This window comes from Sturnira hondurensis, unplaced genomic scaffold, assembly GCF_014824575.4.
Source record: "Sturnira hondurensis isolate 20B ecotype Veracruz unplaced genomic scaffold, ASM1482457v3 Scaffold0004386, whole genome shotgun sequence".
Taxonomy (NCBI): Eukaryota; Metazoa; Chordata; class Mammalia; order Chiroptera; family Phyllostomidae; genus Sturnira; species Sturnira hondurensis.
In genome coordinates this window covers 333,301-404,266 of record NW_028077017.1, presented here as the reverse complement: position 1 = coordinate 404,266, position 70,966 = coordinate 333,301, and the positions used below count along the sequence as shown (strand labels likewise).

At 47.4% G+C, this 70,966-nt stretch overlaps 2 protein-coding genes across 3 annotated transcripts; both read left to right on the top strand.

Annotated features, from left to right (window-relative positions):
* Nucleotides 1–3,582: 3,582 nt before the first annotated feature.
* NLRP12 (NLR family pyrin domain containing 12) lies at nt 3,583–27,903 on the top strand. Of its 2 annotated transcripts, XM_037045612.1 has the most exons (10): nt 3,583–3,871; nt 6,785–6,865; nt 10,597–12,304; nt 13,656–13,826; nt 16,430–16,600; nt 19,162–19,332; nt 21,246–21,416; nt 25,077–25,247; nt 26,642–26,812; nt 27,401–27,903. In XM_037045612.1, exons 1-10 carry the CDS (start codon nt 3,583–3,585, stop codon nt 27,486–27,488), a joined length of 3,192 nt encoding a protein of 1,063 aa, XP_036901507.1. In that variant the 3' UTR covers nt 27,489–27,903. The 2 variants fall into 2 exon arrangements, with proteins under 2 accessions (XP_036901507.1, XP_036901508.1); XM_037045613.1 differs by lacking the exon at nt 25,077–25,247.
* A 33,856-nt stretch (nt 27,904–61,759) lies between these two features.
* Nucleotides 61,760–70,738, top strand: LOC118986639 (cationic amino acid transporter 3-like). Its single transcript, XM_037045610.1, has 11 exons — nt 61,760–62,132; nt 63,115–63,270; nt 64,923–65,100; nt 65,452–65,564; nt 65,722–65,944; nt 66,523–66,662; nt 66,768–66,870; nt 69,235–69,404; nt 69,600–69,766; nt 70,038–70,146; nt 70,294–70,738. The coding sequence occupies exons 1-11, from the start codon at nt 61,760–61,762 to the stop codon at nt 70,353–70,355; spliced, it is 1,794 nt and encodes a 597-aa protein (XP_036901505.1). The 3' UTR covers nt 70,356–70,738.
* The last annotated feature ends 228 nt before the right edge of the window (nt 70,739–70,966 follow it).

Sequence of the window (70,966 nt, the reverse complement as noted above, 5' to 3'; positions counted from 1 at the left end):
TCAAATGCCTTTTATTTATTTCTTTATGTTTTCGCCATGCTACACTAAGACCTTCTGAAGACAGTTCACAGAGATTTGTCCTCTAAGGAAGTCTGGCTTCTGGTAACTGTGAGCTTGGACCAGCAGATTCAGCAGCAACTGGGAGCTTCTTCGAAATTCAGACTCCCAGACCTGATAAATCAGAATTTCCTTTAAAGGTTTATTTTATTATCATCAGAGAGAAGGGAAGAGAGAGAGAAGCACCCATGTGAGAGACAAGCTCCCGCTGGCTGCCTCCTGTAAGAGTCCCAACCAGAATCGAACCCGAAACCTGGGCCTGTGCCCTGACCTGGCATAGAACCGGTGACCCTTCAGTTACAGGGTGACAGTCCAACCAACCGAGCCATGCCAGCCAGGGCCAGAATCTTTATTTTAACAAGATGCCTCAGGTGACTCCCATGCGCATTCAAGTTTGAGAAATACTAGGAACATGATTTTGCGTTGTACCCAAAAAAGGTCATTCGTTCCAATTCTATTCCCTAAGTAGCCTCTAAAGCTATATATATATATATCTATATATATATATATATATAGATATATATATATATATATATATAGAGAGAGAGAGAGAGTATGTATATATACTCTGTTTTTTAGTTGATTTCAGAGACACAGAGGGAGACAGACAGACAGACAGACATTGATTTGTGGCTCCAACCACGCATGCACTCACTGGTTGCTTCTTGTACGTGCCCTGACTGAGGATCGAACCCACAACCTTGGTATATCCAGATGACCCTCCAACCAACTGNAAAAATAGTTAAAATGGCATTCTCTGACACACCAAGGTTACAGGTTCAATCCCTGGTCAGGGCACATACAGGAGGCAACCAATGAGTGCATAAAATCAGCGGAACAACAAATCAATGTTTCTTTTTCTCTCTCCTTCCTCTTGCTCTACAATCAATCAATGAATAAAAGCTAACTAAATAAATAAAAGTAAAATGCTCGACTCTGTGGCTTTGGAAAACCCAAAGTTATCCCACTGATTTTCTTTCAAATGCCTTTTATTTATTTCTTTATGTTTTCGCCATGCTACACTAAGACCTTCTGAAGACAGTTCACAGAGATTTGTCCTCTAAGGAAGTCTGGCTTCTGGTAACTGTGAGCTTGGACCAGCAGATTCAGCAGCAACTGGGAGCTTCTTCGAAATTCAGACTCCCAGACCTGATAAATCAGAATTTCCTTTAAAGGTTTATTTTATTCTCATCAGAGAGAAGGGAAGAGAGAGAGAAGCACCCATGTGAGAGACAAGCTCCCGTTGGCTGCCTCCTGTAAGAGTCCCAACCAGAATCGAACCCGAAACCTGGGCACGTGCCCTGACCTGGCATAGAACCGGTGACCCTTCAGTTACAGGGTGACAGTCCAACCAACCGAGCCATGACAGCCAGGGCCAGAATCTTTATTTTAACAAGATGCCTCAGGTGACTCCCATGCGCATTCAAGTTGGAGAAATACTAGGAACATGATTTTGCGTTGTACCCAGAAAAGGTCATTCGTTCCAATTCTATTCCCTAAGTAGCCTCTAAAGCTATATATATATATATATAGAGAGAGAGAGAGAGAGAGAGTATGTGTATATATATATATATACATATTCTGTTTTTTAGTTGATTTCAGAGACACAGAGGGAGACAGACAGACAGACAGACATTGATTTGTGGCTCCAACCACGCATGCACTCGTTGGTTGCTTCTTGTACCTGCCCTGACTGAGGATCGAACCCACAACCTTGGCATATCCAGATGACCCTCCTACCAACTGGGCTCCCTGCCCAGGGCAATTTTTTTTGCATGTTCTAAATCCAGAAAACATGATTGGCCCTCACGGATCCCTCTTTCCCTGGAGCGTATCTGCACCATCCCTGACGCTCCTTAGGAACAGCAAGTGAGACTTCCAAGGACAATGGCCATTGAGGAAAGAGGGACGTGAGAGTCAGAAAATTAAACTAGGTCACCTTTGAGGGTCAGAGCCAAACGCTCACCTCTGAGATTCCCATTTCAGGGAGGTTATGTAAGGATTCACCGTGTTCTATTTCTTCCTCCCTCTGTCTACCCCTTGGAAGTTAAGTGTGCCACTGGTAAGATTTGTCCGAGGTCACTCTGCAATGGGTGGGGGAGGAGCGAAAGGACCGTGGAAAGCCTAGATCTCCACTATCTGTGCCTGGAAAAACAGCAGAAACTCCACCGTCTCCCAGAAACGCCTTCTTCACATTGGTGCTGTGCGCAGAGGCATTCACCGACTCCTGTTCCTGTGACAGCCGCCATTGCTGCAAATTCTGGTGGAAGGATATATCCGTGATTCCCCCGTCTCCTGCTTCCCACCAACTCTTTTATCCCCGTAACCAATCCAGACCCAAAATAATAATGGTTAACAATCACTCTTCATGCCCTGGCCGGGGAGTTCAGTTGGTTAGAGCATCGTCCCGATATTCCAAGGTTGTGGGTTCAATCCCTGGTCAGGGTACATATGAGAATGAACCAGTGATGGATGTTTCTCTTTCTCTTCCTCTCTCTCAAATCAATCAATAAAATAAAGTAAAATACAATTTAAAAACCCTTCTGTGCTGTCAAAGAGTTAAAAATTGAAAAATAGTCTTGGCTGCTGTAGCTCAGTGGATTGAATGCTGGCCTTCGATCCAAAGAGTCACAAGGTTCGATTCCCAGTCAGGGCACGTGCCTGGGTTGCGGGCCAGGCCCCCAGTGGGGAGCATGTGAGAGGCAACCAGTCGATTGATGTATCTCTCATACATGAATGTTTCTCTCCCTCTCTTTCTCCCTCCCTTCCTCTCTGTCTAAACAGTAAATATGTACAATCTTAAAACAAAACAAACAAAAAAAAAACCTTCACTGCTTTCCACTTCAATCTCTCCAAGCACTAACACTTTGGATGCCTCCTGGGGGTTACCCTCCAGACAGCGTCCTTTTCATTCCAGCCTCAGGGTCTGGACCAGATCAGATGCCCAGCTCTGCCCCCTTTTCCAGCTGTGTGATGTTGGAGAACCCATGTACCTCTCTGAGTGTCTGCATCCTCCCCTGTAAGAGAAAGTACTCAGAGGGGAAATCAGCTGACACTGGCCCGCATTTCAGTCATGTCTGCCACAGGCCATTGGCCAATGCAAGTTAGCGGTCCCCAAGTCTGACGCCAATGGGAAGATGTCGAACCCTCCCACAAGGTGACAAAGACACCTGACGATGGTCCAGTCGACCACACACGCTAGTGAGACAGGAAAAACAGCAGCCAGGACAAAGGCAATAGAGTGACTGGCCAAGGGAGCCAGCCAAGTGGAGGTCTTTCTCACTCCAGCGATTTCCTCATCCCTCCCCCACTTCCTCTTTTCCTCCACGAGCACCCCTTGGCCCGTGGGGCAGGACCGGCGGGAACTCCACGCGGAGGAAGTGGTATTTCAACAGCAGGGCTTCTCTGTCTCTCATTCCTGCGCTGCGCGCGAGGGCCGGGTGGGCCCCTGGGAGCTGCCTGTCCTGTGTGTAGAAAACATCCTAGGCGCCGGCGGCGCTCTCCTTCAGGGGTCACGCTGCTCTCATGCCCCAGACCACGGTCAGGGATGGCCTCTGTCGCCTGTCTGCCTACTTGGAAGAACTGGAGGCTGTGGAACTGAAGAAGTTCAAGTTTTACCTGGGGACGGGGACGGAAGCGGAGGAGGGCAGGATTCCCTGGGGGCGAATGGAGAGCGCGGGTCCTCTGGAGATGGCCCGGCTGCTGGTGACCCACTGTGGGATCGGGGAGGCCTGGCTGCTGGCTCTCAGCCTCTTTGATCGGATCAACAGGAAGGACCTGTGGGAGAGAGGACGGAGAGAAGACCTGGTGAGGGGTAAGGAGGTGGGGAATGGGACCCCCAAGGCTGCAACCCACCCGTTCCTTCTCCTTCCTGATAATCGCTGAGCTCACAAGACCTGGGCTCGGACGGATCCCCTGGCTTGGCCTTTATTCCTGCCGCGTTCTGGCGGGACCACCCCCCTTTTTCTTCTTACACATCCATCAGCACCTTGGAGGCACTGCCTTCTCTGCTCTGTTCTGACCCCTCCTCCCTCCTTCTGGGCAGCTCGGGGACCTCACCTGTGGGCTTCCTTAGCGCTCCTGTTTCTTTCGTCATATTTTCTGCCCTGGAAGATCATCACAATGTAATAGCACATTGGTTCTCTCCTATAATAAGGTAACAACTGGGTGTAATAGCATATCAACATATTCATTGTTTAAACACCGTGTTAGATATTATTATGCTGCTTTTTTAAAAAGGGTTTATGTATTTAGTTTTAAAGGGGAAGGGAGGAAGAAAGAGAGAGAGACATCAGTGTGTGGTGGCTTCAAAAGTGCCCCCCACCCCGAGGACCTGGCCAGCAACCCAGGCATGAGCCCTGACTGGGAATCAAACCTGTGACCCTTTGGTTCGCAGGCTGGTGCTCAGTCTACTGAGCCACACCAGCCAGGGTCAACAGGATGTCTTAAGCTGGAAATATGGAATGGGAAAGGAGAACCTTCATTTAATTTTTATTTTTCAACTACAGTTTCCATCCATATTATGTTGTATTAGTCTCAGGTGAACAGCATAGTGTCAGGTGTACAGCATAAATATAATCACGTACTTAAAAGATAACCTGTGAAGGCCTTATCATTTATGGTCTTACGTGAATTCTTGCCCTTATTCTTGGAGAACATTGAGATGCATTGGACTTGGGAAATAAGAGATTGGGTCACAGTTTTGCTTAGGGACATAAATGAAAATCAGAGTGCTATCAGCAATAAGGTAAGAAAATAATCAGCATAAAGTTCTTCATATGTGATTCTGTTCAACTGTATTTTTAAAAGATTGTATTTATTTTATTTTATTATTTTTTTAAAGATTTTATTCATTTATCTTTAGAGGGAAAGGGAAGGAGAGAGGAAGAGAAATATCAATGTGTGGTTGCCTCTGGCGCGCCCCCTACTGGGGACCTGGCCTGTAGCCCAGGCATGTGCCCTGACTGGGAATCGAACCAGTGACCCTTTGGTTCGTAGGCCCATGATCAACCACTGGGCTACACCAGCCAGGACTGTTGAACTTTATTTTTAATTTTTTTAAATTTATTGATTTTAGAGACAGAGAAGAAAGGAGTGAGAGAAAGAGACATCAGTTTTGTTGTTCCATACATCCATTGGTTGATTCTTTTTTTTTAATATTTTATTTATTTATCTTTAGAGGGGAAGGGAGGGAGAGAGGAAGAGAAACATCAATGTATGGTTGCTTCTCGTGCACCCCCTGCTGGGAACTGGCCCCTGCGGGGGAACTGGCCTGCAACCCAGGCATGTGCCCTGACTGGGAATCGAACCGAGATCGTCTGGTTCACAGGCTCTCGCTCAATCCACTGAGCTACACCAGCCAGGGCTGGTCGATTCTTGTATGTGCTGACTGGGAATAGAAAACATAACCTCGGTGCATCCAAATGGCACTCTAACCAACTGAGCTGCCCGGTCAGGGCTGGTTCTCCAGAACTGTATTTACTCATAGATGTTTTACATACTTATTTTAAGAAATTCAAACAATATACAAGTATAAAATCCCTCTCTTCTCCCCATCCCTCCCAAACCTCTCCCCACCACTAACACCTGGAAACTATTTAGTGTGACTCCTCCTCCAAACTGTGTCCTTTTCATTCACCAGGAGGTGGGCCCATGGTCCAAAGGGGATCAGATGTCAGCTTGGCTCTGTTCTGGCTGTGGGATGTTGGAGAATCAAGTACCTGTCTTTGCTTCTGTTTCCTCACTTGTAAGACAAGGGGGATTGGACTAGATCAGTGGTTCTCATGTGTTTTAATCTAGCTTTGAGGCATCTGGACACCTTGTTGTGAATGTGGCGTCAAAGACCCACACCAGGGATTCTGAGGCGGCAGGTCTGGGTACCAGGAGTCTGCATGTGGAAATAGGTTGTTTCCATGCTTCAGGAAACACCAAGGTAGAACGTCTCTGAGGTCTTTTTTTAGCTGTAATATCAAGAATTACTTTTTAGAAATTGTGATGAAACTATCTGAAGTTATATTGGTGCTTATTTTCTGTGCACTGAACTCTCCGTGCCATGAAAATGTGAGGTCCGTGGAGCAGAGACCTTGTGTTTTGTTATCTATCCAATGCCTAGAAAAATACCTGGTGCTTGATATGTGTATATTTGTTGGATGAATGGATAGATGGGTGGAAAGGTGGAAGGATGGGTTGATGGATCAATGTACGGATGAGTGGATGAATGCATGGATTAATGGATGGATAAGTGGGTGGATGAATGAATGGATGAATTGATGGACTGGTAGATGGGTGCGTGGATGGATGGATGAATGGATAGATGGAAAGGTAGAAGGAAGATAGATAGAAGGAAGGACAGGTGGATGAATGGATAGATGGATCAATCCAATGGATGGATCAATGAGTGGAGGGGTGGGTGGGTGGGTGGATGGATGATGGATGAGACATGACCAAGAGCTGAAGGGGAGGGAGGAATTCAAGCTGACTTGGAACTTCCTGTCTGAGAAGATGAATGGAATGAGGAAGGTACCAATCACCATGACGGGTACCCAGGAAGGAAAGTGGGTTATGAAGAACAAATGTTTTCAACAACAGTGAATACGAGGTGATGGCTGAACGTTCGGGGGGTGAGTGGGCAAGCAGTTGTCACACAGACCATTTCAGGTAATATTAGCTAATGTTACTGAGATCTAGCCAGATACGTGCCAGCTGATCTCCCCAATTTCTCCTCCAGATACTCCACCTGGTGGCCCGTCCTCGCTCGACAGCCAGTCGGCATGTTCTCTGGAAGTCTTTCCTGCAACTCCAAGAAAAGGTGAGCCATGAGTCTCATACCTGTTAGAATGCACTGGGGAACATCAAACTATCCAACTGAGAATAAGAGAAACAAAAACAGGCATTTGTTTCATGTTTGCACATAACAAGAAGTTGTAGAGTGGGTGGCTGTAATTAATTCATGTGATGGATTAATGAGACCATCAAAGCCCCCACTTTTTTCTGTATTTTAATTTTACCAACCTCTGTTATGTTGGCCTTTTGTTCCAAGACTTATCATCTCGTGGTTGCAAGATGATGGCCAAACCGGCTCATACAAAAGAATTTTTGCCCTGGCTGGTGTAGCTCAGTGGATTGAGCGTGGGCCTGTGAACCAAAGGATCGCGGTTCGATTCCCAGTCAGGGCACATGCCTGGGTTGCAGGCCAGTTCCCAGCAGGGGACCCACGAGAGGCAACCACACATTGATATTTCTCTCCTTCTGTCCTTCCCTCCTTCCCTTCCCCTCTAAAGATAAATAAATAAAATCTTAAAAAAAAAAAAGAATTCTTGCCCTGGCTGGTATGGCTCAGTGGATTAAGCATTGGCCTGCAAACCCAAAAGTTGCTGGTTCAAGTCACAGTCAGGGCGCGTGCCTGGGCTTTGGGCCAGGTCCTCAGTTGGGGGTGTGCAGGAGACAACTAGTCAATGGTTCTGTCCTTCTTTCTCCTTCCTTTCCTTCTCTCCCTCTTTATTTTTTAAAATAAAATTTATTTATTTATTTATTTAGTCAAATAAAATCTAAAAAAAAAATTAAAAATAAAAGAATTCTTAGTAGGGACAACAAAAGGAGGCAAAAGGCTTTCTTCCTCAATAGGTTGTTATTTTAGCTAGGGGTGAAATTATTCCAATAAACATCTTCTCCCTAGTGTTTTTTTTTTTTTTTTTTACCTGTGTAACTCTTGGTCAGGGCTGGACACATGGCCAACTCAGACCAGCCAGTGACCAAGGGGAATGAGATTACTCTTGGCTGGTTTAACAAAACCAACCTGCATCCCCTGGAAATTCTGAAGGGACAGCATTTACTGGAATCAAGGGGTCAACACTCACTACCCAAATAGACTCAGGAGTGTCAGCAAGGAAGAAATAGGAGCGCAGGCTGTTGGGTAGATAGCAACCCCCCCAACAAGGACATACAATCCTGAACACTCTTTCAAGGGCATTTATTTTTATTTATTTATTTTACATTTATTATATATTTTTTATTTGAGAGGGGAAGAGAAGGGGGCGGGGAGAGAAACATCAGTTGATTGGTTGTCTTTCTTACTGGAGACCTAACCCACAACCTAGGCATGTGCCCTGATGAGGAATCGAACCCAAGACCTTTCAGTTTTCAGGATGACGTGACTCGACTGAGCCACACTGGCCAGGGCTTTAAAGGCTGTTTAAATTCATCCAGCATACCACATGTCCTTCATTCTTTTTTTAAAGATTTTATTTATTTACCTTTAGAGGGGAAGGGAAGGAGAGAGGGAGAGAAATATCAATGTATAGTTGCCTCTCGTGTGTCCCTTGCTGGGAACTGGCCTGCAACCCAGGCATGTGCCCTGACTGGGAATCGAACCGAGGTTGTTTGGTTCGCAGGCCCGCGCTCAGTCCACTGAGCTACACCATCCAGGGCGACATGTTCTTCATTCTTGTTCTCATCTTTATTTTAAACTTCTCTATTTTTTTAATGTCCCCGTGTCTCAAAATAAGAACCCTTTCTCTATAAGAAAAGAGTGTAAGACTTGTACAAAATTCAAACATGGCTCTCACAATTATCTTTGCTTCATTTGAAATGTTTTCTACGTGAGAGGGTATCAAAAGAACAGTACACTTGATGGACTTCATAAACCTAAGAGTTTTAATATAGTTTGCTAGAACACATTGAGAGCTACTAAGATAACTTTATGAACAGATGAATAGATAAACATGAATAGATAAAAATGATATGTATATATATTTACATACAAGGGAATATTACTCAGCCTTAAAATGGAATGAAACTCTGATGCTTATTGCAATATCGATGAACTTTAAAAGCATTATGCTAAGTGAAATGAGTCAAACAGAAAAAGAATTGTATAATTCCACTATATGAGGTACGTAAAGTCATCAAATTCATAGAGATGGAAAGTAGAATGAGTCCTGGCTGGTGTAACTCAGTGGATTGAGTGCCGGCCTGTAAACCAAAGGGTTGTTGGTTTGATTCCCAGTCCAGGGCACGTCCCTGGGTGGTGGGCCAGGTCCCCAGAGGGGGGCGTGCAAGAGGCAATTACACACTGATGTTTCTCTCCCTCTTTTTCTCCCTCCCTTTCCTTCTAAAAATAAATCATTAAAATCTTTTTTAAAAAGAAAAAAAAAAGTAGAATGGCTGCTGGCAAGGGCTTGGGGGGTGGGGGAGAAATAATTAGCCAGCTTTTAATGGGTACCAAGTTTCTGTTAAAACATGGACGAGTTCTGGAAAAGGACAATGCTAATGGTGCACAACACTGTGAATGCACGCCATGCCCCTGAACTGAACACCTGAACATTTATTGAACCGGTAAGTTGTATGTTACGTATAGTTTACCACAGTTAAAACAGCGGATGCATGGGGTTTGAGAGAATGCAGGAGTCACATTCAGATCTTTTTTTTTACCTTCCCCTGGGTAGATATAATGGGCCCCTGGTGACATCTGAACACAAAGGAATCAATCACATTCTTTTCCTGGTCAGGGTTGGCCCTCAGACACTTTGGGCGGGATCCTTCTTTGTTGTGGGGGTGGGGCGGCCCTGGGCGTTACCGGATGTTGAGCAGCATCCCGAGCTTTTATCCACTAGATGGCAGTAGCAACCCCCGGTTGTGACAACCAAAATTATCTCCAGACCTTGCCCAATGTCCCTTAGAGGGCACGCAATCGTCACCTGAAGAAGAATCACTGTCCTAGGCTACTCACTGACATCTATACCAAGCAGGCTTTACCAAAGAGAAGTGAGCAAAGCATTTCTAGAGGGGCTAAATTCTCCATTGTAGATAGTCATCCCCCTTGTTGCCAAGGAGGCACGAAAAACTTGGGATCACCGCTTTCCTAAACTTGAATGAGCAGGCAAATCACGCAGCGATCTTGTTGGAAATACCGATCTTGTTGGAAATACCGTTTCTAATTCGGCAGGTGGGAAGTGGGGCTTCCCAAGAAGATGGGGCTTAGTGTCTCCTTCTACCAGGTGACCCAGGTTGACGCATTCTTCCAGAGCTCATGGGGCATGGGGGCCGGGCGGGGGGAGGGCCTCCGCCTCAACAGAGATGGTCACATTGCTAGCCTCTGGACCATCCTCTGAGTAGCAGGAATGAAGCGCCCTGTATAAACACTTTCTATGTTAAGGCCTTTGCTTCCCACTGGAAGGGAAGTACCAAGGCTCTCAGGCTCCGTGAGAACCAAGACAGGCAGAAAACTGGTCCACCTGTAGCCAGGTAGCTCAGTTGGTTAGAGCGTCCACACTACGCCAAGATTTTGGCTGGATCCCCAGTCAGGGCACATGCAAGAACCAACCATTGAATGCATAAATAAGTGGAACCACAAATCGATGTTTCTCTCTTCTTTTCTCTCTTCCTAAACATCCATTTAAAAAAAGAAAAAGAAAAATTAGAAAGCTGTTTCAAAGATATCGCAGAGCAAGGAGGCACTTAGAATCTGCTGTGCTTTAACCCGTGAATTCCCCGAAAGGTTGCTGATGAGGCCTCCACAAAGCCTCCTTTACTCTCCTTCAGATCCCGGGCAGACCTACAGGGACTACGTGCGCAGAAAGTTCCGGCTGATGGAAGACCGCAACGCGCGTCTGGGAGAATGCGTCAACCTCAGCCACCGGTACACGCGGCTCCTCCTGGTACAGGAGCACTCCAATCCCGTGTGGACCCAGCAGAAGCTCCTGGACACAGGCCGGAGGCTCGCGAGAACCGCAGGACACCAGGCCAGCTTCATCCAGATGGAGACCCTCTTCGAGCCAGACGAGGAGCGCCCTGAGCCTCCGCGCACCGTGGTCCTGCAGGGAGCCGCGGGCATGGGCAAGTCCATGCTGGCCCACAAGGTGATGCTTGACTGGGCCGACGGGAGGCTGTTCCAAGGCAGGTTTGACTACCTCTTCTACATCAACTGCAGAGAGATGAACCAGAGCGCCCCTGAGCGGAGCGTGCAAGACCTCGTGTCGAGTTGCTGGCCCAAGCCCAGCGCACCCCTCCGGGAGCTGCTCCGCGTGCCCGAGCGTCTCCTTTTCATCATCGATGGCTTCGACGAGCTCAAACCCTCGTTCCACGACCCTCAGGGCCCCTGGTGCCTCTGCTGGGAGGAGAAACGGCCCACGGAGGTTCTCCTGAGCAGCCTCATTCGGAAGAAGCTGCTACCAGAGTTGTCTTTGCTGATCACCACCAGGCCCACGGCTTTGGAGAAGCTCCACCGCTGGCTGGAGCATCCCAGGCACGTGGAGATCCTGGGCTTCTCCCAGGCGGAAAGAAAGGAGTATTTCTACAAGTACTTCCACAACACGGAGCAGGCCGGCCAAGCCTTCAGCTTCGTGAGGGACAATGAGCCGCTCTTCGCTCTGTGCTTCGTCCCCTTGGTGTGCTGGGTCGTCTGCACGTGCCTCAAGCAGCAGTTGGAGGGTGGGGGGCTTCTAAGACAGACGTCCAGGACCACCACAGCCGTGTACATGCTGTACCTCCTGAGTCTGATGCAACCCAAGCCCGGGTCCCCAACCCTCCAAGCCCCGCCCAACCAGAGAGGGCTGTGCTCTTTGGCCGCCGATGGCCTCTGGAACCAGAAGATCCTATTTGAGGAGGAGGACCTGCGGAAGCACGGCCTGGATGGGGCGGACGTCTCCTCCTTCCTCAACATGAACATCTTTCAGAAGGACATCAACTGTGAGAAGTTCTACAGCTTCATCCACCTGAGCTTCCAGGAGTTCTTCGCGGCCATGTACTACATCCTGGATGACGGGGACAGCGGGTCCAGCCCAGATCAGAACCTGAGGAGGCTGTTGGCAGAGTATGGGTTTTCGGAGAGGAGCTTCTTGGCGCTCACGGTGCGTTTCCTGTTTGGACTCCTGAATGAGGAGACGCGGAGCTACCTGGAGAAGAGTCTTTGCTGGAAGGTGTCGCCTCGCATCAAGGTGGAGCTGATGGAGTGGATCCAAAGCAAAGCCCTGAGCGAGGACTGCACCCTGCAGCGGGGCTCCCTGGAGTTCCTCAGCTGTCTCTATGAGATCCAAGAGGAGGAATTCATCCAACAGGCTCTGAGCCACTTCCAAGTGGTGGTGGTCAGCAACATGGCCACCAAGATGGAGCATATGGTCTCGTCCTTCTGTGCGAAGAACTGCAGGAACACCCTGGAGCTATACCTCCATGGGGCCACCTACAGCACCGACCAGGAGGAGGAGGAGGAGGAGAGAAGGACTTCAGGGTCCCAGACGTTAGTGGCACAATCGTAAGTACTTGCTGGGGCTTGCTGATTCCACTCAAGCTCCTAACCATGTCCTCAGCTGGGGGTGATTTTGCTCCCATCCAAGAAAATACTTTTTTGGAGGTGCGGGAGGGAGAGAGAAGCTTTGATTTGTTGTTGCATTTATTTATGCATTTATTGGTTGCTTCTCGTATGTGCGTGGACCAAGGGTCAAACTCACGCACAACTGAGCATGGGTGTATCTGGACGATGCTGCAACTGAGCTCCTTGGCCAGGGCCAAGGACATACTTGGCAGTATTTGGAAAAATACTTGGTTGTCATGATTTGGGGAAATGGGAAGGGTGCTACTTGCACCCCTTTCCACCAAGTGGAGAGCATGGATGTTGCAAAAACATCCTACGACGCACAGGACAGCCCCACAACACAGAACGGGCCACCAGACGTCCATAGTGTCCAGGCTGGTTTCCTCCTCTTCAACAATATTCATGAGTACTAGGCTGGAGCACATGTCAGATAGAATATATTCAATCAATAAATATTATCTATCCCTCGCCCTGGCTGGTGTAGCTCAATGGATTGAGCATGGGCCTGCGAACCACACGATCGCGGTTCGATTCCCAGTCAGGGCACATGCCTGGGTTGCAGGCCAGTTCCCAGCAGGGGATGCAGTTCCCAGCAGGGGGCCTACGAGAGGCAACCATGCACTGATGTTTCTCTCCGTCTCTCCTTCCCTTCCCCTCTAATAAAAAAAGAGGTGGTATATATATAATGGAATACTCCTCAGCCATAAAAATGGTGGTGTAGTGCCATGTGTGACAACATGGATGGATCTTAAGGGTATTCTGCTAAGGAAATAAGTTAGATATAAAAGACAAAAGCCATATGATTTCACTCATGTGGAATATAAAGGAAAAAGGCAACAAATGACAAAAACGAACTCATAGATACAGACAACAGTATGGCGGCCACCAGAGGGGAAGGGGGTGGGGAGGAGGGTGAAACGAGTGAATCGTGTCGAGTATGTGGTGACGATGGAACCTAGACTTTTGGTGGTGATGCAATAGAATACGCAGATTTTGAATTATAATGTTGTACACCTGAACCTTATATAATGTTATTAAGCAATGTTTCCTCAATATAAAAAATTATCTTTAAAGTGAAATCCATCTCCCCATCCCTAGTCCACGAGTTTAAGTCTGCTCACGATTACTTGCCAGCTATGTGAACTTGGGCAAGAAATACAGGGTCACGCCCAGGATAAATCAAAATGAAGCGAGAATGCTTTATAAATTGTGACGTGTTAACCAAGTGCCAAACATAAGCATCGTAAAACCGCTGGGAAAACTGGACTTGACCTGTTGTTCCTGCACGCAGACCCGAGAGGAACATTTTGCCAGATGGCTACAGTGAACAGCTGGCCACTGCTCTGAGCACCAACCCAAATATGGTCGAGCTGGCTTTGTACCAGAACGCCCTGGGGAGCCGGGGCGTGAAGCTGCTGTGTCAAGGCCTCAGACACCCCCGCTGCAAGCTTCAGAACCTGAGGTGAGTCTAGGTTGGTCTGGGAGCCTCAGATGGTCCCCCCACACCTTTGCATGGGGCTCAGCCAGAAGGAACACACAGAAAGAACACAGATGCTTTGGCCTGGTAGTTCAGTTGGTTAGAACATCATCCCACTATGTCAGAGTTGTGGGTTCAATCCCTGGTCAGGGCATATACAAAAATCAACCAATGAATGCATGAATAAGTGAGACGACAAATCAATGTTTCTCTCTGAAAAAAAAAAATCGATCAATCAATAAAAAGTCAGGAACGAATACTTGATGGTGTGTTACTTGGCTCTGGCTGCCGTTACAAAGTGCCACAGTCTGGGTGTCTGGGTGACTTAAACAACAGAAACGTATTTCTCACCATTCTTCTTCATCTTTTTTTTTTTTCTCTAGAGAGAAGGGAAAGGAAGGAGAAAGAGAGGGAGAGGAACATTAATGTTCAAGAGAAACATTCATTGGTTACCTGTCACATACCCGCCACCAGGGACCTGGCTGCAACCCAGGCGTGTGCCCTGAACAGAAATTGACCCGGCAATGCCTTGTTTTGCAGGCTGGCACTCAAATCCACTGAGCCACACCAGCCAGGGCTCACAATTCTCAAGGCTGGACGTCCAAGATCAAGGTGTTGACGGGGTTGATTTCTCCTGAGGTCTCTCTCTCCTTGGCTTCTAGGTGGCTGTCTTTCCCTGTGTTCTCTCATGGCCTTCCTTTTGTATGTGTCTTATGTCCTAATCTCTTCTTATGAAGACATCAGTCATATTGGACTAGGTCTCATTCTAATGACCTCATTTGAACTGAATCACCTCTTTAAAGACCCTTATCTTCAAAGTCAGTTGTAGTCCGGGATACAGGGGTTAAGACTTCAACCTGTGAATATTGTGGAGGGCACAGTTTAGCCCATGACAAATGAGGATCTATATGAGTTCAGCCAAAATTATTATTGTTTTTTTAAATATTTTATTTATTTATTTTTAGAGAGAGGGGAAGGGAAGGAGAAAGAATGGGAAAGAAACATGAATGTGTGGTTGCCTCTCATGTGTCCCCCTCTGGGGAACCTGGCCTGCAACCCAGGCTTGTGCCCTGACTAGGAATCGAACCGGCGACCCTTTGCTTCACAGGCCCATGCTCAATCCACTGAGCTACGCCAGCCAGGGCTTAAAATTATTTTTTACTTTTCTTATTTTTATCTCCTCCTTTCCAGGCTTCCTATCTCTCATCACACCTCCTGATTTCAAACTATATGACAAAATAACAATAATTCAAACAGCATGATATTGGCATTAAAAAAAAGATATATAGACCAATAGAACAGAATAGAGAACCCAGAAATAAACCCATGCATATAAATCAAACTAACCTTCAGCAAGGTTGCCACGAATACACAGTGGAAATGTCAAAGAAGAGGCAAATCCATAGGGCTAGAAAGTAGAATGGTGATTGTCAGGGGCTGGAAGAAATGAGGCATGGAGTTCATGAGGCATGAGGATAATGAAAAAAGTTCTAGAGCCCTGGCTGGTGTGGCTCAGTGGATTGAGGGCTGGCCTGCGAACCAAAGGGTCACTGGTTCGATTCCCAGTCGGGACACATGCCCGGGTTGCGGGCCAGGTCCCCAGTTGGGGGCATGCAGGAGGCAACCACACATTGATGTTTCTCTTCCTCTCTTTCTCCCTTCCTTCTCCTCTAAAAGTAAATAAATAAAGCCTTTAAAAAGAAAAAAAGTTCTGGAGATGGATGATGGGGATGGTTGCACAACAATGTGAATACACTTAATGCCATTGAACTATACACTTAAATAAGGTACATTTTATGTTATGCCTTTAAGGCATGGTGGCCCTGCCAACCAACAGATGTGGTTCGGCGAGCACCTTGAGATCTGCTCAGGACGTGGTACCTTCTTCTTCTCCTACTGATGGAGAAAGAAAAAAGTGGAACAGAACAGATGTGAGGGGTCTTGGATTCCTCTCTTTAGGGCAACCTCTGTGAAAGTATTTCCTTGGCTGCAAAGCACCAAAAGCACTTTATATTATTTTTGTTGCTTTTACTTTTTTAAATTGAGCTATAGTTTCCATATCAGGCAACTCATTGATATTTCTTTTTTTAAGTATATTGCCCCAAATTGGGCAAAACATCACCATGATCTAATTGCAGAACATTTTCATCAGACCAAGAAGGAACACCTTACCCCCTAGTTCCAATCTCCCTCCCCACCCTACTCCCACCCCCCTGACATCCACTAATCTCCTATCTTTGGTTTCAGAAAAAGGAAAGAATAGGAGCCCTGGCTGGTGTAGCTCAGTGGGTTGAGCACGGGCCTGCAAACCAGAGGATAGAGATTCGATTCCCAGTCAGGGCACATGCCTGGGTTGCAGGCTAGGCCACGTCCCCAGTAGGGGGCGCACTAGAGGCATCCACACACTGATATTTCTCTCCCTCTCTCCTTCCCTTCCCCTCTAAAGATAAATAAAATCTTTAAAATAAAAAAAAGAAAAAAGGGAAGAATACACCTAAAGGAAGGAGGGAGAGAAAGAATAAGGGACAAGGCGCAGAGAAGGACCACAGAGGGAATGACCTGGCTCTTTTCTCTCCTTTCCCTCCCAGGCTGAAGAGTTGCCAGGTTCCCAGCTCTGCCTGCCAGGACCTCGCAGCAGCTCTGACCGCCAATAAGAATTTGATAAGGATGGACCTCAGCAGCAACAACCTCGGACTGCGGGGAGTGAAGCTGCTCTGTGAGGGGCTCCGCCACCCCAAATGCAGGCTGCAGATGATCCAGTGAGTCCCCACCCCTGGGAACAAGCTCTGGATCGGCAAGGCCTCCCAGGCTTGAAAGATCTCCCCAAACACTGATGGTCCCCAAGTCTCTGCCTCGAAATTAGGGCTGCTCTTTGACCCATGAACTTAGACCCATGCCCTGGACTCTCTGCACTTCAGAGATCTTCTTTCTGGTTTCCTCTGTCTCCCACTGTTTCCACGCGGTGAGGAGTCCGTCCCCGGGGCCACTTGCGCACCCAGAACCCACACCCATGCTGGGGAGTCAGAACCCCAGCTATCCCTGCACCAAGACCCTTCCAGGGCTGTCCAACTTTTTGGCGTCTCTGGGCCACACTGGAAGAAGAGGAGTTGTCTTGGGCCACACATCAAATACATTGCAACGCATAATCTCACACACACACACACACACACACACACAATCTCACAATGTTTTACGTCCATTTAAGGTTTTGCATTGGGCCAAGTTCACGGGCACCCTGAGCCACAGGTTGGACACCCCTGCATGGTTGCCCCTTTCCTGCAATGCCGCCCAGCTAGAAAAACCACCCAGGTGCCCACCTGTGTGTGCTCTTTGCTACTCACACAGACCACTTTGCTTTGAACACTCCCAGTCACCAAATGTGTGGAGAGTTCCCGCACCCCCCTCCATCCCCACCACTACCAAGCACTTCTCTGGGATGCCAGCTGGTTGCCCTACGATTGAAATCAATTCTGACACTGTCTACCTGGAGACAGCGTCAGATCCGACAAGAGTTCAGGGCCGTAAGACTGCCCTCACTTCAGGGGTCCGTCAAAAGCTCCCATTGTCACCCGTGCTTCTGACCAATTGACTATAAATTGGAGGTTGCCATGACCCCCTCCTTGGGTTCGATTAATTTGCTAGAGCAGCTCACAGACCTCGGAGAAACACATCTGTCACTTTATTAAAGGATGTGTATAAAGGGTACAGACAAGCCCTGGCTGGTGTGGCCCAGTGGCTTGAGTGCCGGCCTGCAGATCAAAGGGTCGCTGGTTCGATTCCCAGTCATGACACGGGCCTGGGTTACAGCAGGCCAGGTCTCCAGCTGGGGGTGCATGAGAGGCAACCACACATCGATGTTTCCCTCCCTTTCTCTCTCCCTTCCCCTTTCTCTATAAATAAATAAAATCTTAAAAAACAATGAAGTATACAGATAATACATAGTGCCAGGTCTGGGAGGATCCCAAGTGCAAGAGTTTCGGTCCCATGGAGTTGGGGGGGGCATTACTCTCCTCTTGTGGATGTGTTTGTTCACCAGCCTGGGAGTTCTCCGAGCCCCATACCAGCAGGATTTTATGAAGCCTTCATCACGGAGACAGGACTGAGCAGTAACTCCGTTTTCAATCTGCCTCCCCTCTCTGGAGGATGGGGATGGAATTCCAAGCTTCTAATCACAGCTTCGTCTTTGGGGTGCCCGGCTCCTGTCCAGGAGCCCACCCACCGAGCCACCTCGGTAGAACAAAAGACACTGTTATCACCTGGGAGATTCCAAGCGATTTAGGAATTCTGTCAAGCGCCAGGGTCAAAGACCACGTATCAGAACAAAAGATGTTCCTAGTATCTTATCACTTAGGAAATTACGAGAGATTGTAGGAGCTCGGTGTCAGGAACTGAGGTGGGCAGAGATCACTGTGTATATTTTCTATTATCTGACAGCCCCCGCCATTCTGTTCCTCTATTGAACTCCTACTTCGCCCTGGACAACCAGGTCAAAGTCTCCAGAAAGCCTCTCCTGACTGCACCCCCTGTTTGCTGAGTTAGGTGACCCCTCCGTCTGTGAGCCATGCCTGGCTCCACTCCCTCCACCTTCAGTAATCCTTGCAACAGCCCTAGGAGGTCAGCACCATTTTTTAAATTGATTTTAGAAATAGAATTGGAGTGAGAGAGAGAAACAGAGACATCAATTCGCTGTTCCACTTACTTATGCATTCAGTGGTTGATACTTGTATATGCCCTGATGGGAACAAACCCACAGCTTTCATGTATCAGGATGATGCTATAATGGGAACTATTTTTTTAAAGATTTTATTTATTTATCTTTAGAGGAGAAGGGAAGGAGAGAGGGAGAGAAATATCAATGTATGGTTGCCTTTTGTGCGTCCCCTGCTGGGAACTGGCCTGCAACCCAGGCATGTGCCCTGACTGGGAATCACACCGCGATCGTCTGGTTCGCAGGCCCTCGCTCAGTCCACTGAGCTACACCAGCCAGGGCTCTTACTGAGCCTCAGCATCACAGGAAATCCAAATCTGAGACTTGAGGAAAACTTGCTTGAGGTCACAGGGTTAGTGGGTGGTGGTTCTGGAAGCAGACACAGGTCACAGGGCTCTAGAGACCCCATCCTGAATGGTCACGCTGCACTGCCTTGTCATTGCTTGCCTGTCTGACAAGATAGGACCCTCCTGAATGAACACAGTGGCATCAAATCTCTGTAGCTTTAGTGACATGGGTGGGCTCGTGCTGGGTAACTAAGGGCCAAGGGGTGAGCCATGAGGAGGCAGGAAGGCAAGATGGCGCCCTGGCCAACGTTTCTTTCCTCCCGAGGTTGAGGAAGTGTCAGCTAGAGGCTGGGGCATGCCGGGAGATGGCCTCTGTGCTCGGCACCAGCCGACACCTGGTGGAGCTGGATCTGACGGGAAATGCGCTGGAGGATGCAGGTCTGAGCCTGCTGTGTGAAGGCTTGAGGCACCCGATCTGCAGGCTGCGGATACTGTGGTGAGTACCTTTGTGGGGCCCTCTTTTTTTTTTTAATTTTGTATTTTATTTTTTACTTTATTGATTTGGGAGAGAGAGAAACATTGCTTTGTTGTTCCACTTGTGTATGCATTCATTGGTTGATTTTTGCACATGCCCTGACGGGGGATCAAACCTGTAACCTTGGCGTATCTGGACAAATGCTCTAACCAACTGAGCTACCCGGCCAGGGCTCCTGGGGCCCTCTTTGTCCATCCATGTTCATAGTAGCATTATGTACAGTAGCCAAAAGGTAGAAAGAAAATTCCATCGGGGTGAATGGATAAACAAAATGTGGTATATGCATACAATAGAATATCATTCAGCCTGAAAAAAAAGGAACGAAATTGATACCTACTACAGCGTGGATGAACCTGGAAGACATTAAGCTTAAATGAAATGTCAGTCAAAAAAAAAAAAACAATTATACACCTTGGCTGGGTAACTCAGTTGATCAGGCCATCACCCCAATATGCCAAGGTTTTGGGTTCGATCCCTGGTCAGGACACATACAAGACTCATCCAGCCCTGGCTGGTGTAGGTCAGTGGATTGAGCGCGGGCCTGTGAACCAGAGGATCGCAGTTCGATTCCCAGCCAGGGCACATGCCTGGGTTGCAGGCCAGTTCCCAGCAGGGGATGCAGCCCCCAGCAGGGGGCGCACAAGAGGCAACCATGCATTGATATTTCTCTCCCTCTCTCCTTCCCTTCCCTTCTAAAGATAAATAAATAAAATCTTAAAAAAAAAAAAGAATCATCCAATGAGTGCATCAGTAAGTGGAACAACACATCAATGTTCCCCTCTCCTACTCTCTCTTCCTCTCTCTCTCTCAACATCAGTAATTGAAAAAAAAAAGATGATACGATTCCACTTATCTGGAGTACCTAGAATATTCTAATCCAGAGAGAAAGAAATAACAGAGGTTGCCAGGGGTCCAGGCAGGAGGGGATGGGATGGGGAATTGTAGTCTCATGGGGACAGAGNAATCTTAAAAAAAAAAAAGAATCATCCAATGAGTGCATCAGTAAGTGGAACAACACATCAATGTTCCCCTCTCCTACTCTCTCTTCCTCTCTCTCTCTCAACATCAGTAATTGAAAAAAAAAAGATGATACAATTCCACTTATCTGGAGTACCTAGAATATTCTAATCCATAGAGAAAGAAATAACAGAGGTTGCCAGGGGTCCAGGCAGGAGGGGATGGGATGGGGAATTGTAGTCTCATGGGGACAGAGTCCCTGTTAGGGATAATGAAAAGTTCTGGAGATGGACAGTGTTGATTCTTGCACACCAATGTGAGTGTGCTTCGCACCACCAGACGGAACACATTAAAATGGTTAGGATGGTAAACGTTAGGTTATATATTCATTGCGTGTATGTGTAATACTTTGTGTATCTGTTCATTCTCCCCATCCACGGACATTTGGGTTGCTTCCACCTTTGGGCTATTTTGAAAAGCGCTGCTCGGAACAGGGGTGTGCAAGTATGTCGTGGAGCCCCTGCTTTCAGTTCTTTTGGGTAGGTCCCCAGAAGTGGAACTGATAAACACATGGTTATTTTTAGTTTTTAGAGGAACTGCCATATTGGTTTTCACAGTGTCTGTACCATTGTACATCCCCACAAACAGTACGCAGAGCTTCCAGTTTCTCCACATCCTCACCAGCCGTTCTTGCTTATACGCTTTTTTGTTTGTTTGTTTTGTCCTTTTTCTTTTTTAATCATAGCCATTAATGGATATCAGGTGGTATCTCATCCTGGTTTTGATTTGCACTTCCCTAATGATTAGGGGTGTGTAGCTTCTTCCCATGAGATCTGGGGTTATTTGTGTATCTCCCTTTGGAGAAATTGTCTATTTCTCCAGGCCTCTGCCCACTTTGTAAAATATGTGTTGAACAGGTTAAAGATTTGTCATCTCACTGCTGCAGCCTGCGGTGACCTGGCCTCTGCCCTCAGTGTGAACCAGAGCCTGCTGGAGCTGGACCTGAGCCTGAATGACCTGGGGGACCCCGGGGTGCTATTGCTGTGTGAGGGCCTCAGGCATCCCCGGTGCAGACTCCAGACTCTGCGGTGAGTCCCTCTTTACTCGCCATCACAGGAATCTGAGTTCACACCCCTTGCCCCTTTACCTGGACTCCCTGGGGCCAAGCTCCCTCCCCTCTTCTCCTAACTTCCAGCTGCAACTCCGTCTCCTTTCAGAGATTTTTCTGCCATGGGGCCTTTGCACCAGCTGCCCTTTCTCCCTGGAATTCCTTTCAGCTCTGCTGTCCCCAGATTTACCCCAATAACATCTGTTTTATCTGTTGGGACTCAAAATGGATGCTTCTTTCCCATGGACATTTTTCCCAGCCCCTTAATAAGGTCTCGGTTCCTAGTGTTAATTGTTACTGAACAAGGGTCGGGGCCGGGGGGGGGCACTACTTGGCCCACTGAGGGATGCCAAAAACTGCTTCAGAAAACAGAGGCCCCTCCCAAGGACGGTATACTAATATCTACTGGGCTCTTCTGTCCGCCGCCAATTAGAAAGACATCTCTCAATGCCAGAGATTTGTGAAAAGGAAACGAAATGTTTATTTAATGCTATTCAGGCCTAATGCCTTCATTAAAATATTAAAGTCTTTAAGGGTATACACCTACACACACACACACACACACACACACACACACAGCGCTCCCTTCTCCCACTGTCCCAACTCCGGGTACTGTAAATCAGAAAAAGAGCACAGGTCCGTTTTTCAGGTCACTGGCTGTGTTGCCTGTCCAGGCAGGATCTCCAATTAATCCAAAGTCATGCGGCACCTTCCACTGGCAAGAGTTCTTTGTACCAAGTTCCAGTCAAAGTCTCTCCTGCTTTCCCCGCCACTCGGCCAAAGGGAGCGCCCCAAAGCCGCGTGGGCCTCTTCTACCAAAGCTGCAGGGGTCCGCACTCCACCAAAAGCACGTGTCTTTCTTCTTCACCTGGCCGCAGAGATCTCCATTCTGGCAAAGCTGCGTGGTTTTCCCTTTCACCTGGGAAAGAGGGGGTCCTAACTCTGGCAAAACCACATGGCTCTCTCTTTCATGACTAGAAGAGGGGGTCCTAACTCTGCTGAAACCACGTGTCTCTCTCTAATGGCTGCCGTGTCTGGGTTTAAATCCCCACGCCCATCTTCCTCTGTACCCCTATTTCCGACTCCTCCCACGATCAGTTACACCTGCCAGTATTTCTGTATTATTACAAGTTTACTGGGCTGCCATTGTTAGTCTGGGCAGGTGTGGTCCCATGTCCTAGAGCCAATCTCCTCCAAGCTCCCATGCAGGCGCTGTAACTCAGGGGATCTGCCCCCCAGTTACATCTTGGGGGGAAGTGACTTCATTCCCCTAGCTCCAAGCCTGGTCACAGCCATTGAACATATCCAAGTGACCTGCCAAAGGTTATAGATATGTTAAATGACCAGGCCATGGATTAGCTGCAGGGCTGTGGCTGTACAAAACAGCCCTGCATGTTCCTGGTCTATGTGTCCCTTCCCCCAACTCACACCTGTTGGGGGAACAAGTGAGGACATCTTATGCGTCTCTCCAATATTCCTGTACACTCTGAGTTCTGGACACCATTCCAAATCTTTTCTGGGACCCCTCCTGGCTGCACCCTGTATCATTATGATGTGATTTGACCTTATGCTTTGCCTCAGCATCCTTTCACCAAATTTGTCATTGTGTATAGGAGTGTGGTATTCCAAAAGTTCAGGGGCTGTGTCCAGTCTATGTTCCAATGGCTGTTATAAGACCTGGCTCAGAGGTGCTTAAATATACGTATGTTGCCCTAGCTGCTGTGGCTCAGTGGATTGAGTGCCAGCCTGCAAACCATTTTTTTTTTTTAAATAAAAGAGCCCTGGCTGGTGTAGATCAGTGGATTGAGCATGGGCCTGTGAAGCAAAGGGTCACTGAGTTCGATTCCCAGTCAGAGCACATGCCTGGGTTGCCGGCCAGTTTCCAGTGGGGGGCACATGAGAGGCAACCATACATTGATATTTCTCTCCTTCTCTCCTTCCCTTCCCCTCTAAAAATAAATAAATAAAAATCTTTAAAAATATAAAAAAAAGAGAGAGAGAAAATGCAGGAAGCCTGTTTATTTAAAAATAATGTTTTTTGTAGTCCCAAAGGGGAGGGTTTTTTTTTCCTTTCCTATAATAGCATCCTCAATTATCTTATGTTATTCACTCCGGAAACTTTTTTTCTCTTGAGACAGTGAGCTGTATTGTGGCTTCTGTGGCTGTTTTATGTTTAAACGTTCAGAATAAATCTGAGCTCCATTTCTTCACATCTTCCCTCTACTGCACCTTTTAAACATTGTTTTTGGACTGCAGATGCACATATGATATTCATAATTCTTTTTTTTAATTTTTAAAGATTTTTATTTATCTTTAGAGGGAAAGGGAAGGAGAGAAGGAGAGAAACATCAATGTATGGTTGCCTCTCGTGCGTCCCCTCCTGGGAACTGGCCTGCAACCCAGGCATGTACCCTGACTGGGAATCAAACCGCAAACTCTGGTTTGCAGGCCCATGCTCAATCCACTGAGCTACACCAGCCAGGGCACATAATTCTTTTTTTTTTTTAAGTTTTCAAAAGATTTTATTTATTTTTAGAGTGAGGAGGGGAAGGGAGGAAGAAAAGGAGGGAGAGAAACACTGATGTGTGGCTGCCTCTCACGTGGCCCCCACTGGGGACCTGGCCTGCAACCCAGGCATGTGCCCTGACTGGGAATTGAACCAGAGACCCTTTGGTTCTCAGCCCGCGCTCAATCCACTGAGCTACACCAGCCAGGGCAAAACACAAACATTTTTGTTTGATGAAAGAAACCACAGACAAGTTGCCAGATTGATGACCTACTGAGGAGATATTTCCAAAGTATGCTGTGAGCGAAGGATTCATATTTAAGATATTTAAGAAACCACAGATCTGAAAATCAAACCCATACACAGTCAGTCCTAGGATGTGCATTTTTGTGACATGTCTAAGAAATCCTTTGCCAATGCCATGTCCCAAACATACCCCGTTTCTTCTTAGTAAGTATAGTTAAACGGGGAAGAGTTTCTTTTTTTTTCTCCAATGTTTGCAGCCCCATTTAATAAAGAACCCATATTTTCCTTGCTGGTTGGGAATACCAGCTATATCGTAAGTCATTTTCTTGTGTCGTGTGTCCCTCTGTTCTTTCCCTGTGTCAGTTTTTATTCCCAGTTTTTGCTGTTGTAATTGCTATAGTTTGTTACATGCCTTACTGGTAGGACGATTCCTTTAAAAAAAAAACACACAACAGGTTAAATTCTTTTGTTTTTTTGAATTGAATTTTAGAAAGAGAGAGGAAGGAGGGAGAGAAGGAGAGGGACAGGAAGGGAGGGAGGAAGAGAGAGAGAGAGAGACACAGAGAGAAATATCAGGTGGTTGCCTCTCAACCAGGGATGGAACCCGCATCCTAGGTCTGTGCCCTGACCGGGAATCAAACCTGCAATGTTTTGATGCACAAGGGGACAAGGCTCCAACCAACTGGACCACCCAGCCAGGCTCGCCTTTCTTATTTCTCTCTCCCTTCCCTCTTCTTTCGGGCCGGTTCCTTTCTTCCTCAGCCTTGTTTTCTCCCTCAAGGGGAAACCTGGAGTCCTTCTGGACTGAGCTCCACACCCCACACGTAACCTTCTGCAGCCCGCGTCCCCAGAAGCGTCAGCCCCGCCCTGTGCACTCTGTCTTTCCAGGTTGGCCATTTGCCGGCTCAGCTCTGCCGCCTGCGAGGGTCTGTCTGCTGTGCTCCAGCACAACGGCCACCTCCGGGACCTGGACCTGAGCTTCAACGACCTGGGAGACCAAGGCATGCGGCTACTCTGTGAGGGGCTGCGACACCCCACCTGCAGACTCCAGAAACTGTGGTGAGTGGCTGAGAGGCAGGACGGTTGCTGGCCCTCGTGTTTTCTTTTCTTTAAAAAACACGTTCTTGCCGTGGCTGGTGTGGCTCAGTGGATTGGGTGCCAGCTTGAGAACCACAGGGTCACCAGTTTGATTCCCAGTCAGGGCACAGGCCTGGGTTGTGGGCCTGGTCCCCAGTAGGGGGTGCACAAGAGGCAACCACACATTGATGTTTCTTTCCCTCTCTTTCTCCCTCCCTTCACCTCTCTAAAAATAAATATTAAAAAAAAATAAGCCCTGGCTGGTGTAGCTCAGTGGATTGAGTGTGGGCCTGCAAAACAAAGGATCGAGGTTCGATTCCCAGTTAGGGCACATGCCTGGGTTTCAGGCCAGTTCCCAGCAGGGGACGCACGAAAGGCAACCATACATTGATATTTCTCTCCTTCTCTCCTTCCCTTCCCCTCTAAAAATAAATAAATAAAATCTATTTTTAAAAAAATAGTAAAACCTTAAAAAATTATTGATTGATTTGAGAAAGAGATCGATTTGTTGATTCACTTATTTATGCATGTATTGGTTGATTTCTTGTATGTGTCCTGACCGGGATCAAACCCACAATCTTGGTTTACCAGGATGACGCTATACAAAATTGAGGTACCTGGCCAGGCAGGGTGTGTGTTTTTTTTTTAAGATTTTATTTATTTATCTTTAGAGGGGAAGGGAAGAAGAGAAGGAGAGAAATATCAGTGTATGGTTGCCTCTCGTGAGTCCCCTGCTAGGAACTGGCCTGCAACCTGGGCATGTGCCCTGATCGTGTGGTTCGCAGGCCCACACTCAATCCACTGAGCTAGACCAGCCAGGGCAGGGTGTGGTTTTTAGGAAACGAATTTACAAGGAAACAGAGTAGAACCCAATCAGTCCAGGTGAAGATAGTGATGGCATGCATTGAAAAGGCATTTATGCCACCTGGTTGGAGCATCTTCCTGATTCACCACAGCTACAGGTTCAACCCCTAGTCAGGGCACAAACAAGAAACAACCATTGCATCAGTGAGTGGAACAACAAATCCATGTTTCTCTCCCTCTCTCTCTCTCTCAAATCAACATTTAAAAAACCAGCCCTGGCAGGTGTGGCTCAGTGAGGGTCCTGCCAGCCTGCAGACCCAAAGGGTCGCCAGTTGGATTCCTAGTCAGGGCACGTGCCTAGGTTGCGGGCCAGGCCCCCAGTGCAGGGCATGCAAGAAGCAACCACACATGGATATTTTTCTCCTCTCTCCCTCCCTCCCCCTCTCTAAAACTAAATAAATAAAATCTAAAAGTATGAATAAAACCAAAACCTACCCCCTGGTTCTCTATGAAGATAAGAATTGCCAAAAGTAGGTGTTCCTGTTGCTTTAACTACTTTTCATCTTCGACAGGCTGGACAGCTGCGGCCTCACAGCCAAAGCTTGTGAGGACCTTTCTGCCACCCTGGAGGTCAACCAGACCCTGAGGGAGCTTTATCTGACCAACAACGCCCTGGGGAACACAGGCGTCAGACAGTTATGCAAGCAACTGAGTCATCCTGGCTGCACACTCCAGGTGCTTTGGTGAGAGAAGGTCCCAGGCTCTGGAGGAGGCGTGATTTGTGCCTCCTCAGAGCTAGGAGCAAAGGTCAATAATTGAACACCCCCCCCCACCCCGCCCACGCCGCAAGTTTGGATAGACACTTGGTGTGGAATACAGAGGAGGCCCTACTTTGTTTGTTCCTTGGGCGATACTTTTACCCTCTCGTGGCTGTGTGACCTGGGAGAAGTTCTCCTCGGAGCCGTTGCCTCCTCTGTCCGATGAGGCCTGGTAGCTCAGTGAGAATCTGGAATGATTCTGCCTGGCCTCAAATCCCATCGCTTTCCAACTTCGTGAATATTTTTGCCAATGATCAACCCCTTAGCGCTTCGATACCCCAGACTATAAAAATGAGGAGAATAATTGGTCACAAATTAAATGAGTGAACACTGGTGAGGGATTTAACATGGTGTGCAGCGTAGAGTAAGCCGGTTTCCCATGAGGATTCGGTTTGAAATGAAGGCCTAGAAAATGACTGGATTCCAACAGGGCGAGACTCATGATAGATTTGATATCTCATTCGAATGTGGAGGCAGTGGCCTGGGATAACAGTCCCCTCCCTGTGCCCTCAGGTTATTTGGCATGGACCTGAATAAAATGACGCACAGGCGATTGGCAGCGCTCCGTGGGACCAAGCCTTACCTGGACATCGGCTGCTGACCGTTGCTGTCTGCTGGCGCTGCTCTTCAAGACTGGACAGAGGAAGGTCATCTCAGGACCCGCTCACCAACATACCGATCGGGCTCTGCATTTCCTTAGGAGACAGATTCATAAGCATAATAAATCCCTTCCACTTGGGGGGGTCCGTCATCAATGTGCGATGGAGCTCGGAGCTCTAGTTTTGAGAATGTTGGTGCTGTGAGAACTGAGGGCTGGGCTCCAGAATCTGGAGCCCAGCCTCCCAACCGAGGGGGATGAAAAGGGTCCCCCTTTCCACCCCAGGGGACCCTTGGAAATAATCAGGAGACACTGGGGTGTTGGGGAGCTACTAATGGCCTCTAGTGAGAGAAGCCAGGGATCACACAAGACAGCCCCCTGCAGTATTTAACTGAAGACTGTGACAAAGGTGAGAAACTCTGTTCTCCACGATCCATGGTGCAGTGGAGATTCTAGACGCCTGGGAGAGCCGCTGAGCCTGGGATGCAGTACCAAGAGCCCCGCCAGTGTCCCTTGCAGTCTGGTTTTCAACCAAGATTCTGTCCCCTGACTGGTGGCCAGTGGGCCCACAGCTGGACGGACACCTGCCAGTGAGACAGCTGCAGGCTGGCCAGTAACATACACTAGGCTTTGAGTGAAGACATGAATGAAATCAGCCCAAAGCTCACTCTTGGGGGATTCCACTTGGGAACTTCAGACGAAGTCAGGGATTGTTGGACCAGATCATGTGGGAACTTCAGACGAAGTCAGGGATTGTTGGACCAGATCATGCGTCAGTCCTAACCGAAAAGACCCGTTTCCTAGGAAGCAGGAAGAGGGTAGAGATGGACGATTTTGTGACTTTGGAACCTAGGAACAGTTGGGAACGGAAGTAACCAATTCTGATCACCCCCCGTGGAGATCAATAAAGATGTAAAGTTCCAAAACTCTGCCCTGGCTGGCGCGGCTCAGTGGAGCTCAGTGGATCGAGTGCCGGCCTGTAAACCACAGTGTTGCCGATTCCCAGTCGGGGCACATGCCTGGGTTGCAGGCCAGGCCCCTGGTGGGGGGTGCGAAAGAGGCAACCCCACCCTGATGTGTCTCCCTCTCTTCCCCTCTAAAAATACCTTTTTTTGTAAGTTTCCAAAGCTCTGCGTTGAAATGGAGTCCTTGACTCTTAGCATTACTTGGCCTCCAAGGGCACTTTAACTGCTGCTTCTGAAACTTAATGGCAATGGCGGGCCTTATACTCGGGAAGCCGGGAAACCTGACCTACTTTAATCTTTAGATTACCAACAAAACCTGTGGGTAGTATTTTGAGGGGGAATTAAAAATATCAGGGAGTTAGATCCTTTCAGGTGGAAGTGTATACATATCACACCTTTTCTGGTTTGCTGATTGCAGGGCAAACCCGCAAGAGGAACTCCCTGAATTTGAGCTTATTTGGATTCTGAATTAAGGCCCAGTAGCTTTCATGACACATCTTCAATTTAGGAAAGGATGCTGAATTACCCAATTACTTACATCCCCAGCTAGTTTCCCAGGAAGTGCAGCAACTAAGTTTTAGCAGTACCCACTCATCACCCACAACTCGCGTTCCACAGTTTTAACTGTCTTTGATTTCGCCTGTGCACTTATCACCGGCACATCACCCAGCCCAGTATTCTCTGCAATGGAATTCTAAGTATGCCGCGTGGTAGATTGTGACTTTAGCAGGTGTGCCCGTTTCCTTGAAAGTCAGGGTTTGAACTCCATTTACCCTCCCGAGTCCACTATGCCCAGGTCACCGGTCAGCCCTTGGAAGATGTGAAATCTAAACTTTTAGTGAGATCGTGGCTTTATAAAAGCCCAGTATACAACGTAGAAAGGACAAAACCCAATACAAAGGACAAAACCCTGTACCAGCGATGGGTTCCTCCGAATCCTGTCAAGCTGGTGAACCCTGCTTCACCAGCCTACCCACTGAATTGCTTTGCAACGTTAGCAACTCGAGGTGTAAAGGTCCCTCCGCGGGTGAGGGCAGGCAAGTACGAGCCACACAAATACAGCACAAATGAAACTTTTATTGCACTTAAAAAGGCCATGTTGTAACTTTAAATTCTGAGACGTAGGCTCCCGTTTTTAATGAGGAGCCGGGAGCAACTAAGGCACACTTGGGGAAAATGAACTAGGGACTGGGGTGCAAGGCAGTCGTCACCGTCGACACCTTCCCAGAACTCAAGAGGTTCCTTCTCAGAAGTCGCCGTTTCATCAGGAGTGAGTGTCACAACCGCTGATCTGGAAAGTGGATCGCCAGACTCTGCCCACGAGGTGTACCTAGGGGAGGGCGAACTGGCGGCGAAGAGTAGGGAGGCAGAACCGGGATTGTCAGTCCCAATGACCCCCGCAAGAGATCTCTGGGATGCTCTCCCCAAACCGGGACACACAAAAAGGGAGCACTTTCCAGTCTGAACACGGCAAGTGCCCCCGTTTTGAGTACCACGGTCCGAGTCCTGGAAGGGCCACTCCTGGTGCAGGGGAGCATAGGCGAGGAGGGAGAATTAATGCAGGCGGTAAGCTGGAGGGAATAAGCCTAGAATCAGTAATTACCTGGCAAAGCTAACTGAAAAAAATATAGCAGTTAGGGGGACTGTACAAGGACTACCGGAGGAATCGCTTGACCCCACCAGATGCAACGGGCGAGGGTAGGGTGGACGCGCGCGCCCCCTAGACGGGGCCCAGGCTCCTCTCCTAACGCCGCTGCACTTTCCAGCCCAGGACCGGTGAAGAGAAGAGGCCTCTCCTGCTCTCAGAAGCACAGTCTCAATCGGTAGAACTCAAAAAATGGCGGCACTTTCTCATCAGAACCGAAAGTGCCCCCACAGTTTGAGTCCCACAGGTTGAGGGGGTCCCAGGGCGCCCGCCGTCACGTCGTGGCAAGAAGAGGTCGCCGAGAAGAGTCGCCGAGGCCTGCAAAGTTAACAGCGCCCCCCAAACCCTACGAAGTGAAATATCAGTGAGATGCAAAAGCCAGAGGAGGAAAATACAGCTGGGGAAGTTTACTTACCACTGCACCGTCGAGGTCGACTGTTTAAATGCATGCAACCTAGTCACCAAAACTTCGGTTTGGCGGGCCAGGTTTATCCTGAATGGCTCCTATTTGGCTGGTTGCAGGCTTCCCTACAGAAGGTTGGAAAGAAGAGTTTCTAGTTGGCAGGAACTTCAGAGTGTAGGGCATAGAAAGGTTCTTAGTTGGCGATCTCCAAGGAATACACCAACCTCCGCTCACATACCTTCAGAACCAAACTAGCCAGCCAAAAGAGAACAGCAGACACACGTGTCCGACGGGTCAGTTTACCGGCATAAGGGAAGCAGGATAGGGCAAGTGGTGCAATCCTTCAGGGAGACTTGCAAAACCTAGAAGACAAGGGCAGGTAAGGGCGCGAAGGAGTAAGAGCCTTATAAGTGGGCGAAAAAGATGCAGGTGATACTTGCCAATCTCCTCGTTGCAGACCCAAGTCTTCCAGCCCAAGGGACTGGCAGGTGAGAGCTGTTATGGCTCTTAAATAAGCACAAGACCCATTCAGTGCCCCCACCCCCACCTGGGGCAAGAACACTCCCCTCCACAGTCTCCGCCCAGACCCACCCTACCCGCTTTGATTGGAAGTCCTCCGGATGAGACACAGCCTCACGTAATCTTTAAACTTTATGAGAAGTTGAAACGTGTTAAAGATTAATTGTGAACAATCGGAAGATACAGAGAATTACCCACAAGAAACTAACAAGTCGTACGTTGAACAAATGTTGAAACATAACACGTCTTGTTTTTTTTACTGACCGACCACCGGGCGCTTGCTTATTCCTTTGGCGAAAGGGGCGAGTGAGGAAGGCCGTTGGTTTTACAGTCTAGAACAGTGGTTTTCCATGGGGAGTGATTTGGGGGTTTTTTGCCCAGGAGATATTTGGCACTGTTGGGGGACATTTTTTGTTGTCATAACTGGTGGAGTGATGGGATACCTGTATTGAAACCTAGGAGCCAAGGCTACTGGTTAATATCCTATAATGTGGGGCATTATAGCAACTTGGTGTATTGTCCCCAGCCTAAAATGTGGTAGGGCCAGAGGTGGCCATCCCTACAATAGGTTCATAAGCAGAAAAAAAAATAAAAGATCTGTACAGCAAAGTAAATCATCAATAATATAGTGATAACTAAGTATGGTGCCAGTTGGGTACTGAAAATACCAGGGGGGGGTCACTTTTTAAAGTATTGTCTAAACCAGGGGTGTGCAACTCATTTTCGCCAAGAACCTCATCAGCCTCACAGTTGCCTTCAAAGGGCCGAATGTAGTTTCAACTCCTTAACAGTTAAGGAGTAGTTACATTTATACCGTCCTAAAATTATTTTGGCCCTTTGAAGGCAACTCCGAGGCTGATGTGGTCCCCAGTGAAAATGCGTTTCACACCCCTGGTCTCAACACTACGCTGTACACCTGAAACTAATGCAAAGCAATACTCAATGTCAGCTGTACCTGAAAAAAAAATTAAAATTAAAAATTAAAAAAAAGACCCAAGTCCAAAAACGCACAAGCACACATACATAGCGATTTATCATATTTATTATATCTGTCTTTTCGTAATCACATAAACATTCACACAGAGAACAAACTTAAGTGTTTCAAATCCAACAGTCTGTTCAAAAAAGGATCTAAATTGTGTTTTGATGACCGTAATTATTAAAACTCAATTTCTTGATATGTTTTTGGCATCTTTTTAAAATGTGCATAGTTCAACTTAGTGTATGTGTATTTCTGAGGTCTTAGGCCTTAGTCTGGTGACTCAAGTTCATGGCAGTTTGCAGAGGATGGTTGGATGAATTTCAAAGAAATATATAAACAGAGTAATAGGGAGAAAATGGTTGCATAGCAATACTGAGTACGCTTTGGCCATCACTTCATTAACTTCCTGTTAGACATTTTCTATTTTTATACATTTGGGGCTATGTGTTGGTAATGCTCCAAGGAACATTTTGGAGAGCAACTTGGATACAAGGGGACGCCCCCGGCACCGCCCCCCCCCCACGCCCCACCGACTAGCGTGTTCTAACCTTCTGTACCCCTTTGCATGGCAAACACCCTGTCTTTGGCGTTGTTTGCCTAATATCTTGCTCAGTGGTCGATGCTCAAATGTTAGTTTTTTATTTGTCTCACATTCTTAGCTTTGGGGGGTAGCAATGGCTTGTCTTTCTCCTTTCCCTGTGTTCCCTGCTTCCCAAAGCCAGTCCTGGGACAGGCAAGAAGCAAAAAGCATCTTTTTTTAAGGAGGACGAACTCTATGGATGCAACTGAATGGAAAGGACATTGAGCTAAGGCAATATTCCTGGATGATTTTAATGAACTTAAAGCAAAAGGCCCAATTTAATATTTCTTCCGTGATTCACGTTGTAAAAGGGCATGTTCCTCACACTTTCACTTGGTCTGGTTTGCTCTTTTGGGCATTTAATGTGTATACGTAAGTCCCAAGGTGGCAGCTTTCTTAGAGGCAATTTTCCAACATTTGGTTTTTTTTCCCCCCTAGTGTTACTTACGTATAAATTAGTATATTAAGTATTGCCTAACACGAAGTCTCAAGTTATAGTCTGTACACCTTAATGCGCAACTTTAAATTTTATTTCCTTTCATGGTTTTGAAAAGCAGTTGTTTGAACTGTACTTTATTTTTTGACTCAGGACGGAAGGAGTCAAATCCCAAAGACCCAGGGGAGGAGATGTGATGGCCTGAGGTGCTTGGGAGAGGCCGAAACAGTCACCAGGAACTTCGTCTCCATCAGGATCTTCCCTGAGGATCTGCAAGGTGTGCACTGGCCAATCAGTGGATCTCGTTGTCCCAATCCCATCGCCCAGGGACTCTCCGCCCTCCCCACCCAGGTCTTGGCATTATCTAACTGGTCTGCATACCAATTAGAACAGTTTACTGGGTAAAATGCCCCCCAAACCCGATTTTGAAATCCTTTTATGCACGGCATTCCTGCCTCTCAGGCCTCTGGGTGTGCAGAACACTTCCCTATACACCCTGGGGGCTGTGGGTGGTAACCCTATTTCAGAGGTTGGAGGAATTCAGCCGTCTTATCTACAGTGACTGCCTGGAAGTGAGGTTAAGGGGGGAAAAAGTGGGGGAAGGGTGCTTCTCCAGGGAACCTGGGGGTCTCGGATACCTCTTTTGTTTTCTGATGTCTGCCACCTCCTAACGCAATCCACATCAGCTACTAGACCCGGGCCCTGAACGTGCTGACTGCTCTTTGCAATCTTCAGTCTAAAGTGCTGGGAACAAGATGATAAATAAAAAGACAAAAAAAAACAAAAACAAAAAAACCCCCTCACCCCGGTGACATTTACATGAGGAACAAGGTTGCCTTATAATGTATAAGCACAAAGGGAGAGTGAGTCGTGTGTCCACCGACAGGCCACCTTAGAATTGCTTCTGCTTTGTGGGGGAACCCAGTCTACAGCGCTCCCTTTGCCCCCCAACTTGTTCAGACCGCCCGTTGCACCCCTCCCGACAGAATCCAAGCGACGCTTGAATTCGAAGCCCTTGAGGTGAGCCCTCTGCTTCCCCAAATTGTGTCTCCCTCGCTCCCAGGAGTAATAAACCTAAATTGTTCTCAGTCTTGCCCCATTTTTCTGCTATCCCAAGGCAGTGGAACTGCCTGAAATACTTTGGCCCATCAGCCTGATGGTCTATTTTCATACAGTTGAGAATTTTGCCTTTTAAAGGGATTGGGGAGCGGGGGCGGCGGTGAGAAATTCCGAAAGAAGAACGAACATTTTCTGATTCATGAACATTACATGAAATTCCAATTTCAGTGTTGGTAAATAATGTTTTATTGGAGCATTGCCACATGGATTTGTTTATATGTCCTCTGGCTGCCCCCTTGTGACAAATTCAGAGCTGGCTAATTGTGACAGAGACTCTTGTGGCCCCTAAACCTGAACGATTCCTTCTGTGGGCCCCTTGGCAGAAAATGTTGGCCAGCCTCTGTATTGGAGTGACCGCCATGGGACTAAAGTTGACACAGCCGTCTTTCTCAAAAGGTCGTGTTTTTAACCATTAGGCTCAAAGGTGTTTTTAACCATTAGGCTCAATATAATTTACAAATTTATATTAAGGCAATGTGGCTTGTGGGAGAGAAATTACTCTGACTTGTCCTGATGGCTTTCCTGTCCCCCACCCCTGCCCCCGCCGCTACCTCTTCTCCCCCAGGTGACTTACCTTTACCTGTTTCCTAAGCTCCAAGGTCCCCCCCTTGCCTCTGAAACTCATTTCCTGACCCCGTCTTCTACTGCTCATTTCTACCTCTGTGACTTTCTGCATAAACTTTCTCTTATAGTTTGAAAAACAGGAAGAAAAAAGACTGTATTCAAGTCTTGCATGGGGGTATGTACTTAGGTCTTGGGATTTTGGGGTTTTTTTTGTTTTTTTTTTCTTTCTTTTTTTTGCTGGATCTGAAAATTGAATTCTTATAAGACAGGTCAACAGGATGAAAGCATACCACTTTCTTCTTCATCTCCGCTTCCAGTCCTTGATAAGAATGTGGCTTTCCTCCTGAGGAAGGCCGTCTTTTAAAAAGCATTTTAAAAATTGCCCTGGCTGGTGTAGCTCAGTGGATTGAGCACAGGCCTGCGAACCAGAGGATCTCGGTTCGATTCCCAGTCAGGGCACATGCCTGGGTTGCAGGCCGGTTCCCTGCAGGCCAGCCCCCAGCAGGGGACGCACAAAAGGCAACCATACATTGATGTTTCTCTCCCTCTCTCCTTCCCCTCTAAAGATAAATAAGTAAATAAAATCTTTAAAAAAAAAAGAATTATCCCCAGTTAAATAAAATAAAAAATAAAAGCATTTTAAAAATTAATTTTAGAGAGGGAGGGGGAGAGAAACATCAACTTGTTCCATGTATCCCTCCATTCATTGGTTGATTCTTCTATGTGCCCTGACCAGGCAAGGAACCCGCAAGAGGCTGGAGTGTTTACGGGGACCGCACTCCAACCAACTGAGCAATCCAACCAGGCCGGAAGGGTATCTTTCATAGGGGAATTAAATCCCCTGCTTTTAAGGAAAAGACAATATTTTTCTTGTATTTGCTGTGTTTCCAGAGCGGCAGTTTGGGGTGGCATGTCCGTAATTGCTTAGGGTCAAGATTGAGTGTGCGGAGGAGGCCAATGTAGCCGAATTCTTGAACATAATGAGAAGAAATGAGGGAGCGCGGCCAGTAGACAGAGAACTACTGAGAGATGGCTTGGGTAGAGCTTTCTTACTAAACTGGCCTTACAGGATTCTTGCTGAAGGCAGGTCGTGAACTTAATACAAGGTGGAGGGTGAGGAATTTGATCAGAAATCTGGGTTGACCAGATATTAAACGGTGGAGGGAATGATTTTGGTAAGACTGGGCTGGGCAGGCCAGAGGCAAGTCGGAAGCGGAGGTTTCTTCATTTACAAAGTATTTCTTCAATTAGGAATTCAAACTGTGTGGGCCCCGGGGCCTCGGAGACAGCTACTCGGAGGGCGGGGGTGGGGCTGATCTGAACGGGAAATGGGGAATTTGAGGCAAGCATCCCTCCCACCCCAGGATTCAGGAAAGACATTTAGAGCCTCATTCAGGGCAAAGAATGAGGCTTGATGAGCTGTTTAGAGAATACGGAGGCTCTTAGGGAACACAAAGAGCAGGCCTGTATACCTGTTAATGATGGCAAATTCAACTGCTATTGACTATGGAAGTCTAGGGGTGGGGGTGGGGAAATGGGACAGACTCCCTTTGGCGAATTTCTTAGAATTTACCAAGGCATAAGCGTTTAGGAAAAAAAAAAAAGAGAGAGAGAGATAGAAAAATACATTTAATTTTTGAATATGTTTAGATTTACAGAAAAACGAGATAGTACAGAGATTTCCTATTATACTTGTGCCCAGATTCCCCTAGAATTTTCTCTGACATTAGTATGGTATATTTGTTACAATTAACAAACCAATGTAATTATTAAAAGCTACAGCTCATTCTTTATATATAGTTCCTTCTTGTTGTTTTTTGTTTCTAACATCCTTTTTTGGTCCATTCCGCAGGGCACCTTCCGTTGTCATTTTCCTTAGGCTTCTCCCTTGGTGAGGGTTTCTCAGACTTACCTTCTTTGTAATGACCTTTACAGGATGCGGGCATTCTGCTCCGGTATTTTGTAGAATGTGCTTCCCCTCGGATTTCTTTTTCAAACATTGATTTTAGAGGAAGAGGGAGGGAGAAAGAGACAAACATCGGTTTGTTGGTCCATTTACTGATGTATTATTCACCGGCTCACTCTTGTATGAGCCCTGGCCAGGGATGGAACGTACAACCTTGGCGTATCGGGTCCATGCTCTAACCAACGGAGCTACCCGGCCGGGACTCCCCTGGGACTTGTCTGATGTTCTTGTCTTGATTCATCCAGGGTCACTGATTTGGGGGGGAAAACACCATACACATAAATGCCATTGTGTTCACACTTCAAGGGTATCTACTGACCAAGACCCTCTCCTTGACCAAACTTGAACCAGACTTCCAAGTTTGGTCCCTGAGCCTCTTCAGGAGGCTGCGACCTTGGCCGCTGACCTGCCTCTGACCTGCTTAGCCCAGTTGTATGAAGAATCCTCTTAATATCTGACCAAGTTCCTCATTCTACACTTACTGTTCGAATCCTCAGCCTGTTTTCAGCAAGAATCCCGTTGGGAGGGGAGGATATTGGATATTGGAAGAGGGTATGAGGGACAGAAATGGTAATGAAGAAATATGTGAAGTATTTTTTAAAATCCTGTTAGCTTCCTTTTCTTTACAAAAGATTATTTTGTCGTTGTTCAATTACAGTTGTCTGCATTTATCCCCCACCCTACCTCCCACCCCCACCTCAGCCAAACCCCCCTCCCAGGTCCCTTTCCTAAGAACCCCCTTATTTGTGGGGTCTAAGAAATTTTCTGTTGAGGATTTATAGGCAAAAAGGATTGTTTCCGTGTTTCCAGACTCCACTTTTACTGGATAGTGCTCAAGAGTCTTGCGATTTCCCGGCTCAACAAGTGTTCGTTGCAACCCTCTCTTTTCCAAGTCCTAATTGGGCCGCAACTCCTTACACGTGGGGATGTTCGTCAAACGCTCACAACTTGAAATGACCAAAACCTGTGGCCCTTGTTGGGGGCGGGGAGCCAGTTCGGGGGTAACTCCCCCTCACCGTTTGGTAAGTTTTAGGAAAGAAATTCTAAAACAAAGCTTTGGGAGAAAAAAAAAATGGTCTCTTCTTCCAGCCTGGGTCTGCTCCTCAAAATTAACTGACAATACGCAGATTTACAGGAGAAAAGAGGAAGTTTCTTTACATTTCCCTGAGGGACCTCCCAGAAAATGGGAGCCTGGAGGAGTCGTATACGTGACAAAGGGGCGGGGTGGGGGGTATTAGGGCTTCCCTGGCGGCAGACAGGAGGTTTCCTTGGGCTTTCTTATGCTAAAGGCAATGAGCAGTCCTCCTGGGCAGCTGACTTGCCAGGAAACTAGCTCGGTGGGGAGTGGAAGGCTCTGTCAGGGGTTTGAAAATGAGGCAAGTTCATGTAAATTTTTTTTTATTTTTTCCAGATTATAAGAGAAAATGTATTTAGAAAGATACACAGGTAGTAAACGTGACCCATAGAAGAAATGGGCCCGGGAAACCAGTTTTAGGGACAAAAGGAGGGCCCTTGGAGATCAGGAAAGGCGGACAAATTTAAGCAGGTCTGATTGGGGTGGGGGGTGGGGTAGGAGAGAGCAAAGAATGTACCTCTTGTTATGGCTCCTGTCACTGGCAGACAACCTCAACTCTTGCCTAGACCCCAACTCTGAGGTCCTCATGGGTCCCCGTGTGAAGAATGTGGTAAGACAGGCCTCACAGGTGTGTGTGTGGGGGGGTGTTGGAAAGTGCTGGGAGACCTGGAATTAGCAGGACAAGGGACGTGACCTGAGAGGCCCTTGAATGTTTTTGTACGAAGACCTTCATGGAGCTGGAACTGGAATCTGGTGGCCTGAGAGGAGGGTTGAAACTTCCCCAGAGTCAGGAGTCTGATCTCTCAGCTCTCAGTTCCTTGAATTGAAGGGACAGAAGAGGTCGAAATTAATGGTGTCCTTCCAGGGAAGTTGCTTCTGTGGTCAATAGCTGATGAGTCCGTTGTGAAAGTTGTCCAGTTTGATTTTTACTGTGAGTGATGGGGAGTCAATAAGACATTGTCTTTAGATAAAGACTGCCACCACCCCCATTTCACAGGTGGGCACCCTGAGCTCCGGGAAGGGTCTGACATCCCAGCTGTCACCACCCCTAAATGGTCAGGGAAACATTTTGGGTGAGTGTAGAGAAGAGAGGAAGAACTGCTGAGTAGACGAGACGTAAACACCGAGGAAAAGGTACAAATCCCTAGGAAGACAAATGTCTGCAGGCACCCAGATGGGAATCACAGGTTCAGACAGAAGCCTTGATTTAGCCGTGGCATGCGTGATTCACCACATAAACTCTGGCGCTGGGGCAACCCTGGGCAGTGGCCACCTCCCATCATACTGGGAGCGTCTCAAGGGCAAAGTGTGAAGCAGACACATCTCTGGGATCTCTTAGCTTAGGTGGTGACCTTCAGAAAGCTCAAAGGCTGGCTGGCTGATTGGATGGATGGATAAATGACTAGATGAATGAATAGTTGGATAGATGAAGTATTGGATGGATGGATGGATGGATGAGTCAGCCCCATAGGCAGATTTGGGGGAACCTTGAGCCCTAGGGAGAACGCTACCAGGCTCTAAATCCTAGTCCATTTACTGAGGGCTGATTGTTTGCTCAGTGGCACCCTAGGTGCTGTGCTGAGTAGCATTCTTTCATGGATTTATCCCGGGAATGAGGAAGTGCAATGGCTCTTTCCCTGTTTGAGAACCCAGAGACCTAAGCCCTTTGCTCGAGGTCACAGAGCTGGAATGAACCCAGACCCCTGCTCAGACCGTCTGAGTCAGTGTTATTTAGCCCAGGGCCATGGCTCGTCTGCTGGGAGGTCTCCTTCCGTGGGAGAAGGGAGAAGGCAGGTAGGGTAGGAGAGTGGTTAGCGCAGAGTCTGCAAAGGCAAATCATAGTAGCTTTTATTATTCTAATGAATGATAGTGATAACAGGAACACTTGTTCCTAGAAAAATAGCAATACTTACGTGTGACAGTATTCGTCATCCCTATTATCAGTCCTAATAGAGATCATAGTAATACTTACAGTTACTATGGGAGACCAAAGGGGCCACACACCAAACCTCACAATCTCAGGGGGGAGGGACCTGCAAGGCAGACCCTGCAAATTTGCAGAACGCCAAGTAGCCACGACAATTTCTAACTAGAATAGAGTCCTGGTGTGCTCATGGTCTAGGCCTGTAGCTTCCCAGACAAAGGTCAGTCTTGGCCTTAACTGACCTTGGGCATTGTCTTTGTGCATCTAAGATAACCTGCCTCCGAGGCCATTTGGTAGTTAGTTTATAAATAGATGATTGGGTGTTTACTGTCAAAGCTTGTGAAGACGTCTGGCACGAAACCCATCTGACCTTAAAAAAAAAAAAAGAGAACATGCCTTTGAAAGGTCAGCGTGACCTCCTTTTCAGAGCCCTTAGGACACAACCCCCCACCAGAGCACAGGCCTCTCGTAGTTATCTTGGTCCTCAGTACCGCCTGCTGTGAGTGTCCATAGTTAACTATTCTACCCAGTAATGATCTACCCACTAAGGTAAGAGAGGTATGTGTCTCTTTGTTTTCCTGTTATCCAGTCTCGGAGATTTCCCTTTGCTTTGCTTTTTTTCTACCTCCCTAATCTATCACCAGTGGATTTCAAGTAATCCCCTTATACCTTATCCTGTACTTTGATTTTTTTAAAAAAAGGAAAAAAGATTTTATTTCTTTAGAGATAGGGGAAGGGAGGGAGAAAGAGAGGGAGAGAAACAGTATGTGAGAGATACAAAGATTAGTTGCCTCCCACACCCCCCAAAATGGGGGCCTGGCCAGCAACCCAGGTGTGTGCCCTGACTGGGAATCACACCGGCGACCCTCTGCCTTGCGGGAGGACGCCCAACCAACTGAGCCCCGTCAGTCAGGGCTCCATCACTTTCGTTCAGTCGGTGATATTCCCCTAGGCCCAGCTTCATTCTGTTCCTCTCTTCAATGGGCATAGTCACAAATCCTGGTTCCACAGTGTTACAGTGAGGGGAATTAGAGTCACCTAAGATCCAGGCGTCTGCAGTCCGTGGGCTGTGAACATGGATATTGGGGGCACGCCTATGGGTGGGTGGTCGCCTATGTTTGGACACCTGCATCCCCAAGCTGGTGAAGAATATGAACAAATCATTTCAGGAAGATAAACGCACTGTGTTGGACACCCAGTGGGGAAACACTGTTGCTCAGATATCAAAGCTGTAGCACAACATTCAGGGCCCCTTTACCATTTCTTGTGAATTATACCATGGAGGTCATTGCACGTGTACGGCATTCAACAAGCTCAAGGCTATGAATTGTGGCATCCTGCGTAGCCACAAACTACTGGAAACAATCCCTCAATAAGGAACTAAACAGTTGTGACCCACAGGCACACAACAGAATGGCATGCAGCTGTGCATAAACGGGAGCAAGCTTTCCCTTATTTGGAAAAATCTCCAGGATACACTATTGATTGAAAAAGAAAAGGCAGGCAGGCCCTGGCTGGTGTAGCTCAGTGCACTGAGCGCAGGCCTGCAAACCAAAGCATCCCCGATTTGATTCTTCATCAGGACACAGGCCTGGGTTGCAGGCCGTATTCCCAGTATGGGGTGTGCTTGAGGCAACCACACAGTGATGTTTCACTCCCTCTCTTTCTCCCTCCCTTCCCCATCTCTCCAAAATAAATAAATAAAATCTTAAAAAAAGAAAAGGCACTTGGGGTGGTGAATGAATACACAATATAACATACAGAGGGTGTATTATAGAACTGGACCCCTAAAATCCATATAATTTTAATAACCAATGTTGCCCCAATAAAGTCAATTGAAAAGAACAAAGAGAAAAGGTGCAGGAGAATGCATGTAGCAGGAGAGAAAATTATTTTATTTCATTATTACTATTTTTTTAAAGATTTTGAGAGTAGACTTGGTTTAGTGAAGCTGTAGTCAGTGAGACAAGGAAGGGCCCTAAGANCTCTCTTTCTCCCTCCCTTCCCCATCTCTCCAAAATAAATAAATAAAATCTTAAAAAAAGAAAAGGCACTTGGGGTGGTGAATGAATACACAATATAACATACAGAGGGTGTATTATAGAACTGGACCCCTAAAATCCATATAAGTTTAATAACCAATGTTGCCCCAATAAAGTCAATTGAAAAGAACAAAGAGAAAAGGTGCAGGAGAATGCATGTAGTAGGAGAGAAAATTATTTTATTTCATTATTACTATTTTTTTAAAAGATTTTGAGAGTAGACTTGGTTTAGTGAAGCTGTAGTCAGTGAGACAAGGAAGGGCCCTAAGACAGGACAAGCAGCTGGCGAGACTGGGCGGGACTGCTTTGGCTCCTTAGAAATATTACGGGGAAAGATGTGAGCTGAGGTGGGGCTACTGTCAGCTCACGGGAGAGTCAGAGGAGAGGGGGCCTTGAGGACAGGATGGGGGTTAGCCTGGGACAGGGCTGCAGCTGCCCACTGCTCCCCTGAGCGCCCTTGGTTGCAGGTCTCATGGGTGGGGACCCTTCTGGTTTAGGAGATGCACTCCTGGGGGGGAAAAAGGAAGAGGGAGGAAAAGGCGCCCGCGTACTCCTGGGAGGTGAGCACCTGTTCTTTTTTTATTTTTAAATTACGCTCGACATGCAAGGCTCTGTTATTAGTTTCAGGTGTACAGCATCGTGATTAGGCAATTATGTAACTTAAAGTAATTCCCCGTAATAAGTCTGGTCCCCACCTGACACCATCCATAGTTATTACAATATTATTGACTGTATTCCCTGTGCTGTACTTTACATCCCTGTGGCTGTTTTTTTTATAACTGCCAATTTGTACTTTAATCCGTTGGCCGTTCTCATCCAGTCCCCCAACCTCCCAAGAGAGACACTAATTTTAAAAAATCTAAGTGATGGCTTGTGTCTCTCTCTCCACACTATGCTCCTCTCCTTTCTTGGAGGGTGAATAAAAACTCTATTCTCTACCCTTCTCTTTGTGAGTTTTTTTCACAGCGTGCATCACCGACCACCCTAACATTTTGGTGGCCGGTACAGGGACATTCTCTATTTCTCTGTCTCCTCAGGCCTCCTAATACTTGCGACCAGGGGAGCAGGGGGAGGCTGGATCTAAGCTAATCTCTAACTCCATTTCTGTGAGGTTTGGAGAGAGGATTCTTCAAACCTCTCTCTGGAATCTGCAGACAGCCTCCTCCTCACCCACTTTCGCGGCCAGCGATCGATATGAAGAAACTGGTTTTTTTCTACAACAGTTTGACTGGAAAATTACTGGAAAGCACGAACACAGCTAACCACTCCCTGTAGCCACAGGCGGAAGATTGCATCGGAACAAACCACAGCCTCACATTACAACACCCCCCCCCCCCCCCCCCGCCCCCGCCCCCGCCCGCCAGCCACAGCCAGGGGCCACACAGCAGCAACCTCTCCCACCCATTTTTAATTTCATTGTAATCCACTAAAACCTCCAAAGTCCCCACCCCTCAGTGCTGGTGTGGGGACTCCACACCCTGCCTCTCTCCTTTCTTGGAGTGTGAATAAAAACTTGACTCTCTTAAAAAATATATATCAGCCCTGGCTGGTGTAGCTCAGTGGATTGAGCGTGGGCCTGTGAACCAAAGGATCACGGTTCGATTCCCAGTCAGGGCACATGCCTGGGTTGCAGGCCAGTTCCCAGCAGGGGACTCAGGAGAGGCAACCATACATTGATATTTCTCTCCTTCTCTCTTTCCCTTCCCCTCTAAAGATAAATAAATAAAATCTTAAAAAAAGAGAGAAAATTCTCCTTGCAGCATCTTAGTGTACTGTGTTGTCCAAGGAGAAGGAAGAAGTTAAACCTGTGTGATTTCATTCTCCACATTCTTTTTAGAAATACTTCGGTTGTTGTCTTCCACTCAGTTTTTCTATCTATTTCCCATCTTACAGCCATCAGCCGGTGGAGACAGGTTTCCGGAAAGCAGTTAGCACCAGTCATTTGATTCACCTAGGGGGCAAGGAGAAGGGCGTTTTAATAACAAAGCACACATATTTACCCAAAACTTAAACCACTGTATGATTTGGCTCATTATACTTCATGTTTTAAAAGATTTTACTTATTTGCCTTTTAGAGAGAGGGGAAGGGAGAAAGGAGGAGAGAAATATTGATGTGCAGAAAAACATCTACCGATCGCCTGTCACATGTCCCCCACCTGGGGTCCTGGCTCACAACCCAGGCATGTGCCCTGCCTGGGAATTGAACCAGTAACCTTTCAGTTTGCAGGCCAGCACTCAATCCACTGAGCCACACCAGCCAGGTGCCTTGGCTCATTTTTTAAGAGGACAACATGAAGTATGGAAGATTATTAAAGGAATACTGTAACTGGCCAAGTGGTGGCATCGGGTTTTGAACCCAGTCCCCTGGCGCTAAAAGCGTTCTCTGCCAGCAGACACAGCCTTACTCACTTCCCGGTTGCTTCATCTTTTTCCAGAAATGGAAACGCGCGGGGACAGCTTTCCAGCTGTGCCTGAGATGGCCTCGCTTGGAGCTCCCCCTGGTGGCCGATGTGGAAAAGCTCATCTCTGGTTACTGCCATTTTTGCATTTGTGAAATCATTTTGGTCTGAGGTCAAATTTGGTTTACTGATCTATTCATACAGCCATAAAATCTTCTGTATGCACTCTCACTGCTAATAGACCACTCCATCACTCCTACCACCTCAAGTCTGTAGGAAGTCACGGTCCGTGAGACTGCACCTCCCCAAATATTCACCCTCCAAACACTTCTCTATATCCCACTGCCCACCCCCGGCTATGTCTTTGGTGAAAAGTCAACGGCCTAACGCGCTGGCCCTCTATTCACTCGGGCTTCCCTGGGAAGTTCTCTGGAGTTTAACCAAAGTGTTCTTTTCAAAATGCAGCAAGTAATTATCCTGACATAAACCCAACTAAAAAATACCTTAATCGTCCCCGGTGTCTTTGATTTTTTTAAAAAAGATTTTATTGATTTTTAGAGAGAAGGGAAGGGAAGGAGAAAGAGGGAGAGAAACGTCAATGTGTGGTTGCCTCTCACACGCCCCCTACTGGGGACCTGGTCCACAACCCTGGCATGTGTCCTTATTGGTAATCCAAGGGGCGACCCTTTGGTTTGCAGGCCAGTACTCAATCCACCCAGCCACACTCGGGGAATTCTTTCCAGCTCTTGCAGAGACATTAATAGTTTTGTGCCTGTTAGTTTTTCATTGTAATTTCTCTCTCCCCCTCCCACTCTCTTTCTTTCTCCTTCAATAGATTTCACGCTGGCTTTCATTTCTTTTCTAACGGAGGGCTGTCAACCTATGATTTTTCTAAAGCTTTTTGTTAGCTAATCACCAGGCCAACCTCTGTGAATCCTTTCAAACTCACATGGGATTCCCTCAGGGGGAAAAAATGTTTCTGAGAATACTAAGTCCCCCAGTCTTTGGTACAGCAGACCACATTTTTTAATCAGATCACAATTTCTTACATGCTCAGAAGTGTCTATTACATACAGCTGTGCCTTTTTTAAAAATGGGCTTTAAATGTCACAAAATGGCCAAGAATATACAGGGTATACTGAGTCTGAACCAATCTCTGGTGTCACCATCAACTAGCAAAAAAATAGCAAAACGTGTACCCAGCCAAATCCAGTATGTGGGAGCTTGTTACTGGTCTAACGGCTCAGCTTCCACAACATGGATTATAACAAAGGCCATATAATATTCAGAAGGGTCTGGGGAGAGGGAGAAGCATCAGAAAAGAAGAAACTATTATTTCCGTATCACTTCTTTATTGCATGATCATCAGTCTCTATATATATCGCGATGTGATTCTGTGTCCTACTGGGTCCATAAGCCCCTTGGAGACATGTTATTCTTTTAGTTTCTATTTATTAGTTTTAGAAGGTAAGAGAGAGGAAGGGAGAGAGAGAAACATAGATTTGCTGCACCACTTATTTATGGATTCATTGGTTGCTTCTCGTATGTGCCCTGACGAGGGATTGAACTCACAATCTTGGAGGATCAGAACAACACTCTAACCAACTGAGCTCCCTGGCCAGGGCAAGACATATTCTTCCTGAATTCCCCATCCAAACAGTAGGACAGTGCTTGACAAAGGGTATTGCTCAAAAACATTTTTCTCAATCAGCTCACTTAAGTGTGACTGATGAGTCTTTCTGTGAGACTGAGAACCCTCTGGCCAGGGAGCTGGTTCTGCCAGACAGGGACACTCACAGACAGCGGAATGTGTGTGTCACTGGGCAGTGGAAAGAGGTAGCCAGATAAAATGTAGGCTATGCCACCCTGGTTGGCGCAGCTCAGTGGATTGGGCATCGTTCTGTGAACTTAAAGGGCACATGCCTGGTGTGCGGGCCAGGTCCCCAGGGTGAGAAGCAACCAGTCAGTGTTTCTCTTCCTCTCTTTCTGACTCCCTTTCCTCCTCTCTAAATATGAATACATGAAATCTTCTTTCAAAAAATACAGGCCAGCCCTGGCTGGTGTGGCTCGGTGGATTGAGCGCGGGCCTGCGAACCAAACAGTCGGGGTTCGGTTCCCAGTCGGGGCGCATGCCTGGGCTGCGGGCCAGTTCCCAGCGGGGGACTCACGAGGGGCAACCATACATTGATGTTTCTCTCCTTCTCTCCTTCCCTTCCCCTCTAAAGATAAATAAATAAATCTTAAAAAAAAAAAAAAACAGGCCATGCCTTTGAATTTGATGTTCAAGTACATAAGGAATCATCTTTTTCCTCAAAGAAATAACTCTCATGTATTATAGGCTCAAACTATGAATAATTTCCACACCTCAACAACAAATCATTTTTCAATAAGGGGGTCTGAAGTAGGCAATCGGTAGGGGACATATTACATGCAAGCGTGATCTGTAGTGTATCTAAAATGTATTGCTTTTTAAAAATGGATTGATTTGAGAGAGAGGTGGCTCAGGAAGATGTGGCTTAGAGAGAGGGGAAGGAAGGGAGAGAGAGAAGGAGAGAGAGAGGGAGGGAAACAATGATTTGTTTTCCACTTATTTATGCATTCATGGGTTCATTCTTGTAGGCCACGGCCAGGTAGCTCAGTTGGTTAGAGCATCTTCCCAATATGCCAGGTTTGTGGTATAGGACTGTCAGAATCCAAACAGAGCCCTGGCTGGTGTGGCTCAGTGAATTGAGTGCCTGCCTGCAAACCAAAGGGTCGCTGGTTCACTTTCTGGGTCAGCGCACATGCCTGGGTTGTGGGCTGGGTCCCCAGCTGGGCATGGGCATGAGGCAACCACACATTGATATTTCTCTCCCTCTCCCTCTCCCTTCCCCTCTCTAAAAATAAATTCTTTAAAAAAAAAATGCGCTCAGAAACCTTAAGCTCAGAACCTTGAAAACCTTGAAACCTTAGCTCAAATGGGAATCAGGAGAGCCCTCTGCTGGGTAATGCAACGTGTTCGTGTGCTGACCTCAAAGCAGGATGTGGGAGGGACGCTGACGTGCCAGTCTGAATCTGGTCCCGGGCCTGTCTCAGGGCAGAACCTCCGTGACTTTGTTGTAGTGTGGGCTGCATTCCCAAATACATCCATCCATCTTTGAGATGACATGCCCTGGTTTGCTGCCTGAGTTTGGACAGGTAGACTTCATTCTGAGGTCCTCAATGAAGACATTTATACATAGAAAAATGCAGGGCCCTGGCTGGTGTAGCTCAGTGAATGGAGTGCGGGCTGCGAAGCAAAGTGTCGCGGGTTCGATTCCCAGTCAGGGTACATGCCTAGGTCGTGAGCCAGGTTCCCTGTGGGGACCATGTGAGAGGCAATCACACATTAATTAAAAAAAAAAAAAAAAGAAAGAAAGAAAAATGCAGACTACTCACCCGAATGGACCTCTCTATGCTGGGTTTCTTTTTTGTTTTTCTTTTTGTAATTTTTCCTTCCTTTAAAAAGAAAGTAAATACATTAAATTTCTTATAATGTGGCTGACTGAAAAGTGGGGTAACTATACATAACCAGGCCATTCTAAAAACAATAGTGGGAGGAAAGGAATGAAGTATAAAGCAATGGCCAAAGGAAATTATCAAAAGAACTAGTTACAATCACAGGGCTGGAGAGAGGTCATTCTATCCTGGCCTGTACCAAACCAAACCAAACAAAACAAAACAGTGGCCTGCTTTCAGCAAAAGCCGAAGAGCTACTTTATTTGTAAAAAATTATTATTCTTATTTTTTAAAGATCTTATTTTATTTTTAGACTGAGGGAAAGGGAGGGAGAAAGAGAAGGAGAGAAATATCAGTATGTGGTTGCCTCTCATGTACCCCCAACTGGGGACCTGGCCTGCAACCCAGGGAATTGAACTCGTGACCCTTTGGTTTGCAGGCTGTTGCTCAATCCACTGAGCCACACCAGCCAGGGCTATTATTATTATTTTTTAAACATCAGTCAGTTGCCCCTCACACTTCCCCAACCAGGGACCTGGCCCACAACCTAGGGATGTACCCTGACTGGGAATCAAATCCATGACTTTTCTCTTTGTAGGACGATGCCCAACCCACTGGGCCACATGGGTTGGGGGGCAGAGAACTGCTTTTTGCTGAGTTGACTGACCCCGAGAGACTAACCTCCTACCCCCACTCTTGTCATTCCCCACATTCCTTACCCTTAAGAGAAAGTGTAAGGAAAAGGGGCTCATCTGAAAGTTTTCGACATCCCAAGCTGCACACCTGCAGGCCCAGCGGGAGCTGCCCCCAGATTGTGGGCTCCCACGGTGTTGCAGTGCCCAGAGGCCTAGCCTTCCCCTTAGGGCCAGTTATAGGTCTCATTATTGTTAGGCTTTTGGTTGCGTCCTTAGCATTTTTTCAGGATGTCTGCTCCTCGGAGCCGCCCTCTAAATCGTGTTTAGTGCCAACAGGCCTGCTTGCTCAGACTCCCTGGTGTTGGAAGGAGAGGAACAATGAAAGACTCCCTCACTCCGCATTGATCCTGCAGAGAAATGAATAGCTTCATGCTTTCTGATCATATCTGGAAACCAGGGACCCGAGGCAGGAAGGTAAATATAAAGGTGGGGACTGTCCCAACGGAACTGAAAAATTACAGGCATATTCAGGGAAGAAATAAGGGAAAAGGAAGGAAATAGGTTGAGCAAAATGTTTCCAGACCCTTCTGGGCTGGAGGAGCAGGGAGATGTGTGGTGAGGACTCAGGGCCCAGTGACCCTCTGGGGAGATTTTCTGATTTCTGGTTTTTCCTAGCTGCCCGTTGAGATCTATTTCTCTTCCTTACCATGTGCAACTATCACAAGAGCAACAAAATACATACCACAAGGAGCCCTGGTTGCTTCACCATGTCCTGGCCCGTATGCTGGTTGTCACAGGCCATCCCCATCCAGGCAGGACAGGCACTGTCCACCAGGGAATGCTTGAGGACAGCGTAGTCACAGACATCTACAGCTTGGACAGCATGTTGCCCATGACCCCAGGTACCAAGAGCAAATAGGCCACCATCACCGTGCTAGGCCCACACAGAGAAGCCCTAGTTGCTGGAGGCTTTGCCAAAATCATGCTCTCAGTGAGCTGCCTCAATTGGCTCCTCTGAGACCCCATAGCCAATATAACAGGTAAGATCTTGGTTAATATGCCCCTGGAAGCAGGTACCATGCTACTCATGTCCCATCCTCCCAGGTATTGGTGGGAAGCTTCCCTGTTTGCAAGGCTCCCCACCCAGGGCCACTCAGGAGACAGACACTCCCAGGGACCACCTCACTGGTTGTTCTCTGACTAAGTCTGCCAAGCTCCATCACCAAGGTGACGTGTGTGATGTCATAATCAGGAGCACTTGCCCTGGAAGAGTTCAAAGTTTCTCTCCCCCAGCCCAGCTGGAGTAGGGGCCACTTACTCATCAGCTCAGGGCTGATGTCAGCCTTAAATTTGTTTTGTTCTCCCAAGGTCAAATATTGATCTACTTGAAAGTAATGTAAAATGATCCTGAATGTCAACTGTAATGATATGCCTTTAAAATTTTTCTCTTTGATTAAAAAAAAAATTATTTCTTTTTAGAGAGGGAAAGGGAAGGAGAGAGGGAGAAAAACATCAATGTGTGGTTGCCTCTTGACTGCCCTCTATTGGGGACCTGGCCCATAACTCAGACATATGCCCCAACTAGGAATCACAGGCCAGCACTCAATCCACTGAGACATATCAGCCAGGGCTGGCTTTTTAAAAAAATTTTATTTATTTATCTTTAGAGGGGAAGGGAAGGAGAGAGGGAGAGAATTATCAAATGTATGGTTGCCTCTTGCGCACCCCCTGCTGGGGACTGGCCTGCAACCCAGGCATGTGCCCTGACTGGGAATCGAACCGCGATTGGTTCACAGGACCACGATCAATCCACTGAGCCACACCAGCCAGGGCAGGGCTGACTTTCTACAAGAGTTTATTTAAGCCAAACTGACCACCTATGCCAGGGACCAAGATCTCAAATGCTCCCAACTATAGTAAAAAAAATTAATCCAACTATTTTCCACAGGAATAACTGGGTATTCTGATCCTGCTCGGCTGAGTTCTTCCTCTTCTCCATGTTTGAAGTTATCTGGGTTCCTGGTGTACACTCTGAAGTGGGATTATTTCTACCCTGCTCGAGGGCTGGCTTTGGATTTAGGCCATGTCGTCAGGCTCTATGACCTGCTATTAGGAGATTGTGTGTATTGTGGGTTCCAGGCATACTCAAATCAGATGGATGATGGGCCCTGGCCGGGTAGCTCAGTTGGTTAGAGCATCGTCCCCATACACCAAGTTTGTGGGTTTGATCCCCGGTGAGGGCACATGCAAGAGTCGAGCAATGGATGGATCATTAAGTGGAACAACAAAGCAATGTGTCTTCCCAGTTCTCAAATCAATAATAAATACACTGGCTATCTCTCCACACTATGCCCCTCTCCTTTCTTGGAGAGTGAATAAAAACTTTACTCTCTACACGTTTTTCTCTCTGTGAATTCTCTCGCAGTCTGCGGTCACCGACCACCCTAACATTTTGGTGGCCTATATGGGGACAGTCTCTATTTCTCCCTGTCCTCTGGTCTCCTGAGACTGGTGACTATGGGAACAGTGGGCAATGGAAGCTTGACCCAGGCTAACTCCCTAACCCTGTTTCTGTGCAGTTTGGAGAGAGGACTCTAATCCTTCTCCTTCTCTCCAGACTCTGCAGACAGGCTCCTCCTCACCCATCCTCACGGCCAGCGATCATTTGTTCCAGGACTGGAAATCACTGGAAGCAAGAACAGAGCTAACAACTTCCTCCAGCCACAGGCGGAAGATAACATTGGAACAAACTGCAGCTTCGAGTTACAATGCTCCGACAGCCCAGGGGCCACACAAGAGCAAACCCACACGCTTTTTTTAACCCAATTATGATCCAATGAAAGCACTAAAGCTCCAACCCCTCAACACCTCTCCGTTTTCTCAAAGAGTGAATGAAAACTTTATTCTATAAACAATGTCAGAAGAGTAACTAGGGGTGACTCTAGTGAACCCCAAAGTGGATGGCAATGCAGGGCCAGCCTCTTAGCTTCAGGTGAGGATGCTTGGTGTTGATTTGCTTTACCAGGATGACCTCTTCAGTCCAACTCTGATGCTCCCGGTTTGGGAGCCACTTGGAAGTGAGAATAAAGCTGATGGCATGGATGTTCGAAACTAGTCTTTGGAACCCTGGCTGGTGTAGCTCAGTGGATTGAGCGCGGGCCTGCGAACCACACGATCGCGGTTCGATTCCCAGTCAGGGCACATGCCTGGGTTGCAGGCTGGTTCCCTGCAGGCCAGTTCCCAGCAGGCGACTCACGAGAGGCAACCATACATTGATATTTCTCTCCTTCTCTCCTTCCCTTCCCCTCTAAAGGTAAATAAATGAAAAATTAAAAGACACACACACACAAAAAACAACTAGTCTTTGGAGGCAATCACTGTGTTTCTCAGCTGAAGTCTCCATACGTGGTCGTACCACACTCTGCTATCCATCGGTTTCTGCGTTCATACACTGCTGAATTTTGTTAACTGATGGGACGATGGGAGAACCTATGTCATTACTCCCTGGTTAAGTTCTTAAGGGTCCTTATCATTTTGATTAAGTTTAGTTTTACATCCTAGCTCTAGAAATCACCTCTCTCCTTCTCTCCTCTCTCACTGTCTCTCCCCCGGAGAGACCTACCCTTTCACCCAGATAATCAGCAACCCTCCAGGCAGCAGAAGACAGTAATCCAGACCTGACTAATGCTCACATGGTCTGAACCGCCAGCAGGCTGAGGATAGCACGTAGACTTATGTGTCAGCTCCTGTGCCCGAAGGTGGAATGACCCCCGGGCGACTTTCCCATGAGACCAGGCAGAGGGAAGCTAGAAGGGACCTCAGAGCTGTCCTCCAGACCTGAACAAATGGTTCATCGCTCGGGCCCCACGTCCGACCGATCAGCTCCTGGCACGACCCCAAGCCCCTAACCGCAGTGGCTTGTGCCTTTGCCCTGTAGAATTTCAGCCTACACACCGCGGTGGAGTCTGGGCTTCTGAGCGCCAGCTTCCCGTCCCCTGGGTGGCATCATTCATAATAAAATAGCCAATCTTTCTCCATATTGATCTCGGTTGGCTCTGGTAGCTCCTGGTGAGCGAACTCTTTCTGTTCTGTAACAATCTGGTCTAACCTTGCAATTCTTTCTGCATATCTGACCCTTTCTGGGCCAAAGGAAGCCATCTGCCTTAGTTGTGAAGTAAATGAGTATCATGCTTCATTGTATTTATTTGAGTATTTACTTATTTATTTGTTTATTTTTAGCGGGGAAAGGAGGAAGAGAAACATCAGTGTGTGAGAGATACATCAACTGGTTGCCTTCTGGTCATCCCATAACTGGGGACCCAGCCCGCAACCCAGGCATGTGCCTTGACTGGGAATCAAACTGGCAACCTTTTGGGTCACAGGCCAACACTCAATCCACTGAGCCACACTGGCCAGGGTGGATTTAGAAAAAAAAAGAGTATTTAGTCCATTTGATTGGTTTTTAAATTAAATGTATTGGGATGACTGGTTAATAAATTTATGTAGGTTTCAATGTACGATTGTATAATACATCATCTGTATATCGCATTGTGTGCCCACCAGCAAAAACCTCTATCACCATGTATTCGACCTCCTTTACCTTCTTTGTCTTCCCCTCCTTACCCTCTGGTTGATTTTGTTTTCCAAGTTTTTATTATTATTTTTTAAAGATTTTATTTACTTATTTTTAGAGAGAGGGGAAGGAAGGGAGAAAGAGAGGGAGAGAAACACGAACGTGTGGTTGCCTCTCCCATGCCCTCTATTGGGGATCTGGCCCACAACCCAGGCATGTGCCCAGACTGGGAATCGAACCAGTGACCTTTTGGTTCAGAGGCCAATGCTCAGTCCACTGAACCACACCAGCCAGGGCTGTTTCTCAATTTTTTAAAAAAAATTATTGATTTTAGAGAGGAAGGGACAAAGAGAGAGAGAGACACATTCATTTATTGTTCTACTTACTTATGTATTAATTGGTTGATTCTTTTTAAAAATATTTTATTTGTTTTTAGAGAAAGGGGAAGGGAGAGAGACAGAGAGGGAGAGACACATCCATGTGTGGTTGCCTCTCACACGCCTTCACTGGGGACCCGGCTCGAAATCCAGGCATGTGCCCTGACTGGGAAACGAACTAGCCAACCCTCGGTTCGAAGCCCACGCTCAATCCACTGAGCTACAGCAGCCAGGGCTAATTGGTTGATTCTTGCATGTGCCCCGGCCGGAAACAGAACCCTCAATGTTGGCAGATCTGGCCAGCGCTCTAACCCACAGAGCTACCTGGTCATAACCTGATTTCGTTTTGTTATTACTCTTTCCTTCTCTCGGATTTTATTTATTTCTTTTCATTTAATTGTTTTAAAGAGTATTTTATTTTTATATTTACTTTGAGAGAGCGTGAAGGGAGGGTGAAAGAGAAACATCAATGTGTGAGAAACATCCATTGGTTGCCTCTCACACGCCCCCTGCTGGGGACCTGGCCTGCAGCCCAGGCATGTGCCCTGACCGGGAATACAAGTGGTAGGTAACCTTTAGTTTCCAGGCCAGCGCTCAATCCAGTGAGCCATACCAGCCAGTGCCAGATTTTTTTTTACTTCTTTTTTTAAATTTAATTCTTATTCAAGTAGATTTTTTTTTTAGATCAGGTTTGAGCGTTTTTTTGTGTGTGTGTGTGATTTGACTTCTGTGTACATTCCATGCAGAATGTGATCGGTTGGAGACCCCGATTAATGAGAACCCCATAGCAAGAATTCTCTTGACGTTGGAAAGCTTGTTCAGACTACAGTTCTCAAGATTGTCTTGGCAGAAAAACACGCCCCCTCTTACCTCTCTTGGGTTTGGTTTGTTTGTTTGTTTGTTTGTTTCTGTCTCGGTTTTGAGGAAAACTCATGGACACAGGAGGAGGACTGATCTCAGAAAGATTGGGAAATTTCTCCTTAGGCTGCCTAAGGTCCCATCCCACAAGACCTCGTGAATGGAGACATTGGATTTGCTGTCACTTTGCTGCGTTTTTTAAACTTTCCCGGAATGTCTACAACCACATGGAGCAAACCCATTTTCATTGTCATACTGTTGTGGTATTTGGCCAGGGAGATTACATTTTGCTGAAAGTAGTACTCCTTACTTTTCTGTTTTTTAAAAGGTTTTATTTATTTATTTTCAGAGAGAGGGGAAGGAAGGGAGAAACAGAGGGAGAGAAACATCAATGTCTCATTGCCTCTCACAAACCTGCCACCGGGAACCCAGCCCACAACCCAGGCATGTGCCCTAACTGGGAATTGAACCCGTGATACCTTGGTTCATAGGCCAGCGCTCAGTCCACTGAGCCACACCAACCAGGGCTGAATGGAGTGCTCTTGCCTACAAAATGAATCAATTAATCAATTAATTAATTCCAGGCCCAAGGGACACCAATATTTAGTCTTACCAAACATTGAAGAAAGAAACCATTTTAGGCATCTAGAGTCACTTTTGTAAGAAAAGTAGCGTTTCTTACCCTTGGAAAGGGAGACTGGGAGATGGGGCGACTGGGAACTTGCAAATGATCCTTGCAGTATTGTCCACTTTGACTCATTCTGAATTTTTGAAATTAAGGTGTGATTCATGCCAGAGTGAACCGCTGGGGTAATAAGGAAAGAGGGGGAACGTTGTAGCGGGAACAGATGGAGTTCTTGAGTCAATACCCAGAGAGGGCGTCCAGAACACAGGTGAAGAGAGCCTGCAGGTGGGTGACTAACCAGACGTCCCCCTCTCCTCAGCCCAACCACAGAAGAAAAGCCGAGGAAGAAGGAATTTATGGCAGTCTTATTTCCCAGAATTTTCTACTTTAAGGTAGATAAGGGAAACTCCAAGAAGGTTCTTTCTGTATCTTGTCTACTCTCGGGTGTCTTCTGTTTAGAATAATTTTCACAAACAGCAAGTGCTGGTGAGGACGTAGAGAAAGGGGAACTCTTTTGCATGAGTGGTGAGAAGGCAGACTGGTGCAGCCACTGTGGAAAGCAGTATGGAGATACCTCAAAACATGAAACGTGGAGCCCTGGCTGGTGTAGCTCAGTGGATTGAGTGCGGGCCTGTGAACCAGATGATGGCGGTGTGATTCCCAGTCAGGGCACATGCCTGGGTTGCGGGCCGGTTCCCAGCAGGGGACCCACGAGAGGCAACCATCCATTGATGTTTCTCTCCCTCTCTCCTTTCCTTCCCCTCTAAAGATAAATAAATAAAATCTAAAAAAAAATTAAACATGGGTCTACCTTTTGACTCTGCAATCCCACTACTGGGAATATATCCAAAGGAACCCAAAACATGAGTTTGAAAGAACATAAGCACCCCTATGTTCATTGCAACATTAACTTAAATTGCCAAGATATGGAAACAGCCCATGTGTTCATCAGTAGATGAGTGGACAAAACAACTATGGGACATTTACACATTGGAATTCTACTCAGTCATTAAAAAGAAAATTTTACCCTCTGCGAGAGTGTAGATGGACCTGGAGAACATTATGCTAAGTGAAATAAACCAGTCAGAGAAAGACAAATACCATATGATTTCACTCATATGTGGAACCTAACGAACAAGCGGAACTAACAAAACAGAGACAGACTCACGGACGGAGAGCAGATAACAGCTGGTGTGGGGGGGCAGGGGTTGAGCAAAAAGGAAAAAGGACTCATGGACAACAGTGTGATGAATGCTGGGGGGAGAGAGGTATAAGGGGACTAAATGATAGTGGGAAAAAATACAATAAAGATTAAATAAAAAACAAATTATAACAAAAATGGTAATTTAGAAATTAAAACTGAGATATTTTTAAATTACAAAACGTAAAGAATAAGCATCATCCCAGCTCTGGGGCTCCACACAACCAAACAACAGTCTTCACCACAGCTTAAACCATGTCACTCCATCTATTCCCTGTGTGATTGGCTTTTTAAAGATTTAATCCAGCCCTGGCTGGTGTAGCTCAGTGGATTGAACACGGGCCTTGGAACAAATGGGTTGCAGTTTCATCGCCAGTCACCGCATTTGCCTGGGTTGCAGGCCAGGTCCCCAGTAGGGGGCACATGAAAGGCAACCACACATTGATGTTTCTCTCCCTCTCTTTCTCCTTCCCTTCCCCTCTCTCTAAAAATAGTTAAGTAAAATCTTAAAAAAAATAAAGATTTAATCCAGTTTGAGTCATTGGCGCCCCTGTGGTTCTCTGCATGTGGGTTGCTTGATCATGTCCCATTCGGTCTGTCTGTCCTTTCCCAGGGAGCTCCGCTTGGAGCATCCTTGACATGTGAGTGCCTCAGGCCATGTGCTCACTGTGGGGAAGCTTCCAAGTATCTGGCCCTTCTGAGTGAGTCACCCTCAGCTAAGCCCCTGTGGCATGCAGAATATTTTAAACTGAAAATCTTGAAGACCTAGAAGGCTCAGGAAGAACCTTTGGCCTTTCCTACTTGTTGCATAAAAGAATTTAAGATAGAGGACCTGTTCCAGGAAGGGAGAGATCACCATAGATACAGTAGTTTATTATAAATGAGTGCTTGACGGGAAGAAAGGCAGGAAGGCCCTTTGGTCAGAGAGCTCGCTCCCAGGGTCCCATTGTTTCAAGGTGACTCAGCAAACAGTTCACTAGACACGAACTCTTTTCATCCGCTTAAATGGTCTCCCCTCCCTTTGAAAACCTAGATCCCCTCCTCCCTGTTCTTGGTCCAGAAAGACATATATACCTTACCTCACCTCCTGCTTTTGGAATTTTCACACTTATGTGAATTCCCCATGTACATGTGTTAAAACTTGATTTTCTCCTGTTAATCTGTCTTGTGTCATTTTACTAGTTATTATTTATTTTTTATCTATTAGATTTTAGACAGAAAGGGGTTGGGGAGAGAGAGAGAGAGAGATTGGTTTGTCGTTCCACTTAATTCTGCACGTATTGCTTGATTCTTGTGTGCACCCTGACCCAGGGTTGGGATGGAACCTGAAACCCTGACCTATCGGGATGACGCTCTAACCAGCTGAGGTGCCTGGCCAGGGCTGAGCGTGCTGTCATTGTAATTACTCAACCAACCAGAAGAACTAAGAGGGAAGGGGGCGGGGGGAGTGTCCCCATCCCCGACAAGTGTCAGAAGATGGACAGAGCAGGGTTGTGAGCGGGGTCCCAGGTTATAGGGCCCCTACTTCTGGGATCCTTGATGAAATGAATTCATGCATTAAAAAAAAAAATCTTAGAATCACGTCACCCAGCAATTCTACTCCTGGGTATATACCCCAAAGAATTGAAAGCAGGGCCTCAGGGAGGTACAAGCTCACAAGTCAGAGAGTGGAAGCCACCCAAGGGTGTCCACTGATGGAGGAATGGATAAGCACAAGGTACATCCATACAAAGGAATCTTATTCAGCCTTGAAAAGGAAGGACATTCGCACACAGGCTACGGCATGAAGGAGACTTGAGGACATTTACTCAGCGGCAGAAGCTTGACCCCCAAAGAACAAATACCCTAATGATGCCATTTCTGTGAAGCTTCCACAGGGGTCAGATCCTCAGAGACAGAAAGTAGACGGCAGGTGCCAGAGAGGGGGAGGTGGTGGGTGTTACACGGGGGTAGGGGTGGGGGGCGGGAACAGGGTATCAGTTTTGCAAGATGAGAATTCTAGAGTGTGAGGGCACAGCTGTGTGCATACACTGAATATACCAAGCACGACACTGTGAAATGGCTCAGGCGGAGGATTTTATGTCGTGCGTATTTGACTACCATTTAAAAAAAACTCTTAGAGCCGAGAGAGAGAGAGAGAGAGACAGAGAGACAGAGAGAGAGACAGAGAGAGAGACAGAGAGAGAGAGAAGCTTCCACGCCTGACTGCATCACCGCAGAGGCCCCTGACCCCGCCCTGCCTACCCAGCGGGGAGAACTAGCTGTTCTTTTATGTGTTTCCAGCTGCGGCTTTAAAGATCCTATCAGCTGGAGTCGACCTGGCTCGTGGCTCAAACTCACTGACTCCGACCCAGTGATCCGGGATCTGCTCCTGCAGTCCGGGTAAGTCGGGGTAACCCCTCTTCTGTCCCAGACAGGGCGCGTGTGTTCTTCTTGATACTCCCGGAGACCTCAGCCTTCCACAGCAGCGTGCGCCTAGTTGCTCAGCCTGGCTCCATTGGAAGGGCGGAAAAGACCCATTTTTCAGACGAAAGAAACAGCTGTGAGCGGAGAAGGGGTGGGAGCAGATGGGCTGAGTGCTCGTAGGCTCTGAGGCTGGGGGTTGTTTTTTTTCATTTTCTTTTTAGAAATGTATTGATATGAGAGAGAGAACCCTCGATCTGTTGTTCCACTTATTGATGCATCCAGTTCTCATTTCTTGTATGTGGACCCTGACCTGGGATCCAGCCCGAACCGTGAGGTATCGCCACTGCGCTCTAAGCAGCGGAGCTACCCGGCCAGGGCGAGAAGGCTGGTTCTTTTGGTTTCATGTGCAAACAATATTAGAGATTAAAGTTATTCCGGGTTTAGGGTGGATGTGCCACTGATAATCAGGCTGTTGTATATGCTGATTTATTACACCAACCCACGCCATGAAGCTGGCTCTATTATTACCATCAGCACAAACATTTGAAAAAAATTGTGACATAAAATTTACCATCTTCACCGTCAATGCTATTATTATCGGCGACACTTAAAACATTGCTGTAGAATACACGTAACGTAAAATTAACCACCTTCACTATTTTAAAAAATATTTTATTTATTTATCTTTAGAGGGGAAGGGAAGGAGAGAGAGAGAGAAATATCAGTGTATGGTTGTCTCTCGTGGGTCCGCTGCCGGGAACCGGGAACTGGCTTGCAACCCAGGCATGTGCCCCGACTGGGAATCGAACCGCGATCACGTGGTTCGCAGGCCCGCGCTCAATCAACTGAGCTACACCAGCCAGGTCTACGTTCACTATTTTTTTTAAAAAAGGTTTTATTTATTTTTAAAGAGGAGGTAAGGGAGTGAGAAAGAGGAGAGAAATGTTGATGTGTGAGAGAAACATCAGTTGGTTGCCTCTCACGTGCTTCAGGACGGGACCTGGCCCGCCACCCAGGCATGTGCCCTGACCAGGAATTGAACCTGCAACCTTTCTGTACACAGGCTGCCACTCAATCCACTGAACCACACCAGCCAGGACAGCATTAACTATTTTTTTAAAAATATTTTGTTTATTTATCTTTAAAGGGGAAGGGAAGGAGAGAGGGAGAGAAGTATCAATGTATGGTTGCCTCTCATGCGCCCCCTGCTGGGAACTGGCCTGCAATCCAGGCATGTGCCCTGACTGGGAATTGAACTGCGATCCTTTTGTTTTTAGGCCCCTGCTCAATCCACTGAGCTACTCCAGCCAGGGCCAGCATTAACTATTTTTAAGTGCACAGTTCAGTAGTGGGTAAGTATATTCACATAGCTGTGCAACCAGTCTCCAGAACTCTTACTCACCTTATAAAACAGAAATCCTGTCATCGCCATTGAATGATAACTGTTTCCCCTCCCCAGCCCCTGGAACCACCATTTTACCTTTTTTTTTTTTTTGCTTTGCTTTAAATTTTTTTTCAATTATAGTTGACATTCAATTTACATTAGTTTCAGGTGTACAGCCTGAAACTGATACCTTTTATATACCTTTGTAATATACCTTTAAAATATATACCTTATAAAGTGATGATTCTGGTATCTACCTGGAAGCATACATAATTATTACAATATTACTGACTAAATATTCTTTTTTTAATTTTATTTTTTAGCACCCTTTATCCCCCTTATACCCTTGACTGTATTCTTTTTTTTTTAATTTTCCAAAGATTTTATCTATTTATTTTTAGAGGGGAAGGGAAGGAGAGAGGGAGAGAAATATCAATGTGTGGTTACCTCTCGTGTGAAACCTTCCAGGAACTGGCCTGCAACCCAGGCATGTGCCCTGACTGGGAATCGAACCATGGTCCTTTGGTTCGCAGGCCCACGCTCAATCCACTGAGCTACCCCAGCCAGGGCCGCTTTGTACTTCTTAATCCTTTTTTCTTTTTCTCCCAGCATTCCATCATTATCTTTTCTGCTTCTATAAATTTGGCTACTCGGCATAATTAATCCACAGGAGTGGGATCATACAGTATTGTCTTTTTCCGATCAGCTTATTTTACTGAGCATAATGTCCTCGGGGTTCATCAATGCCGGAGCATGTGACCGAATTTCCTTCCTTTTAAAGGCTTCCCCCAACCCCCCGAAGAGAGGCGTAGTGAGGAGACATACGAGGTCTCAGAGAGGTAGGAGATAGCATCCTGTCATTTTTTTTTTTTTTTAAATATTTTATTTATTTATCATCAGAGGGGAAGGGAAGGAGAAAGGAAGAGAAACATCAATGTATGGTTGCTTCTCATGCATCCCTTGCTGGGAACTTGACCCTGCCGGGAACTGGCCTGCAACCCAGGCATGTGCCCTGGCTGGGAACCGAACCGCGATCGTCTGGTTCGCAGGCCCGTGCTCAATCCACTGAGCTACACCAGTCAGGGCAGCATCCTGTCATTTCTGACTTGGGGTGAAGAAGAGTCCTACAGCCCTCGGGGTCACTGGGAGGCCACTCTGGGTCCATGTTTCTCCCGAGCTGGGTGGGCTAGAACCTCTCCATCCCTACAAATCCCAATTCTCTTCCCTCCAGCTCCAAATTCCACATCCCCATTTCACTTCAAACACAAACCAACAGGAAAACCCAGGAAGCAATCTTGTTTCTGGGCCCTCGGCAGAGAAACGTGGTGCCTGGGAGTTCTTATCGCCCAGCCCAAAAGTCACTTACCAAGGATGGGAGGAAATAATGATGCTAGTATTGTCCTCTGTTTTACTGAGGGAGGGCAGGGCACGGTCTGGGGCTCATGCAGAATCAGACAGTTGTCCGGTGGCAGAACTGGATTTGAACCTGAGTGACCTGAGCTTTTTCAGGAAGGGTCATCTCTGTGTAGCAGGGAGAGCTCATGTGTGGGTCAGTCCACGTGTGGGCTCTGTAAATTCTGCACTTTGGGAGCTTAGTTCGCCTGGACATGCTCAGTGACCAGAGTCTATATCTAAACTCTTAAGTTCAGCAGCACTTTCTGCGTTTTTAAGCACGTGCAGCAAAAACTCAGCATTCTTTGGGGGCCACTGAACCTGTGCCCAACCCCACTGTTTGGCCTGGGTACACCTACCGACTCCACCGTCGTTAATGACGGAATGGCACCCACTGCTTCTGCAAAGTGACATCCTTCAGATCCTCCGTGGCCTTTTGAACATGCACACCCCTGATGCCCTGGGAAGTTTCATGAGTGTTCTTCACATAAACATGAAGATCCAAACCTCATGATTTCCATGAATCTGTGGGGGTTTTCTGGGTCCAGTGAAGATCCAAACCCCATGATTTCCATGATTCTGTGGGGGTTTTCTGGGTCCAGTGAATAGTGAGCCATTTTCAGAGGCCACCTCTGGTTGCTTTCAGGAAGCGGAAGCTGGAGGTTCCTGATGGCTTTCTATCTTGTTTTCTCTGCAGGGCTAAGCCTCCTCCTCAGTTCCATCTACGATGCTGTGTCAACGTGTTCGCCAGTTTGGTCAGAAGCTGGTTCGCAGGCTGCCCCTGGAGCCAAGGGAGGGGTCTGACGGCCGCCTGACCCGTTGTCTCAGCACCCTAGACCTGGTGGCCTTTGGTGTGGGCAGTACTCTGGGGGCGGGTGTGTACGTCCTGGCTGGTGAAGTGGCCAAGGACAAAGCCGGACCAGCGATTATCCTCTGCTTCTTGGTGGCTGCCCTGACTTCCATGTTGTCTGGGCTCTGCTACGCGGAGTTTGGGGCCCGGGTGCCGTGCTCCGGTTCTGCGTATCTGTACAGCTACGTCACGGTGGGACAACTGTGTGCCTTCACGACTGGGTGGACCCTCATCCTCTCCTACGTCATCGGTGAGAGGGCGTGGCCGGTGTGAGGGAACCAAGCGACTTAGATCGGGAAAATAGGAGCGGGGAGTGGGGTCTCCATCCTCACTCACACTTTGTTATCTGCCTTATGAGGGGAAGTGGGTGACAGTGTCTGGAAAACCCCCAAACTTCATGCTACTCAACTCTATCCTGCTTTCCTTTAATGACTGAACCAAGAACCATGAAGAAATGGGAACTGTAGGAACTAGGGAAGAATTCCTGGGGAAGCACAGTTGGTCCCCAAGGATCCTTCCCTCGTCATAGCAACATCTTTGTTCAGCTGTTATTGTCCCATGACCATCCACTTCCCTCTTTTCTTTTTAAAGATTTTACTTATTTATTTTTAGACAGAGGGGAAAGGAAGGAGAAAGAGAGGGAGAGAAACATCAATGTGTGGTTGCCTCTCCACACTCCCAACTGGGGACCTGGCTCGCAATTCAAGCATGTGCCCTGCCTGGGAATTGAACTAGCAACCCTTTGACTTGCAGGCCAGCACTCAACACACTGAGCCACACCAGCCAGGGACCCTCTTTTCTTGTATAACACTGTTCTCCTTCTGACATATGAAATGGTGTACCTATTTTATGAAACATCTGTGTCTGCTCTCTATACCCATGAAAAGAAGAGAACTTCTTTGAGATTAGGTATTTTTAAAATTTTTAAAAAATATTTTATTTATTTATCTTTAGAGGAGGAGGGAAGGAGAGAAGGAGAGAAATATCAATGTATGGTTGCCTCTCGTGAGTCCCCTGCTGAGAACTGGCCTGCAACTCAGGCATGTGCCCTGACTGGGAATTGAACCATGATCGTGTGGTTCACAGGCCCGTGCTCAATCCACTGAGCTACACCAGCCAGGGTTGAGATTAGGTATTTTGTATGTTCTTTCATTTTTTTTTCCTGGAAATATATCCCATGGTACCTAGCAGGGGTGCAGAGTGTTTGCAAATGAAGGTCTTGTGTTCTACAGGGAGCGCCAGTGTGGCCAGGGCCTGGAGCTCCGCCGTGGACAGCCTGACCGGGAACCGCATCTCTCAGGTGCTGCAGGGGACCTTCTCTCCACAGGTGCCCCACTTGGCCAAGTACCTAGACTTTTTCTCGCTGGGCCTGGTGCTGCTGCTCACTGGTGAGGCAGGGGTCCAAGGCTGGATGGGAAGAGTGGGGCATGGAGGGGGAGCTGGGAGGGGAAAGGCTTAGAGGTGGTGAAGGGGTGGGGAAATTAGAGGTCAGATGGGAGAGTTTGTGGTCGGTGGGAGAGACAGGAAGACAAGACGTCCACCATTGTTTCCCACACTTGGAACGCTTGATATTTTGACCCGGATCATTCTTTGGCGTGAGGTGATCGTCGTAGGACATTGAGTGATTCCCCCACGACTTAGTCACTGGTTGCTAGTGGCACCCACCCCCAATGTCCCTTGAGCAACAGAGCCACCTCCAGCTGAGACCTATTAATTCAGACAAAGTTGCTTCCTCTGTACTGAGACCAAGGTTTGAACAAATTACTTTGTTTAATTTTAAAAAATCAAGGTAAAATTTACGTAATGTAAGAGTAGTCATTTAATTTGATTATTACCCCCAGCTTTACTGAGATATAATAGACATGTAACACCCTGTAAGTGTAAGGGGGTGGTATGATATTTGTGTACACTGGGAGATGGTTGCCACAATAAGAAATCAACCATTTTATTTTATTTTATTTTTTATTTGTTTATTCTTACTTTTTAAAAATTATCTGTTCTTGCCCCCTTTTAAAAAAACACTTTATTTATTTATCTTTAGAGGGGAAGGGAAGGAGAGAAGTATCGATGTATGGTTGCCTCTCGTGAGTCCCCTGTTGGGAACCAGCCTGCATCCCAGGCATGTGCCCTGACTGGGAATCGAACCGCGATCGTGTGGTTTGCAGGCCCGCGCTCAATCCACTGAGCTACACCAGCCAGGGCTTATTCTTACTTATTGACTTTAGACAGAGGAAGGGGGACAGAGGGACAGAGAGAGAGAGAGAGACACACATCAATTGTTGTTTCACTTATTGACGCATTCATGGGTTGTTTCTTGTATGTGCCCCGACCAGGGATCACACCCTATAACCATAGTGTACTGGGACAATGCTCTAACCGACTGATGATACACCTGGCCAGGCAAAATCAAACAATTTATTTTTCTTTTTATTTAAAGATTATTTATTTATTTATTTTAGAGGGGAAGGAAGGGAGAAAGAGGGAAAGAAACACCCATGTGCAGTTGCCTCTCACTTGTCACCTACTGGGGATGTGACCTGGCCGGCAACCCAGGCATGTACCCTGACTGACTGGAAACCAAACTGGTGACCGTTCGGTTTGCAGGCCGGTGCCCAGTCTACTCAGCTACACCACCAGGGACAGAACCAGTCAATTTAAACTGTACAATTCAGTGACCCTTAGCACCTTCACAAGGTTATGCAGCCATCACCTTCATCTAGTTCTGAAACATTTTTATCACCTCAAAAGGAGACCCTATCACCATGAAGTGTCCCTGCCCCTCTCCCCTTGCCCACCCCAGTCACTGGAAACAACTAGTTTGCTTTCTGTCTGTGTGGATTCAGTGATTTTTCTGAGAGAGGGAGACACACGGATTTGTTGTTCCACTTACTGAGATGCGTTCATTGGTTGGTTCTTGTGCCCTGACGGGGGATCGAACCCTCAGTCTTGGCATATCAGGAGGATGCTCTAACCACCTGAGCTACCCAGCCAGGGCTGGATTCAAGGATTTTGGATGTTTCCTCTTCCATCTTCCCCACAGGTCTACTGGTTCTGGGAGCTAGGGAGTCGGCCCTGGTTACCAAGGTGTTCACGGGCCTGAACCTTCTGGTCCTCAGCTTCGTCATCCTCTGTGGCTTCATTAAGGGAGATGTGCACCACTGGCAGCTCACGGAACAGGACTACGAATTGGCCAAAAACGCATCGAACGACACTTCTTGGTCAGGAGGGCACTCTCGGCACAGTCCTGCGCGTGGAGTGGCAGAGCTTGGGAACAGAGAGCTGGGGATGGGGGATGGAGTCCAGGACTGTGGTTATTTATTTAGTTATCTTTTAACTGATTTGAGAGAGAGAAGGAGAGAGAAAGAGAGCGTTATCCATTGTTCCACTTATTTATCCATTCGTTGGTTGATTCTTCTATATGCCCTGTCTGGGATCGAACCCACAACCTTCATGTGTGGGGATGATGCTCTAACCAGCAGAGCTACCAGGGCGAGACTGTGGTATTGACCGCGCTCCAGTAGAGATGGCTTCCTCACCCATGTTCTTCCTCTCACCTCCTCTCTCCCTAGCTTGGGCCCTCTGGGCTCTGGAGGGTTTGTGCCTTTTGGCTTTGATGGGATCCTCCGCGGAGCAGCCACGTGTTTTTATGCGTTTGTCGGTTTTGACTGCATCGCCACCGCAGGTAACACAGCCATTCTGCCCCACTTGGGTTTAGGCGCCCTTTGGTCTGCCCTTGGGCACAGGCTTGATAGAACATTGGCCGGCTCTTGAGGGAGCACCTTGCGTCCTCTTCACCTGGGCCTATGTCCCTGAGCCAGCCCTTCCCCCCCGGCCCACAGGGGAAGAAGCCCGCAACCCACAGCGCTCCATCCCTCTGGGCACCGTGATCTCGCTCTTCATCTGCTTCCTGGCGTATTTCGGGGTCTCCGCGGCGCTCACTCTCATGGTGCCCTACTACCAGATTCATTCCGACAGCCCCTTGCCGCAGGCTTTTCTCTACGTCGGATGGGCACCTGCCAGATACATCGTGGCCGCCGGGACGCTCAGCGCTCTTTCATCCAGGTCAGTGTCTAAGGGGCGTCCCACCCTCTGGCATCTCTGGGCCACACTGGAAGAGGAAGAGTGGTCTTGGGCCACACACTTAATACACAAACCCTAACGACAGCTGATGAGCAAACCAAAAATGGCTTTAAGTAGCCCTGGCTGGTGTAGCTCAGTGGATTGAGCGCGGGCCTGCGAACCAGACAATCGCGGTTCGATTCCCAGTCAGGGCACATGCTTGGGTCGCAGGCCAGTTTCCAGCAGGGGCCAGTTCCCTGCAGGGGATGCACGAGAAGCAACCATACATTGATGTTTCCTTCCTCTCTCCTTCCTTTCCCCTCTAAAGATAAATAAATAAAATATTTTAAAAAATGGCTTTAAGTAAATGTATGTATGATTTTGCGTTGGGCTATATTCAAAGCCATCCCGGGTTGCACACCACAGCGAGCTCCTCTCCCATTTCCTCCAGTTCTCAGGTGGTCCAGCCTTGGATGGAGAGGTGAGAGGGAGAGACGGCTTGCTCAGTGCAGGCCAGGGAGCAGAAGCCCGGGTCTGTCCTGCTCTGTGTATCCTCACACACATTTCTGTTTCTCCTCCAGCCTCCTGGGTTCTATGTTCCCCATGCCTCGTGTGATCTTCGCGATGGCGGAGGACGGGCTCCTTTTCCAGGGACTTGCCCGGATCCACCCCCGCACCCACACCCCCATCATAGCCACCATCGTTTCCGGAACTCTTGCAGGTGCATAGAGAGAACCCACCCCATTGTTGGTCAGTTTCCTCGGCACGGCTGTGTGCACTGGGTTCTCATCCCTCTCTCCCCACTTCGTTTGCGCCCTCCTTGCAGCGCTCATGGCCTTCCTCTTCGAGCTCAGTGACCTTGTGGACCTCATGTCGATTGGGACTCTGCTTGCGTACTCCCTGGTGGCCTTCTCTGTGCTTGTCCTTAGGTGAGACTCCCCTCCCTCTTTATAAAAAGTGGCTTTGATAGAGAGACAACAGTTTTGTTGTTCCACTTGTGTATGCATTCATTGGTTGATTAGTTTTTTAAAAAAATTTGATTTTTAAATTTTATTTTTATTATTAATTAATTAATTAATGAATTATTTTAAAAATATATTTTATTGATTATGCCATTACCGTTGTTCTCATTACCCCCTTCATTCCCCTCCACCCTGCACACCCCTCCCCCACCATTCCCCCCCTTTAGTTTATATCCACATGTCTCAAGTTCTTTAGATTCTATATTTCCTCTACTATTCTTGCTCTCCCCCCTGTCTATTTTCTACCTACCATCTATGCTATTTATTCTCTGTACCTTCTCCCTGCTTCTCCTCCTCCCATTCCCCTGTTGCTAACCCTCCATGTGATCTTCATTTCTTTGGTTCTGCTCCTGATCTAGCTGTCCTCTTGGTTTGCTTTTGTTTTAGGTGTGGTTGTTAATAACTGTGAGTTTGCTGTCCTTTCACTGTTCCTATTTTTTATCTTCTTTTTCTTAGATAAGTCCCTTTAACATTTCATATAATAAGGGCTTGGTGATGATGAACTCCTTGAATTTGATCTTGTCTGAGAAGCACTTTATCTGTCCTTCCATTTTAAATGAAAGCTTTGCTGGGTAGAGCAGTCTTGGATGTAGGTCTTTGGATTTCATGACTTGGAATACTTCTTTCCAGCCCCTTCTTGCCTGTAAGGTCTCTTTTGAGAAATCTGCTAAAGAGTCTGATGGGAACTGCTTTGTAGGTGACTGTCCCCTTATTTCTTGCTACTTCTAGGATTCTCTCATTCATTTTAATCTTGGCTAATGTAATTATGATGTGCTTTGGTGTATTCCTCCTTGGGTCCAACTTCTTTGGGACTCTCTGAGCTTCCTGGATTTCCTGGAAGTCTATTTCCTGTGCCAGACTGGGGAAATTCTCCTTTATTATTTGTTCAAATAAGTTTTCCACTCATGGCTGTTCCTCTCCCTCTTCTGGTACCCCTATAATTCGGATGCTGGTACGTTTAAAGATGTCCTGGAGGTTCCTAAGCCTCTCCTCATTTCTTTGAATTCTTGTCTTCATATTTTTCTGTTTGGTAATTTTTTTCTTCCTTCTGGTCCCCTCCCTTGATTTGAGTCCCAGTTTCCTTTCCATCACTATTGGTTTCCTGTGCATTTCCCTTCATTTCAATTAGTTTAGCCTTCATATGTTCCTCTAATTTGTGACTAAACCAATTCTGTGAGCATCCTGATCACCAGTATTTTGAATGGTGTATCAGAGAAGATTGGCTATTTCTTAGTTGCTTAGAGTTATCGGCTCTGGGGCTTTGAGTTCTTGAGCCATATTTTGGTCTGTTTGTGCCTGTTACGTATGAGGAGCAGAGCCCTAGGTGTTCACCAGGGCGGGGTAACTCAGTCGCAGGGTTGTGACGCTGTATGTGGGGGCGGGGTCAAAGGGGGCAATGGCGGTTCCCTCTGCTGCTTCCCGCCTCTTGGGCCTGCGTGGTCTGTCTCAGTGCTCACTCCTTCGCTGGTTTATCTGTGCGCAAATGTGTGACCTTGGTCAGCCTGCGGCCTCGCGCCCTCACTGGGTCCGCCCGTTGCTACCCCACACCTGGGATCCGCCCATGGCTGCCTGCGTGCCTGGGTCAGGGGATCCTTCCTGCCCAACCGGGCTCCGCTGCTGGCTCCGCCCCTCTTACCCGTCTGGCTGAATGGTTCGTTGTTGTCAGACTTCCGTGTAGTTCAATTTTCTGTGTTTTGGCTGTGTTTTGTTTACTAAAACTTTGTTGTCTTTAAACTTGGTTGTGGGAGAAGGTCCAGTGTTTCCACCTATGCCTCCATCTTGGCGGAAGTCCCGTTAAATTTTATTTTTAGAGAGAGGGGAAGGGAGGGAGAAAGAGAGGGAGAGAAACATTGATCAGTTGCCTGTCACATGTCCCCCAAACGCGACTGAACCTGCAAGCCAGACATGTGCCCTGACCAGGTGTCGAACCAGAGAACTTTCGCTTTGCGGGCCGACACCCAACCAACCGAGCCACACCATTTAGGACCATTGGTTGATTCTTGTTTGTGCCCTGAAGATGGAACCCGCAACCTCGGTGTATTGGGACAATGCTCTAACCAACTGAGCTCCCTGGCCAGGGCTCCGCTTCCTCTTGAAGAAGGAGGGTCTTGAACTGATAGGTACTGATGGGGCGTGGTGAATCCCTTCCTGCTTTCATGCTGTCCCCGAAGTGTACTCTCACACTCGGGGGTGGGGAAGAGGAGGATTAGGCTGTCTGAAGTTGGATGGGTAGAGGCTGGAGTGAATATTGCATTCGCACTTGGACTTCAGGTACCAGCCAGACAAGAAAACGAAGTTGGAAATCATGGAGACAAAGCCTGAATACGAATCTGTCCTGGAGGCAGGAACTTCAAAGACCCTCAAAAGCCTGTGTATCACTGTGAACACCAGCCCCACTCGGAAATCTGGCCAAGTGGTCTATGGATGTGCCTTGCTGCTGGGTGAGCAGCGGGTTGCCTCTTGGGTGGTGTTCTGAAGTTGAAATGGGTGAGGTGGGAGGGTGTGCCCTTGGAATCTTAGAGATATAACGGCTCTTTTGGATGTGGGCAGTTTTTGGGGGGTGGGATGTGAGCCAAGGCCTTGACACATTCAGCTTCTGGAGTTGCATCTGTTCTCCTCCACCCTGACCCTCGCAGCTCTGCTGCTCACCGTCCTGTGCCTGATACTGGCTCAGTGGCCCGGCCGTCTGGTGGCTGGGGACCCCGGGTTCACAACAGTGACTGGGTTGCTGCTTCTGCTCATTCTGGGGATCACGTTCATCATTTGGAGACAGCCCCAGAACCCAGCTCCTCTTCACTTCAAGGTAGGTGATTTTATGCCCCCAAACTGTCTACCTTGAGAGAATGAACTCTGCGTACTTTGCTGGACCAGGGAAGACAAGGGGAGTCGCTAAAACCAGTGGGCCATCCCCAGCCACACTCTATTCAGGAACATCCATCGGGAAACCCTGTATGAGGAGGCACTGCATGCACAGCCCAGACAGGACCAAAGCCTCCCTTCCCACCCAGTGGGGCAGAGGGCCTCCCTTTCCAGCATCTGTAGTTTGTTCATGGATACACTGACTTTGCCCACAGGTCCCTGCGTTGCCTGTCCTCCCACTCCTCAGCATCTTTGTGAATATTTATTTGATGATGCAGATGACCCCTACGACCTGGGCCCAGTTTGGCATCTGGATGGTGATTGGTAAGTGCCTTTCTGGGGGAAAGAGGCCTCTTGGGTGACCAAACCCAGCCTTCTTCCTATGACCTTCCCCCCCCAAACTGTCTCAGAAGCCATAATAGGCGGGGAGTGTGCCTGCTTTCCCTTCTCATTGTCTCATTTCCATACCAGGCTTTGCCATATACTTTGGATATGGGATCCGACACAGCTTGGAGAGGACCAGTGATCAGTAGCCACCCGCCTTGTGCTCCCAATATCCCTAGTGTGAATTAGTGTAACCGGAGGAAACAGATGTGCGATCCTCCTACACTGGAGGCATCTTGTTCAGTGGAGGCTTCGAGCCTCTGTGGATTGTGAAGGTGGGATGCATTTAAAGGCAGTTAGAGCTCTGGACTTATTGCCGGAAAAATGTCTTTAATGGGGTATCATCTTAAAGTCAACTTTTAAAAGCATAATTTACATACAGAAAAGGTGCATGCTTTTTAAGTGTGGAGAAAGATGACCTTTCACAAAGAAAGCACAACAGGTGACCAACCAGCAATAAGAAGAAATAAAATGTTACCTGCATGTAAGAAGTACTCTCTTAGTTGGGGTGATGAACACACATTGCAATATGCAGAAGGATGCATTATAAAATTGTATACTTTAAACCCATATAATTTTATTAACTAAATATCACCAAATAAATTTCATTAAAATTATATTTATGCCCTGGCTGATGTGGCTCAGTGGACTGAGTGCCGGCCCGTGAACCAAAGGGTTGCTGGTTCGATTCCCAGTCAGGGCACGTGCCTGGGTTGTGGGCCAGGTCCCCAGTAGGGGGTGCTTGAGAGCAACCATACAT

Coding starts and splice junctions, on each gene's coding strand:
- NLRP12 (XM_037045612.1), top strand. CDS start 3,583: ATGCCCCAGACCACGGTCAGGGATGGCCTCTGTCGCCTGTCTGCCTAC. Junction 13,827..16,429: donor TGCAAGCTTCAGAACCTGAG/GTGAGTCTAGGT, acceptor TTTCCCTCCCAG/GCTGAAGAGTTGCCAGGTTC. Junction 21,417..25,076: donor TGCAGACTCCAGACTCTGCG/GTGAGTCCCTCT, acceptor CTGTCTTTCCAG/GTTGGCCATTTGCCGGCTCA.
- LOC118986639 (XM_037045610.1), top strand. CDS start 61,760: ATGCTGTGTCAACGTGTTCGCCAGTTTGGTCAGAAGCTGGTTCGCAGG. Junction 65,565..65,721: donor TGACTGCATCGCCACCGCAG/GTAACACAGCCA, acceptor CCCGGCCCACAG/GGGAAGAAGCCCGCAACCCA. Junction 65,945..66,522: donor CTCAGCGCTCTTTCATCCAG/GTCAGTGTCTAA, acceptor TTTCTCCTCCAG/CCTCCTGGGTTCTATGTTCC.